Source organism: Balaenoptera physalus (assembly GCF_965194825.1).
Source record: "Balaenoptera physalus genome assembly, chromosome: 2".
Taxonomy (NCBI): Eukaryota; Metazoa; Chordata; class Mammalia; order Artiodactyla; family Balaenopteridae; genus Balaenoptera; species Balaenoptera physalus.
In genome coordinates this window covers 125,644,557-125,705,504 of record NC_138883.1, presented here as the reverse complement: position 1 = coordinate 125,705,504, position 60,948 = coordinate 125,644,557, and the positions used below count along the sequence as shown (strand labels likewise).

General features: G+C 45.6%; 1 long non-coding RNA gene across 16 annotated transcripts; it reads right to left on the bottom strand.

Annotated features, from left to right (window-relative positions):
- Positions 1–946: 946 nt before the first annotated feature.
- LOC309655236 lies at positions 947–46,941 on the bottom strand. Of its 16 annotated transcripts, none has more exons than XR_014260671.1 (10): positions 46,782–46,941; positions 35,678–35,848; positions 18,031–23,681; positions 14,743–16,606; positions 13,656–14,591; positions 12,300–12,452; positions 11,876–12,005; positions 7,281–7,421; positions 6,417–6,531; positions 947–4,377 (listed from the first exon to the last, which is right to left on the bottom strand). It is a non-coding gene; the product is annotated as an uncharacterized lncRNA (long non-coding RNA). The 16 variants fall into 16 exon arrangements; XR_014260672.1 differs by having other exon boundaries at positions 13,660–14,591; XR_014260673.1 differs by having other exon boundaries at positions 12,300–13,765; positions 14,393–14,591.
- Positions 46,942–60,948: the final 14,007 nt, after the last annotated feature.

Below are 60,948 nucleotides of genomic sequence, written 5' to 3'. Positions count from 1 at the left end.
ATATATGTTTTAAACATCTTTATTGGAGTATAATTGCTTTACAATGTTGTGCTAGTTTCTGCTGTATAACAAAGTGAATCAGCTATATGTATACATATATCCCCTCCCTCTTGTGTCTCCCTCCCACCCTTCCTATCCCACCCCTCTAGGTGGTCACAAAGCACTGAGCTGATCTCCCTGTGCTATGCAGCTGCTTCCCACTAGACATCTATTTTACATTTGGTAGTGTATATATGTCCATGCCACTCTCTCACTTCATCCCAGCTTACCCTTCCCCCTCCCCGTGTCCTCAAGTCGGTTCTCTACATCTGCATCTTTATTCCTGTCCTGCCCCTGGGTTCATCAGAACTAGTAAAGTATAAATTTTAAAAAATAAGGAAGCTCCTCATTACTGATATGAGCTGATCTGCTAGAAATATTAAAAATATTTATATATTACATAGATATATAAAATAAAAGGAAGTACAGAACACTATAAAAGTATGTGTGTGTATCTATGCATATACTCACACACATTTTGGGATGTGTGTGTGACGTGTGTATGTGTATGTATGTGTATATGTATGTCTGAAAGGAAACACAAGAAACTATAACACTAGTTGTCTCCAGGAAAGGGAAATTGAGTGGTTATAGAAGACAGAACTGAAAAGATAAATTACCTTTCACTGAAAATCTCTGTTTCAATTTTGAATTTTGTAACATATATTATGATTTTAAAAATAAAATTAGAAAAATGCTTCTGGGGGAAAGCAGTGTTATGATTTCTCTAGCTTATTTAAAAATACTTTAAAAATAACATGAAGTGAATATGGCAAAATGTGGTAGAACCTGGGTTACCAGTATTTGCAAAGTCACTGTTCTTTTCTCCTTATACTCTGTATGAAATTTTATAAAATTCAGAACAGAGAAAATCTTTCATTGCCAAGAACAAGTGAAAATCAGTGGATTACACATGTTTAAGAATTTATTAGGAAAAAACCACAGAGGAATACAGAAAAAATATATAAATAAATTAGAACATTTTAAAAAAACACTGATAAATTATACCAAAGAGGTGATTGGGGGACAGGGGAATGGAGAACTAGTGATGCTAAAAATCCATGAGTCAAACTCATTTCATTAAAAAAGACATAGCAGAAACAACCAAGACTGGAATGAAATGGATATTAATTGAGACAAGAGAAATTAACAGAGTGATGAAAGAACACTTTGTATTACTTCATCCTATCGTGTTTGCAAATCTACTTGGACTGTGATTTTCTAGTAGAAAGCAAGTTAAATATAAGATATAAAACAAAAAATAAGCAATAACCATAGAAAAAAGTGAGAACACTTTCTAGATAGTTAGCCTCAGTTCTACTCCAAACCACCAAAAACAAAGGAGAATTCAGATGATTTAAATGATGTGTTCGCTTAACTGCTGATGTTAATGCTAAACCTTTTCAACCCATTCTAGAGCACAGAGTAAAGAGAAAATCCTTAAAATTATTTTAACACAACCAGAAAATCTAATATACAAACATGACAAAAATAGAACAAAAAAGAAAATTACTGATCAGTTCCATCTAAGTAGTACACCTGCAAAAATTCCAAATCAAATTAAGATACTCATAATTCAGTAGTAAATTTAAAAAGCAAAACTTTTTTTAACCAAAATGAGTTTGTTGAATGAACAATAAAAGGAATATAAGGAAATTTTAATATTAAAAATGAATTATTTCACAATGATAAAAGTTTAAAGAATAATATAATTGTTTATGCAAAAAGCATTTGATTACATCTACCACTTGGTTTTGATTAAAATTCTTTAGAAATATATAAAAGGTAAGAGACTTTTCCTAACACAATACACAAGAATCTCAAATTTAAAATTAGCATCTTACTTTGATGACTGAGACCACTTACATCAAAATAACTTACCTATTGGAACTAAGACCTGATACCACCCCTAGCAGGGTTCTATAAACAAGATAGAACTGTAAACCAACAAATAAATTCAGTTTGTTCATCTAAGCAAATAGTTCTTCCATCACTGATAACATATTACTCATATAGGGAAGTAGCTCATTCATCAGACAAAAATTTGATTATCTAAACTCACATCAAGGTCCTCATCTTACTCTTTCACCGACTTCAAACTATCGCAGGACAAATTTTGCCCACTCCTAACCAGTTCCCTGCCTTGAAAATCCTGCCTTAAACCACATCAGCGCATCCCTCAAAGCCCTAATTTCCTGCTTTTGAAACACTACTAAACCTTGTCAAAGTGGTGTTTTCCTTTGCTGCAGTAGGTTTCTGAGAGTCTTTTTGCTTAATAGACCAGCAAAAACATGCTGGTCAAACCCAAGAAGTATCCATTAAAACCTAATTAAATCAACGGTGGGTAATATTTCCACAACTGTTTAAGTGCTCTGAAAGTACCAGTCAGTGAATTTTATCAACATAACTAAAATCCAGATCATTTGGAAGAGGAGAATCACAGCTATCAGTATTTTCAAAGGATTTAGTACATAATTTGAAAAAAAATCTGAAAAGCCATGAGAAAGAGTAAGGAGATCACTTACCCCCAAAACAAAACAAAACTTTCAGGTATAGAAAAATTATCAAGTAAGAAAATAAACTGAAAGAAGATACCCCCACCACAAAGTGAAAATATTAACAGTAATTAAAATTATTGAATAAAAAGAAAGACATACCTTGTCCTTGGATAGGAAGACTACTGTTAAACACCAATTCTCCACTAAATTAATTTATTGAAGTTGATGAAATTGCAGTCTAAACTGTAATTTCTTCCAATGAGAAGACATATGAGACAGGAGGCAGAAGAAGAGACACACAGACCCACAGAACAAAAATGGAGCCAGTCACAGATGAGAATACAGCATATATGCAAGATGGCATTACAGATAAATGGGCAATTATTGGCAAATAATCGCAAGTAATGGCAAATAACTTGGCAACTTTAAGATTTGAAATAAAAAAAAATTTCTCATGATTTAAGAATTTGAATTAAAAAACACAAAAGAATTAGAAGTTAACATAGGTGAAGAGTTTTATGGGATCAGTGTAAATATCTTTCTAAAATGACATGAAGCTCAGAAGCCATAGAAGCGAACATGGTTATACTTGGACACATAACAATCATACACATTCTTATAACAAAAATGAAGTTTTAAAGTGTGTAAAAAATATCTGTAATGCTTGACAATCGAAAGCTTATTCCCCCAATAATAAATGACTCTCTGAAATTAGCAAGAGATTAAAACCTCCACCCACCCCGAAAATTGGACATAAAAAGAAAATTAAAATTACAGATGGCTAATAAACATATGAAAAAATGATCAAACTCAAAAACGAAAGAAATACAATTTAAGACAATAGTTTGGGCTATCACACCAGCAAAGATTTTAAATAGTCATAAAATTCATTATCTGTGAGGTTGTGGGAAAGCTGTCAATCTCATTCATTGCCATTTGAGGATAAAGTTGTTACCACATTTTAAAGGAAATCTTGTGATCATTCTCAAAATTTGAAATGTGCATATACTTAATCCCAGTATTTCCACTGCTAAGTAATTTATTATGATATAATAGACAAATGCAAATTATTGCTATATAGGGAGGTTCATTGCAAGAAATTTGGTGCTAACATAAATATCTATGAATGAGAAATGCTTAAAACATTTAATTATATTTCATGTACAAAACAATCATGCAGTCATTCAACAAATGACACAGATATGTATTACTGAAACAGAAAAAGGGTATTGAAAAAACTGTTAAATGAAATGCAACTTGCAGGATAATGTGTACAATATACCTCCACTTCCAGAACCCCCCAAAATAGCTTGTGTGTGTGTGTTTGTGTGTGTGTGCATCTATCCACTTAAAGAATGCACACAACTCACTTAATAGAGGATAACTCTGGGAGATAGAATTGGAAGAGAGGAGGGCACTTAATTTATATATTAGATATTTAGATATGCTTTGAATTTTTGAAAAAAATTTAATAGATCTTAATTTTTAAATTTACCACATGGCAAATGAAAATTATAAATGTATATTTATGGGAGCACTGAGCAATTCCATCATTCTGAGTTTCTTGTGCAATAATATTTCCTCTACTGAGGCTCCTGGGATTGAGTCAAGTGGAAGCAAGGGAAACAGTCACCATGCCCAAATTAAAGTCTCATCGATGATATCCCAACATGACCATTTCTCAGTTAAGCATTTCTTATCTGCAGGAGGAATCCACTGCAACACAGGAAAGAGAAGAGTTTCCATGCACAAAGAAGACTGTATCATTGTTTTGGAGAAGCTGATGGTAGAAGTAATGGTACCCACAGTAACAAATCCACCTCGTCTCTGTGGTCATCACCTGCAAGGACAGAGTGGGGAAAATTGGCAAAGGTGAGGCACACATTTTCTAAGGAGCCTGTCAGGGGGGCTATGAAATCCTTGTACACTCTTCCGCTACATGTTCTGGAAAAATCTACCCAGAATACACAGAGAAAACCACATTTTCAGCAGCTGGGTGGCTGCTATGGCCAGAAAAGTGACTTTAAGGCTTCTTAAAGGATGTCAAACACTGGTGATACTTTTTCTCCTTTGCTTGGCCAAAAAATGATGGAGATCTCCAACTATCTCAGATTTTTATCTGTCTCTTACCCTCTGAATTTGGCTCTTTAAAGTTCTAGGTCACTCATTCACTGACACAATTATTTCAGGCAAAACTACTTGTCTACATTCCAGTCTAATAATTATTGAGAATCTATTATATCTCATGCATATAATAATTCTCTGGTAACACAATGGATCCAGCCAAGGAGTTTAGTTTGTTGGTTAAGAAAAGTTAAGGAAATTTTTCATATTAACAGTAAATATACTAACCGAGATGTAGAAAAGCTATGAAGGTATACAAGAAAAGTTGTATCTCTTTTTTTTTTTCCCACATCTTTATTGTAGTATAAATGCTTTACAATGTTGTGGTAGTTTCTGCTGTACAACAAAGTGAATCAGCTATATGTATACATATATCCCCATATCCCCTCCCTCTTGAGCCTCCTTCCCACCCTCCCTATCCCATCTCTCTAGGTCGTCACAAAGTACCAAGATGATCTCCCTGTGCTATGCAGTAGCTTCCCAATAGCCATCCATTTTACATTTGATAGTGTACAAACATCAATGTTACTCTCTCACTTCATCCCAGCTTCCCCTTCCCCCCCCCACCCTGTGCCCTCAAGTCTGTTCTCTACATCTGCATCTTTATTCCTGCCCTGCCACTAGGTTCATCAGTACCGCTTTTTAAAACTCCATATATATGCATTAGCATATGGTATTTGTTTTTCTCTTTCTGACTTACTTTACTCTATATGACAGATTCTGGGTCCATCCACCTCATTACAAATAACTCAATTTCGTTTCTTTTTATGGCTGAGTAATATTCCATTGTATATATGTGCCACATCTTCTTTATCCAATCATCTGTTGATGTACATTTAGATTGCTTCCATGTCCTGGCTATTGTAAATAGTGCTGCAGTGAACATTGTGGTACATGTCTCTTTTTGAATTATGGTTTTCTCTGGGTATATGCCAAGTAGTGGGATTGCTGGGTCATATGGTGGTTCTATTTTTAGTTTTTTAAGGAACCTCCATACTGTTCTCCATAGTGGCTGTATCAATTTACATTCCCACCAACAGTGCAAGAGTGTTCCCTTTTCTCCACACCCTCTCCAGCATTTATTGTTTGTAGATTTTTTTGATGATGGCCATTCTGACCGGTGTGAGGTGATACCTCAAAATGGATGAAAGACCTAAATGTAAGGCCAGACACTATAAAACTCTTAGAGGAAAACATAGGCAGAACACTCTATGACATAAATCACAGCAAGATCCTTTTTGACCCAACTCCTAGAGTAAGGGAAATAAAAACAAAAATAAACAAATGAGACTTAATGAAGCTTAAAAGCTTTTGCATAGCAAAGGAAACCATAAACAAGACGAAAAGACAACCCTCAGAATGGGAGAAAATATTTGCAAATGAAACAACTGACAAAGGATCAATCTCCAAAATATACAAGCAGCTCATGCAGCTCAATATCACAAAAACAAACAACACAGTCCAAAAATGGGCAGAAAACCTAAACAGACATTTCTCCAAAGAAGACATACAGATGGCCAACAAATGCATGAAAAGATGCTCAACATCACTAATCATTAGAGAAATGCAAATCAAAACCACAGTGAGGTATCACCTCACACCAGTCAGAAGTTATATCTCTTAACTCATTATACAATCTGGCCTTTCAATTAGAATGTAACCATAAGTTATCAATCTTCAGAAAATTAACGTCTAACTTTCTACCCAGATGTGGTTGCTCCTAGAAAGCAAGGACTATTCTGACAAAAACCTTACCTTCAGAGGGTAGCCCTTGGACAACAGGTAGGTAAATAGGCTTTGTCTGAAGAATCTTGCTTCAGGGATTTACTGATATCATTCATTCCCAAAAGAGTTCCCAAGAAGTCATCCTCTGAGGGGGAAAAAAAGAAAAGAAACACCACTTCCAGTGAAAAAGGCAATTCAGCTGGAAGCTGGGAAGTCACCCTTCAGTATTCTCCCAGACTGATTTCATTTGGAAGCTGCTTTCTACTCCGTTACGCAGCTCTGAAATTATACCTAGCTGCTCATAACTCTATACATTTCAATATCAGCACCTTGTATCAGAGAGTTTCTCTCTTGTACATTTCCAAAGCTGACTAGATTGCCTGGATCCTGCTGAAAATTGTTTCTTTTTATCATTTATTATTTTCTGCTTAGTTGGCCAGGTTATTTATAAAATCACTCTATATCATCTATTCATATATCTATCCTAAACAAAATTTTATTGAAAGCCTACTCTATGTCTGACAGCCCATTAGGTGTTTGTGTCACAAAAATGAATCTAAAAACATCAGGCCATAAGAAACTAAAACTCAATTTGATGAATCAATCATACAAATAAAGAGCTGAGAAGTAACTTAGTAAATGGTATTATAAAGGTAGATTTAGTTTTAGGATAGAATAGTTGAGGAAAGACCCCCATTTAGGAAGACCTGTTATGACCCAAAGCTGTAACTTCCAATTACTATTCTCACTCTCATCTGGCTCTTGGATTGGTTTTTAATGCTATTTATCTACAACCAAATGTCATCAAACTTAAGAAGAGCAAGATCTATCAATGCCTATCCATTTGAGGCCTTTTTCTAATAAACATGCAGTTCCCTGCCTGTATAGTCATACCTGCGAGGGTGTCCAAAGGACCACAGGTAGGAAGGGAGAGCATTGGCTGAGAAGTAAGTTGTCACCTCCTTCTCTAGAACTGACATTCAGAAGTTAAGGCAAAGGCATAGACAGTTTCCCTTTCCTTCTAGGCTCTATCACCTGACAGGAAAAAAAAGAGGAAAAGTAACAGTTTAAGAAAGAGTATATGCAGATATAAATGCACCTATGGGTACATATAAACGGTACACAAACACACATGCATGTAATCTAATTTAACAATAAAACATTCATAAAATGTGAGTATCCTGTGCTACACACAGACTGGGCAGGGTGGATGTTGCTAAGTCCTTTGTGTGTTAAGTGCACAACCTTCAGACAAGCACTGTTCTCCCTTCCCCCTGAGGTCCAATAGACACAGAGAGTATCTGACCAATAATTATGTTAGCAAGGTAAAATATTCTCATTCCATTAAGACTAAATGTTAGAAAACAATTTTTTTACTATTATGTACAGATCAATGAAAACATGGTTTCTCTATTACAACCCAGTGAAGTCCAACAGAAGCTCCCAACAATTCCAATGGCAAAAGAAAATTGTTTCTAGTTTATCAATTATCATAAGACCATCTTTAGAAAAAATGTCTGTCAATAATATCCAAATACCTAGAAACATTGGATTAAGCCAAATTACTCTTTTTAAAAAAGTAGTCTAAAATTTGCCCCAAAACAATAATCTAGTGAAAAGTGTTGTTCTGTGCAATAATCAGAAGTGTACTAACTATTCTTCATCTAAAACATATTGATAAATACAATATTTTAATATATGATTTTTAAGCAATCTCAATATAACTATAGATGTGACAAAATGAAGAGCACATTTGATTACTATGTTCAGATTATCTTCAAAAATGCAGAGAACAATGGCTTACATGTGATTTACTGATCTCAACTTTGCTGATCACCCGATGAACAAATGAAAAACTGTATCTATCTTAAAGTGATGTCTGAATACTCTTTCTGTAGTCATCTGCAGAACACTATATCACAAATTTTATCAAATGTATTTACAGGTTTTCTTCTATTATCATGTCAACCATTAAGATATATTGAAATACTAGATTTATGTAAAGGAGTAAAATTTTAACTTTTATATTAAAGTTAAGCAAAAAACATACCCTTGTTAAAACATGCATTGGTCTTCTGAATATAAACATATTGATACAAGGCCACTGTCTTATTTCATTTTCTTGCTTCCTGACAAGTCAATAAACAAATTTAGAAATATTTGTCATAATGTGATAGCTTATAATTCTATTTTCCAACGCGTTTTTCCAAAATAATCTTACCTAAAATTTCAACAAGTATTTTAAAGATGTTATTTTTATAATAACTACATCTCTTATCATATAGTAACATACATGTAATAACTCTAGATAACTTGTGTCCAATAGAACTTTGGTTTCTGCTGAACAAAGGTCTGGAAATCTTAGGGGTGAGAAATAGCATATCGCTGTGCATATGTTATTGCACAATGGCAATAGCTATTGGTCTCAGACACAGCAAATTTAGTCCTAAATATTCCTGCTGGAAAATATATAGATGTGGGCTTTGAGTTTTCTGAAAGTCCCAATAGAAGATAAGCAGCCATTGCCTTCAAAGGAACCTACACAGACACACTTCTTCAGAAAATATTTAAGAACTAAGTTAAGATAATGTATTGAGGAAGAGAAAGATATTAAGTGCCTCTACTGGGAAAAGAAACACAACCTTCTTAAATCACTGTCTCTGTAAAACCTGCTACTACTAAGGAAATCTTGGCAAATGGTAGCAAGTGCTCTGGCTTACATCACACCTGATTTTTATATAGTTGGATGGCAGAAACATGTTCAACAGTGTTTCACAACCTTTTTTTCCCATCACCTTCCTGGATATCCTTCTTAGACATTTTCTCCTAGTTTTCAACCCTGCTCCCAAATTTTAGTACCACAGATATGCTGTATATCTGCTTATGTACTATGGCTGTTTGGAGGACAATGGACTACTGTAATATTTAAGATTTCTTTTGATCCCCAAGAACCAATTTTTCACCCCAGGATGATGACATCGACTATGTTGAGAATACACTGTGAATACTCATTAATTTGAGAAAAATAACTAAACAGGTAAGGAGTGCATAGAGTGTTCCATTCTGTCATGAACTGTGTTTGGGGCAGTTTCCCATTCTCTTCAAATGGTCACTCAACAGGACACACTGCTGAGGTTTCAGGGACCTTCTCTCAATCATATACCTTATTTTGGCCCAACATCATCTTCATTCCTAAAAAGGAAGGAACTATTCAAGCACTCTCAATGTCCAATGCCTTTATGCTTTGAGCTAAGCACAGAAGTGTGAAAAATCCTAGAATCTACAGGAATGGAAACCACGGAGGACTCACCATATTATTAATGTATGTATCTGATGTTATAACAAGGGTCCTCCCAAAATAGATTAAACTATTGACAAGCAAAATAAAATGAACAAATAAACAAAAACAAATCAAAAAAACCACTGGCTAGCAACGGGTAAATTTGAACGGTGGTATATTGTCAATGGATCTTCTGGAAACTTCACAGAGATCAGCACTGATACTGATAGTAATGCAAACCTAATATCAATGGCATGTTACTGAGTTTAGAAATTTTTTTGTTTATTTATTTATTTATGGCTGTGTTGGGTTTTTCGTTTCTGTGCGAGGGCTTTCTCTAGTTGTGGCAAGCAGGGGCCACTCTTCATCACGGTGCGCGGGCCTCTCACTATCGCGGCCTCTCCTGTTGTGGAGCACAGGCTGCAGACGCACAGGCTCAGTAATTGTGGCTCACGGGCCCAGCTGCTCCGCGGCATGTGGGATCTTCCCAGACCAGGGCTCGAACCTGTGTCCCCTGCATTGGCAGGCAGATTCTCAACCACTGCGCCACCAGGGAAGCCCCTGTTACTGAGTTTAAAGTGCAACCAGAACGTTGCTTTCCTCCAGAGCCACCTCCTCTCAAGAAAACACAATGAGACAAATAGTAGCATTCCTCCAACCAATCTAGCTTTCAGTTTCATGGGTTCTCCCTATAGTTATTCTGGGCTTTACTTTTATGTCATTGACCATTGCTCAGAAATGTATTATTTACTCCCTTTTACTTGATTTGGGTTTAATTCTCTAGTTTAGTCTTTTTCTTGCTTCTTAGGGTTAAAGCTTAGATTATTTGTTTGATATTTTTCCTCTTTTCTAATATAATCATTTAAAACTATAAATTTCTGTCTAGGCATGTCTTTAGTTGTATCGCACTCAGTTCTAAATGTTTACTTTTATAATTTTGTCTTTGACCATGGGTTCTTGTAAAGGATGTTAATTTCCAAATATTTAGTAATACCTCAGATTGACTTGTTTGATTTCTAATTTAATTCTTCTGTGGTCACAGAACATACTCTACACAATTTCAATCTTTTAAAATTCACTGAGTTCAGTTTTATAACTTAGCATATGACCTATGCCAGAAAATGTTCCAGATGTGTTTGAAAATAATTTGTGCTCTGCTATTGGTAGGTAGAATGTTCTATATATGTCAGGTCAAGTTGGTTGATAAGATTGCTCAAGTATGCTATAACCACACTGATTCTCTATATTGGTCTATCAATTATTAAGAAGAGGGTCCTCTTCAGTACCTCTTCAGGCCAGATGTTACTGCTTAATTGCCTATTTATCCTTTTGATCATGTCGGTTTTTGCTTTATGTAATTTGAGACACTATTACTTGATGATTATGTAATTAAACCTTCTATCGTATAGTATCCTTCTTCATTTCTAGTAATATTTTACCATAAAGACTATTTTCTCTGATGTCAGTATAGCCACTCTTGCTCTATTCTGGGTATTCTCTGCATGATATAATTACTAATCTTTTACTTTCAGACAGTTTGTGTTTTTTGTTCTAAAGTATCTCTTTTATGAACAATGTATACCTGTTTAATTTTTTAAATGAAATCTCCCAGTTTCTGTCTTTTAAATTTAATATAATGGTCATGTGGTTGGATTTATGCCTGCCATTTTCCTATCTGTTTTCTAGATGTCATATCATTTTGGTTTCTCTGTTCATTCTTAGCTGCCTTTTTTGTATTAAATAGATACTTCTTATTGTACTATTTTAATTCTTCGGTAGTTCTTTTAATGTTTTTGAGTTATTTGCTTAGTACTGACCCTAGGGTTTACAAAAGCACCTTAAATTATCACAATCTACTTCAGAGTAACACTAATTTTGTTATATGTCCTTTTATATATATTGAACTCAGTTTCAGAGAAGTGATTCTGTCACTCATTTTGTCCAGATTTTCCAACAGATCAATTATTGAAGCCATCATTGGCCCCAGCATGTTTATAAAGCAACTGTGAGCCTGAGATAGGTGACAAACACTGAACAATAAGGATCCCATCACCACTGGATACACAGTCCATGCTATTAAGTCATGGAGACCAGCAAACACAATCAGTGACCCAGTTCCATGTTTGACTAATGCAGATAGACTCTCAGTGTCATTGGAACATTGCAAGTCCCTAAAAGAATATCAGTATCCTCAGGACAAAATGCTTACCTTTGTGAGAATTCACGCAGGCCTTTGAGGATGGAAAGCAGCATTATTCCCAACACTTTCCTTCATGTCTCATCTCAAGGGGAAGGGATAAACTCATCCATATGAAACCCAGTTTTTGGAACACATCAACCTGTGGGAAAGAATAAAAGTGCATTTAGATGAGAAGTAGGATGAGTCCATTTGTCAACTATATACAAGACAGGAGCGTTCACTATGTATATGCATGTAATACATATTATCACTCTACTGAGATGTTTCTGAAATTATTCAAAAGACAGATAGTGCAAAAATTTGGGGTGGAAAAGTGCCTCACATGACTCACCAGGTTATTAATGCCTCACACTCTTTGGATTAACAGACACCTCACAAAAGCAATAAAATTCTAAATTGCTTAATAAAATAATAAAACAATCTAGGAACATACATTTATTAAAATTGGATATTACATATGGAAGGCATTGTTTTGATTTTTCCTAGAGAAAGGAGCTGGTGCAAGTGACAAAAACAGCACTTCTTTGGTGTGGCAGTGAGAATTCCAAGCAGCAAAATGTCCCTTCTCTCTAACATCACTTCCAATCTGCAAAGCACAAGTGAAATCAGGGAGTTGAGCAACAAAACTTTCCTAATGTAATATTTAGTAACAAGTTGTTATAAGGAATACATCAAAGATATTCAGTGGCAATCAATATGACAAGAACTATAAACGCTCACTCCTTGGAACATATTAGTTTAGAAATATTTGTTCTAAGACATTTGTCTCAAAGTTTCCTCAGTGTACCCACCATAACTTCATCCATTATAACTAGGATCTTTCTTTAAACACATTAGAAATCCATTGGGGGTATATAAAAGTGGCTAAGGAAATCCATGTAAAACAAACAAACAAACAAACATAAGAACTGGAAATTTAATCATTTCACATCTGAAAATGTTTAATGCAGTATATAGTTGAAGCCAGTACTCGTGTGTTGCTCTTTTGGTTGATGAGAAAAACAAAGAACAAAGAAACAATAATTCAATCCTAGTGACTGGTTGGCAAGCAAATTAAAATATATTGTGAAGGTTTCACATATAGTACCTACTTTTTAATTATCATATATTTGTTTCACTTACTAGGGAAAAGTAAAAATCCATAATCTGTATTTTGACCACCTATAAATAGCCCTCAAGAGAGGACTCCAGCAGCTCAGACAACTGAGTGTGAATGGCTCAAGTGTAGGTACAACCATTTCTAGAATCTTCAGTGCTCATGTGCTAGTTTCCCAGGGTCTGTTTACTACAAGTGTATTTATGCTGCCAGCTAAAGACTCAAAGGGTTGCAATTTCGCCTGAAAATTAGATATGAATAGACACTGTACAGTTCAGTTCCTCTAATGCAGGCAAGCAGCTTAGCTTTCTAATACCACAGTTCTTCCTGATACCACATGAATGACATCACTGATCTCCACCCTGTAAATATTTTGCTTAGGGTGGGTATCTATGCTAGACCTCAGTTTCACAGAAGTGATTGTGTAACTCATTTTGTTCAGATTTTTAAATGAGATCAATTATTATAGCAATCATTGATACACATGAGTTTCTAAAATAGGGCACTGCTCACCTCAGAAAGTGAAAGAAACTCCTTAGTTCATCACTTATCTACTTTACTCAGTTATGGAGACCAGACCCCACATCAGTGATCCAGGCTCCACAGCAGACTATCATAGACAGTGCCTTACGGTAATTGGAATATTATATAATCTTTAGAAGGAAGGTCAATATTTTAGGGACAAATGCTTACTGACTTGAGAATTCCCACTGGCCTCTTAGGATGGGCCTTTCCTTCATGTCGCATCTCAAGGGGAAGGAATAAACATTTTCATAGGAAACCTGAGCTCTATCCTTGTTACCCTGTGGGAGTAGAATAAAAATGTGGAAAGATTAGAAGTAAACCTGTCCATTGGTCTGTCAGGCATAAGACAGTAGGGTTCAATAATGTACCCTCCTATTAAATAAGCTAATGCATTGCTCTGCTAGGATGTTTTCAGTGTTATTCCAACAACATTAATTGTGTTAGGCTCTCTGGCCTCCATAAGAGCAAATATTGTCCAACATTTTCTGCCAGACAAATTAAACGTGCAATCAGACTGTCGGAATGTGCTTAAAGTTCCAGGAAAATGTTAGCCTGGTGAACAATTCAATCAAAACAATACATATGATGCATATATATTCTGTAAATTAAACCTCAGAATTATTTTATCCTCAAAGATGACCGAATGGATTGGGGAGGAGAAAACTGCAAAAAGCCATGATAGGGAAATAAAGAACAGTCGTCTAAAAATCACCTATAGCACTAAACTTGCTTGAGCTCAGGAGCCTGGCAATTTGCAGAGGATGCACAGTTACTCTATGCCTGATTCTACATGGTATGGTCACAGCAACGCAGGCAGGACTCACACAGGCACAATAAATACTGACATGTGACTAGAGAGGTTGGGAGGGTGCAGAGAGGAAAAGTCAGACACTGAGCCCTCTCACCATGAAATACTTCCCGTCCTATTGTCAGGGTGGTGCTCACCAGGCCACACTGCTGAGGATTCAGTGACATTTGGCCAAGCACACCCCTCAGTAGAAACAATTTCTCTCTGCCACACTGGTGAGGAATGGCTTTACCATCGTCTCCATGCTTAATTCCTGTATGAGGCATTAGTAGGAAGATTGAGAAAATGCAAAAATTCTGGAAAAGAACAGAAAGAAGCCTCAAAGAATCACCAGATTATTAAGTCCTCACACTGTTTGAATTGACAGACTCTACACAACACCAATTACATTCTTGATTACTTAAAAAATAATAACTCAGGAAAAATTTATAAAAGATTAAATGTTACCTTGAGAGTGCATCATTGGATTTCTTCTTAGATAAGGAGCTGGCAGAAGTGACAAAACCAGCTCTTCTTTGGTGGGGTGGTAAGAATTCCATGCAATTCCAATATTACTTCCAACCTACAAACCACAGAGGAAATTAGAGGAGTTGAGAAAGAAAACCTTCCAAGTTGAATATTAATTGATAAGAGGTTATAAGGAATTAATTACATACATTTGTTGACCACCTGTATGATAAGAATGAAAATAGCATTGTTCCATGGAACAGGAAAGTATAGAAAGTCATTTGTTCTAAGACCTGGTCAAAATTTCCCCAAAGGACACTTAGAATCACTCATTAAAACTGGGATCTCCCTTAAAACACATGTGAAACAGACTGAAGGAATATGAATATTAACCAATAAAATGCCAAGAACTGGAAACGCAATAATTTCACAAATAAAAATATTTAATGCAGCATATACTTGACTCCATCACTCAAATGTCTAGAAAATTTCTCTTTGGGTGAGAAGAAAAATAACTGTATGAATTTTTGTGACTGAGTTAACAATCAAATCAAAACATCCCCTGAGATATTCCTGTAAATACAAACTACTTTTAAATTTCCATATATTTGCTTTATCTAAAAAAAATGACAAGTAAAAACATAATATCTTTTGAACTGACTATGTAATTGACCTCAATAGACTACTGCTCACTCACAAGATTGTAGCATCTAAGGAAATCTTGTGAATGGCTCAAGGGTAGACAAAAACATATATCCTGGGTCTCACTACTCATGTGCTGGTTCTCCAGAGTCTGATTACTATGAGTGAATGGATGCTGTCAGCCAAGCACTCTAAGAGTTTCCATGTCGTCCCTAAACCAGACATTTATAGATCTCTGTACAGCTCATTTCCTTTAATGTATGCAATCAGGTGAGCTTTCAAACACTTCAGTCCTGGCTGGTACTTCTACTAGACCAATTGAGCTCCCTCCACATTTTTTGCCTAGCATGGTACCTGGGAGGGACCTCAGCTGACAAATGATTTTGTCACTCAATTTGTTCATATTCCAATGAGAAACATATGTGAAGTTATCATTAATCCAGGCACATTAGTAAAAGGGACTTTGATCCTGAGATATGTGGCAGTCACTGAGCACTCAGGGATCTGACACCTTCAGACACATTGACCCACAGTATTCAATAATGCAGACCAGTCATCACAGTCGATGACAGCCCCATGACTGACTAGCACAGCCAGAGTCTCATTGTCATATGAGTGTTACAATGTCGTAAGAGGAATGTCAATATTTTCAGGATGAAATGCTTACTGATATTACAATTCCCACTGGCTCTTGAGGATGAGATGGTAAAATTATTTTCAATACTTTCCTTCATGTCACCTCTCAAGAAGAGGGATAAACTCTTTCATATTAAACTCAACCAGTGGTCCATACCTGTGGAAATAGAGTAAAAATATGGAAAAATGAGATGTATATATGTCTATTTGTCAAACATGCACAAGACAAGCAGATTTATTATGTACCTTCATATTAAATATACACATATTACTTTACTAGAATGTTTCTGATGTTATTCAAAGGGAGAAAGCACAAAAACCTTGGAAATAAAGGAGACAAAATATTGGACCTCACCAGATAATTAATAACTCACATTATTTGGATTAACAGATACTTCACAAAACCAATTACCTATCTGATTACAAAAAATATAATAAAAAAAGCCGTAAAAAGAAAATTTGTTTAAAGTTGGTTATTACCTTTGGAGTTCATTATTCTGTTCCATCCCAGGAGAGGGAACAGGTGAAAGCAACAAAATCAGCACTTTTTTTATGGCGGTGAGTATTCCATGCAATTCCAAAGTCACTTCCATTTTTCAAAGCACAGAGGAAATAAAGGAAGTTGTGATATAAAACCTTCCCAACTGAATGTCAATTGATAAAAAATAATAAGGAATTAACCACAGATATTCACTTGACAATCTATATAATGAGAAAAAATTATGTTTGTTCCTTGGAAAAGGGTAGCATAGGAAATCAATTTTTCTAAGACCTTCATCTCAAAGTTGACCCCAAATTCCCCCTGACTATTACTTACTAAAATTACAACTTCTCTTTAAACATATAAACCCACTGAAGGAATATGAATATTAGCTGATGATATCCACATAAAATTCCAAGAATTAGAAATTTAATCATTTCATGTTAAAAATGTTTAATGACATATCCAAATTTAATCCATCATCAAATATCTAGGAATTTCTCCCTGAGTGACAAGAAAAAGAAAAAAACATATTCTACTCTTTGAATTGATAGGTTAGCAAGCAAATTAAAACATGATATAAGATAATCTCACGAATGCAATCAACTTTTCTATTTTCCCATATTTCTTTTACGTAAGAGATAAATGACAAGCAAAAACTAATAATTTCTTTCTAATTGGCTATCTAATAGACCTAAACAGGCTGATCTTCACAAAAGACTGCAACATCTAAGGAAACTGTGTGAATGCCCTAGTTTAAGCACAACCATTTCATGTGCTGGTTCTCCACTGTTTGTTTACTATGGGTGTAAAGATGCTGCCTGCCAAGCACTCAGAGTTGTCATTCCACAATGGTTATTTATAATTTCTGTACAATTCATTTCCTCTAGCATATGCCAGCATCTTAGTTTTCTAATATCATAGTCCTTTTATGGGGGTTACTACTAGCTGACCAAACTGAATCCTCTCCATATTTTTGCCTAATGTGGTCTCTTATGCTGGATCTCAGTTCACATAAGTGATTTTTGTCACTCATTTTGTTCAGATTCCAACGAGATCTATTTTTGAAGTCATCATCAATCCAGGCACATTTGTGAAAGAGACCTTGATCCTGAGATATGTGGCAGACACTGAGCTCTCAGGACTCCATCTCCCTGTGACACAGTAGCCCACACTATTATACAAAACTGAGGTCTTGGTCCATGTCGATATGCTGGCATAGAGTAAAATTATGGAAAAATGAGAAGTATATGTGTCCACCTGTTAACCACGCACAACACAAGATGTTCACTATACACAAGTATACAAAAATACTATTTCTCTAGTAGGATCTTCTGATGTTATTCAAAATGGAGGAAGCATTAAAATCCTGAGGAAAAAGTACACAGAAACCTCAGATGACCCAGACTATTAAAAGCCTCACATTGTTCGGATTAACAGGCTCCAAAACACCATCTGTAATCTTGCTCGCTAAAAACACATACTAGAAAAACCCAGGAAAATACATTTATTAAAAATTGCAATGTTACCTCTGGAGTGCATTGTTGTGATTATTTCCGTAGAAGGGAGCTGGTATGAGTGACAAAATCAGCAGTTCCTTGAAGAAGTGGGAGGAATTCCATCCAACTTCAATATCACCTCTAATCTACTGAATATATTGGAAAATTAGGGAATTTGACAAACCAAACCATCATAATTGAAAGTTTACTAACTAATAACAGATTATAAGGAATAAACCATAAATATTCCCTTGACTATCTGTATAAGAAGAAAAATAATGCTCACTACTTGAATCAGGGTAACGCTCAAAGTCATAAGACCTTGATCTCAAAGTTTCCCCAAAGCCTTCCCTCAGCATCAGGCATTAATACTAGGATCTCCCCTTCAACACTGTGAAACCCACTAACACTATATGAATACTGGGCAATGAAAACTACCTAAAATATAAATAACTGGAAATATAATATTTTTTAATTAAAAATGTTTAATACAGCATCTATTTGGATCCATAACATTAACGTCTAGAAAATTCCTCTTTGGGTGACAGGGAAAAAAACTCTTCCAATACTTGTGACTTGGTCAGCAAGGAAATTAAAACATTCTGGAAGACATTTTGACAAATAGAAACTGCTCTTCAATTTCTATATTTTTCTTTTACTTTAAGAGATAAATAAACACTCATATATTCTGCCTTGAATACCTAATTGACTTCACTCTGAAGACTTAGGCACCTAAGAAAAATGTGTGAATGGCTCATGGGTAGACATAACCATTTACCACCAGCCTCTCTATTCCTGTGCTGGTTCTCCAGGATCTGGTTACTATGAATGCATGGATACTGCCAGCCAAGCATTCAAAGAGTTGCCATGTCATCCTTAAGTCAGATATTTATAGACCTCTGTGAAATTCAATTCCCTTAATGTATGCAATCAGGATAGCATTCAATTACTATGGACCCTATAGGTTCCACTAGCTGACCAAACTGAGCTCTACCCCAACACTTTTGCCTAGCATGGTCTCTTGTGCTGGACCTCAGTTCACATCAGTGATTTTGTCACTCATTTTGTTAAGATTCCAACAAGATCCATTTTTGAAGTCATCATCTATCCAGGCACATTTGTGAAAGAGACCTTGATCCTTAGATATGTGGCAGACACTGAGCTCTCAGGACTCCGTCTCCCTGGGATGGAGTATTTTCAGGAAAAAATACTTACTGATATTAGAATTCCTGCTGGCCCTTGAGGATGGAAGGCAGAATTATTCCTAATACTTTCCTTCATGGCACATATCAAGGAGTAGGAAGAAACTCATCCATATGAAACCTAGTTTTTGGTCCATATCTACCTGTGGGAAAGTATAAATGTGAAAAGGTGAAAGGTATACATGTCTATTTGTCAAAATTGCATAAGACAAGAAGATGTGCTATGTATCTTTATGTAAAATATCCTAATTTATTACTCCTCTGGGATGTTTCTGGTTAAAGTAGAGAAAAGCATAAAATCTTAAAAATAAAGGAGACTGAAGCCTCAGATGCCTCAACAGATTATTAATGCTAGTAAAGTTGTTTGTATTAACTGACTATTCATCAACTCAATACAATTTTTGATTACTTAAAAAATAATAAAAATAATCCAGAAAAGTAAATTTACTAAAACTGGATGTTACCCTAGGAGTGTATTGTTTTGTTACTTCCCAGTTAAGAGAGCTGGCACAAGTGACAAAATCAGTACTTCAATGGTGTGGTGATGATATTCATGGAATCCTAATGTCATGGCCAATAAAAAAGTGCACAGGAAATTAGGGAAACTGCAAAACAAAGTTTTCCTAATGGAATATCCAGCTATAAGAAGTTATAAGAATTCATAATAGATATTCCTTGGATCATGAGATGACAAGAACAATTATGCTCACAACTTTGATCACAGTAGAATAGATATAATTTTTTCTAAGATATTTGTCTCAAAGTTTCCCCAAAACACTCACTGCAAAATCATTTACTGTAACTAGGATGTCTCTTTAAACACATTAGAAACCCATTGAGAATATATGAAAGGGGCCAATGATATCCATGTAAAAATCTAAGAATTTGAAGTATAATCATTTCACATCTAAAAACGTTTAGTAGTTGAAGCCAGCGTTCAAAATATATGAAATTACTTGCTCAGTTTGTAGGAAAAATGAAAAACAAAGAAACAACTGTTCTAATTCTGGTGTCTGGGATGGCAAGCAAATTAAAATATGTTGTGAAGATTCCACACATCTACTCTTCAGTTTACATATAATTGTTCCACTTAATAGAAAAGGAAAAGTAGAAGTTCATAATACAATATCTTTGAATTTTGACAATCTAAGCACATTAAAGATATCAATAATCACTCAGAAGATTTTGGTAGCTCAGATAAATGTGTGAATGGTTCAAGTGTAGTTACAAAGGTTTCTCATGGAGCTCATTATTCAAGTGGTGATTACCGAGAGTTTATTTACTACAAGTTTGTACATGCTGGCAGCCAAGTACCCAAAGAGTTATCATATCATCCCCAAATTGGTTATTTATCGACCTTTGTACAATTCAGTTCCTCTAGCGTATGCCAGCATCTTAGTTTTTCAATACCGTAGTCCTTTCTGGCGGACACCTGCTGAGCAAATTGAATATCCCTCCACACTTTTGCCTAGCATGGTCCGTGGACTGGATCTCAGCTCACATAAGCGATTTTGTCACTCATTTTGTTCAGATTCCACTGAGGTCCATTTTTGAAGTCACCATTTATCCAGGCACACTTATAAAAGGGAACTTTAGAATGAAACATGTGGCAGACAATGAGCTCTCAGGAATCCATCTCCCTGGGACACACTGGCCCACACTATTCAACCGTGGAGGTCAGCATCACTGGTGACCCCAGAGTCCCATTGTCACTGGAGGGTTACACTCCCTGAGAGGATTGTCAGTATCTTCAGGACAAAGTGCTTACCAGCATGAAAATTCCCACTGGCCCTTAAGGATGAGAGGCAAAATTGTTACTGAAATACTCCTTCATGTCAGATCTCAAGAAGAGGGAATAAACTCATTCATATGAAACCCAACTCTTGGTCCATCTTGAATTGTAGTAATAGAATGTAAAGATGTAATATGTAAAGATGAGAAGCGATAATGTCCATTTATCAACCAAGCAAAAGATGGAATGGTTTGCTGTGCACCTGCATTTAACTGTATTAATTTATTTCTTTACTTAGTTATTTAAAAATAATATTCCAAACAAATAAAGAGAAAAAGTTATGGAAATAAAGGAGACAGAAAACATGAATAACTCACCATATTATTAATACCTCACAGTATTTGAATTAACAGTCCTTAAAAACCATGTGAATTCCTGACTTCTTAAAAACAATAACAAAAATAATCCTGCAAAAAACTTATTGAAAATTGGGTTATCTCTGGAATACATTGTTCTTGCCATTCCCAGGTGAGAAAGCTGTTACAAAAACAGCAGTTCCTTGGTGTAGTGGTGAGAATTCCAAGCAATAAAGTGTACCTTCCATTCAACATCACTTCCAACCTACAAAGCATAAGCAAAAATTAGGGAGGTTGAGAAAGAAAATCTTCTTAATATAATGTTAAATGATAAAAGCTTACATAACATTCACCATAGATAGTCACTGGACAACTGATATCACCAGAAGAGTTACACTCACTATTTGGAACATGGTAGTATACAGATTAATTTTTTTTATAAGACATTAGTTTCAGAGTTCCCCAGAGCACATGCCTCAGAACCATGCATTACAACCAGGATCTCTCTTATACACATTTGAAACACACTGAGGGCAGAAGTCATGAAATCCATATAAAAATGCAAGAATTTTAAACATGATTTCACATCTAAAAATGTTTATTACAGCATATAATTGAAGCCAGCAATCAAATGTATATGAAACTTCTTCTTCACATGATAGGAGGAAAAAGAGAGACACAACTAAACAACAGTTGAAAACTTAAGACTGGGTTGGCGAGCAGATTAAAATATACTGTGAAGACATTCCAAAATATAGTACCTATGCTTCAATTTCCATGTAATTGTTTCACTTAATGTAGAAATGAAGAATAAAAACTCATGAAACCTGTGATCTCTTTGAGTTTTGACCATCTAATTGCCCTAAAGAGACTGTTACTCAGAAGATTCCAGCAGCTCAGACAAACATGTGTAAGCATAACCATACCCACATTTTCCGCTCTCATGTGCTGGCTCTCTAGAGTCTGTTTACTAAGTACATAAATAATGCTGCCAGGTGAGCACTCAGAGAGTTTCACTATTATCCCAACACTGTAGAAGTACAGGCCTCTGCCTCATTCAGTTTATCGAACGCATGCACGTTCGTAAGCTTTCAAATACAACAGTCCCTGTTGGTACCTCACAACTGAACAAACTCAACACTCCCTCCACATATTTTGCACAGGGTGGGTATCTGTGCTGGACCTCAGTTTCCCAGAACTGATTAGGTCACTCATTTTGTTCAGATTTTCTGAGATCAATAATTACAGTCATCATCAATCCAGGGACATTATTAAAAGGGGTACTTTGAGGCTCAGTTAAGCAACAGACCAAGCACTCAGGAGTTCATCACCCATGGACACACTGACCTATCATATTCAGTCATGGAGACCATATATCACATATACTTCCCAAGGCTCCAAGGCTGACTAGCATAGTCAAAGACTTACTGTTATTGAAATATTACATTACCCCTATGAGAAATGTCAGTATTTCCAGGACAAAATTCTTACCAGTTTGAGAATGGACCTTAAGGATGGAAAGGCAGACTTATTCTGAATCCTGTCCTTTATGTCACCTCTCTTTCATATGAAACACAGTACTTGATCCATGCTGCATGTAGGAATAAAATAAAATGTGGAAAGATGAGAAGTAAATGTGTCCATTGGTCTGCCAGGCACAAGATGGTAAGGTTCACAAATGTACCCTGACATTAAATAAAATAATGTATTTCTCTCCTGAAATATTTCTGATGTTATTCCAACAATATTAATTGTGTTAATCTCTACCCTCCATCAGAGCAAATACTGTCCAGTATTTTCTGCCACCAGATAATCAGATGTTTATAGACAACTAAAAAATTTATTTCCTATAATTTATGCAACCAGGTTAACTTTCAAATACCATAGTCACTATTGGTAGTACTTCTTGATCAATTGAACTCCCTCCATTTTTTGCCTAGTATAGTCCTTTGTGCTGGACCTCACCTCACAGAAGTAATTTTGTCAGTCATTTCATTCAGACCCCACTGAGATCCATTTCGGAAGTCATCATCAATACAGGTACATTTGTAGAAGAACATTAAACGTGAGATATGTGGCAGAGACTGAGCACTCAGGATTCCAACACCCTCAGACACAATGACCCACAGTTTTAAATCACAGAGACCAATCATCACAGTCAATGACCTAGTCTCACAGTTGACTAGCTTGGCCAGAGTTTTATTATCATTGGAATGTTAAAATGTTCTAATGTCAGTATTCTCAGGACAAAATGCTTACCAGTGTGAGAATTCCCACTGGACTGTGAGGTTTGGATGGCAGATATAGTCATGATATTCTCCATCATTTCACTTCTCAAGGTGAAAAAAATTAGTTCTTTCATAAAAAAACAAGTGCTGATTCTAAGTTGAACTACAAAAATAGAGCAAAAGTGAGGAAAGATTTGTAACACATTCACTGATCAGTTGGCCTAGGAATCCCTACACTGCAGGTATTCTCATTTACTTAGCCTCAGAGATGTCTAGAAGAGAGATACTCTTTCTGTACCTAAAAAGGCTAAAAGCTGGGTGACAAAGGTCAGTTCATCCCATGTTGCTGAGCAACCTTAATTAAGAGGAACTCTTCTGTATGCTGGAGTCTCCCTTACCCCAGTGAGAGCCTTAGGTAACCCAGTCTAGAAAAAACTTTCCAACACCTTATACAGGACTAGTAGGAGATATGTGAAGGTCCAGCAAAACCAAAGAAACAAAGGGATCAAAACAGCAGCAAATCGGCTCTGACAATCAGACTGCAATTGAAACCACACCCTAGAAAAATATGATGAGACATTGAAATAAACCAACACAGGGATCATGGAACTAAAATAAAAATTTAAGTAGAAATCAGGTATCCCAATTTAATATGAAAAACTGCCCAATAGAGATGCAAATAGACATTATCATATTAAGTGAAGTAAGTCAGAAAGAGAAAGACAAATACAGTATGATATCACTTATACATAGAATCTAAATTATGGCACAAAAGAACCTATCTACAAAACAGAAACAGACTCATAGACATAGAGAACAGACTTGTGGTTGCCAAGGGGGATGGGAGGAGAAAGAAGGATGTACTGTGAGTTTGGGGTTCGTAGATGCAAATAATTACATTTAGAATGGATAAACAACAAGGTCCTAATATATAGTACGGGGAACTATATACAATATGCTGTGATAAACCATAATGGAAAAGAATATAAAAAAAGAATGTGTATGTGTGTATAACAGAGTCACTTTGCTATACAGCAGAGATAGTTACAACATTGTTTATCAACTATACTTCAATTAAAAAAAAAAAATCTGCCCAATAGGAATGAAAAAATCACACTATACAAGAAAAATAATCATGAACAGAATGTGACCAGAAAATCAATGAAGGAAACAAAAGCTTAAAAGTGCAATTATAGAAAAAATATTAAAATATTGATGAAAAAATTTTACAGTGTAAATAAAAAATACCTTAAAACAAATAAAAAAGAAAATAATCTCCAGTAAATAATATGAATTGTAAATAAATAAATAACTGAAATACAAATTAACCTATATAATAAGTATGAAAATCTCACCAGATAGGTTCACTATTAGAGCTGACAAAACAGGAAAAATATTAAGAGAAATTAGTGTGGATCAATATATTAAAATCATTTTAAAACCAGAAAATAAAATCTAAGAAACAAATCCTAATAAGGATCTGTGTGATTAAAAAGAAAAGATGCCTAGATATTAAATAACTCATTAAAAAAGAATACTAATCAACTAAAGGTTAAAAATACAGCAGTCGTAGGACAAACATATAAAAGCGTGAATTCAGAATTTTAAAAAATCTACAGTTAAAACACTGTAATCAAAAAGATAGCTGGAAATAAAATGTAAAACTAAAAAGTTCAATTATATAACAACATTTCAGGAAAATATGAAAGCAAAAAATGAAAGAAGGTGTACCTGACACAACACTGAGAAATATTTAGCTGTAGTTTATTAATTTAAAAAATATCTAGGGACTTCCCAGGCGGTTCAGTGGTAAAGACATTGCCTTCCAATGCAGGGGGTGGGGGTTCAAGCCCTGGTTAGGGACATAGGATCCCACATGCCTCATGGCCAAGAAAAATAAAAAATAAAAAAAAACAGAAGCAATATTGTAACAAATTCAATAAAGACTTTAAAAACGGTCCATATAAAAAAAAGAGGAAAAACAGAAGACTATGACAATGACATTAAAAGGACAAATAAATAACAAAATAAGGTCAAAAAGACACTATCCCCTATGAACACACAGGGTCTATTAAAATTCTTGCTGGAAACCATTTGAAAATGTAAAACGTAGGCTCTGAAAAAAACAAACAAAACAACACTGTCTGAAGAAAATGGCAACTGTATCACAATATAACACATATAATAAAAGGTCAAGGAAAAAAACTGGCCAATGACAAAAGATGAATATTTACTATAAAAAATAATCATGATTAACAAAGCTAGAATAAATTAGTTTGCTGGGACACATTACAAAAAGAATGGAAAAACTGCAAGGATATAAGATACAAAGTCAACAAACCACCTGGACCTGGCTCACTTAACTAGGTAAGGGGGACTAACAAGCACAGTTCCATATGAAATTAAAGCCAAGCCAAAGTCTCTTCATTTGGACAACATGGACAGCTAATGGCATAGGAGCCATTCCGATGCCCAAAGTTGCAGGACAAAACCCTTGCAGCAACTGGGTAACTTGCCGTTGTGCTTTGCACTTTTGGACTCTGGACCTGTCAGTGCCATGACCTCGGAGAAACCGTGAGACCCAGGTCCTTCAGAACTAACGTATCTCCCACAGCCGCACAAAGAGAGAACCGAGACAACAGCGTGGATTCTTGAAACGGCATGACTTCTCTGGCCTGAGACCAGAAATGCCGGAGAACACAGGCTTGCCGCGCCAGCGGGTGGCAGGACGAAATGACCCCCGTACCACACATCGTCTCCTGCCCTTAAACCTACTGTAGCCTTTCCTTGGCAGCCGACTCCCTTGTTTCCGCATGGAGGCGCCCAATAACATCCGGGAAGAGTTATAAACCTCAGGGAACGCTATGTGGGCTTGGTATAGAAAAGACGTTGGGCTGTCCTGAGGAACACCCTCACATCTTCAACACAGGGGGACCATGGCAAAAAGGGGACAAAATACCACCCGGCCTCTGAATCGGCCCCCATGCAAAGACACTATACTATGCCATGAAGGCAAACATTTGATGGCACAGGGACCCGTCATGAAGCAAATCAACAAAGGAGAGGCAAAAGGTGGGATGATCCACAAAATTGCACCCGTATTTCTTCCTTACACGTTCCTCCAACGCACCTGAGAGCATCACAAAGTAATGGCCTATGGCCACCATCGATCAACACACCCACCAGTAAACCTGTGGGATTAGCCAACTATCTCACGTGTATTTCCCATTCGCCTTGCTTCCTCTCTGGGCCAGGATCCAAACATCTCACAGCAAGGTGCCAGAGCAACCCCTCGCCACAGAAGGTTGATTTCACAGGGAATTGCCTAAGGCATTTTTGAGTCCCTCCGCAAACAAGAAACAAGAGGGACACAACCCAAGGAGGAGCCATCAGCTTTGCCCAACTCCCAGGGACATTGGCCCACTTGATTTCCCCCGATCATGAGGAGAAACCTAAACTGCATCCGGTCGCACAAACAGAACATGACAAAGAAGCGTGGCCTAGGCCAGGACTCATGCTCTGACCCTGAGCATACAGACTTCTGTTTCTTTGAGGGCACAAGGCAATGACCAGGGGTTGGGGGAGGCCTGTAGAACTCAATTGCAGGCAACAGGCCCACCAATGGCTCACGCTTCCTCTCCCACCCGCATGCTGAACCGTGGTAGGGGACAGCAGTCATGGCTAGACAAAGGTGCCCAGAGACGGCACGCTATCCCTAGCCTTCCCACTTGGATGGGCACCTCAGGCTCCTTTCCCAGTGGCTCTTCTCCCCACAAGAAGACCACCACCCTCAACTTGAACAATGAGGCTGTGGACACCCATGGCAGCAAATGCAACGTGAACCTCTCCCTACTTTCCTTTTGGGAGCCACGTGCTGGACCTCAGTTCCAGTGAGGAGATGGTAGGGATTTCTCACTCATTTTGTTCAGATTTCCAAGGAATGCATCTGTGGCAGTCATCATCGATCCAGGTACATGCTCAAACGCTGAACATGCAAAGTTGCCGATTCCACCACGGGACGGCCAGCGAGCTCAATCATGTCAGCATTCGGGAGTGGCCAGAGCAGAGCCATGGGGCAGGTAGTGCAGTCAAGTCTCAGGGCATCGAAGCTGGTGTTCTCCAGGAAAAGACCAGAGGTGAGGGTGTAGCCCCAGTGCACAAGTTCCCGTGGCCAAACATCTAGGCTTCAGCAAAGAAGTGCTGCTTACTGCCACAAGGGTTAAACCAGGATCCTTACGGACTGCACGCCAACACCCCTCCGAGACACCTACGCCACGCCTTACCTTGCCACATCGTCCTCACTTCGCTGGGTATCATGGACTATACGGAGGGCCCCAGGCTGTTGCTGGCATTCGTTCCCTGGCATTCCACCTGACTCGGGGTGAGAGAACACACGTACGCTTGATGATGGTGCATGGCACACCGAGGGAAAGGGCAATACCACCCAGGGATGTGCATTCTATCTCGCCTAAACGTTTCATTTGCTGCCTATCTTGTCTCTGTATCAGCAGCCAAATGTGAATACATCGGGATGCGGATGCCTTCAGAGCATGCAGCCATCAGGACAAAGAGCACCACTGTCCATCAACTCCCTGCTCTGGGGCCCTGCAATTCCTCTCCTGAGCTCTCTCCTCTCCGACACAGGAAAAGGATGTCATCCTGAACACCAGAGACACCCTCAGGGGAACTGGGCTCCCTCAGCCTAAGAGCCACTGCCCTCTAGGGAAACACACCTGCTCTAGGAACATACACTTCTGCACAACTGACTCGCCATCAAGTGGAAACAGGGTCCCTGTGATCTTCCACAATGGAACGGCCATGACCGAAAGTGATGACCTCCATCAAAAGGGGTTCCTCGGGCCCCAGGACAAAGGGCACTGAGGCACCGCTGGACTGAACAAGGGCGACTAGCAGCAGGCATGCTTCCTGGTCTCTGGCCAAGTGAGAGGACCTTCACTTGGACCACATGGAGAGCTAATGGCATCAGAGCCATTCTAATGTCCAAAGGTGCAGCGAAAGACCTTTGCAGGAACTGGGTAACTTGCCATGGCGCCTTGTACTTTCACAATTTGGGCCCATCAGTGCCATGTCCTTGGAGATACCATGAGACCCAGGTCCTCCAGAAGCAATGTGTCGTGCAGAGTCATACAAGAAGAGAGCTCAGCCAACAGCCTGGACCCTTGAACAGCCATGACTTCTCTGACCTGAGGCCAGGCATGCCGGAGACCACAGGTTCACCACACCAGTGGGTGGCAGGATAAAATGATCCCCATACTCCACATCCTCTCCTGCCCTTAAACCTGTAGCCTTTCCTTGGCAGACGACTCCCTTGTTTCTGCATGGTTGTGCTCAATGACCTCCAGGAAGAGCTCCAATCCTCAGGGAATGCTATGTGGGCCGGGTATAGCAACGATGCTGGGATGTCCTGAGGAACACCTTCACATCTTCAACACAGGGGGAACGTGGCCAGACGGGACAAAACACCCCAAGGCCTCCAAATTGGTCCCCATGAGAAGATACAATACTGTGTCGGGAAGGCAACCATTTGCTGGCACAGGGACCCGCCATGAAGCAAATCAACAAAGGAGAGGAAAAGGGCAGGATGGTCCATGAACATGCACCCTTAATCCTTTTCTACACATGACTCCAAATGTGCCAGAAGGCAGCCCAAAGGAGTTCTGGGAACCCTATGGCCACCGTCGATCCATCTACCACCAGTAAAACTTGAGGGCTTAGCCAGCCTTCACACGTGTATTTCCCACTCACCTTGCTTTTCTTTCTCTGCCAGGATCAAAATCTCTCACCGCAAGGTGCCAGAGCCACCCCTCACCAGAGAAGCTAGATTTTCCCGGTAATTACCTAAAGCATTTTCCAGCCCCTCTGCACGTAACACACAAGAGGGACACAACTCGAGGAGGAGCCATCAGCTTGACCCAAGTCCGGGACAGTGGCCCATTTTTTTAAAAATTTATTTATTTAATTTATTTTTTTTGGCTGCGTTGGGTCTTCATTCTGTGTGAGGGCTTTCTATAGTTGTGGTGAGCAGGGGCTACTCTTCATTGTGGTAAGCAGACTTCTCATTGCAGTGGCTTCTCTTGTTGTGGAGCATGGGCTCTAGGCACACAGCTTCAGTAGTTGTAGCATGTGGTCTCCGTAGTTGTGGCTCACGGTCTCTAGAGCGTAGGCTCAGTAGTTGTGATGCACGACTTAGTTGCTCTGCAGCATGTGGGATCTTCCCGGACAAGGGCTTGAAGCAGTGTACCTTGCATTGGCAAGCAGATTCTTAACCCCTGTGCCACCAGGGAAGCCCAACAGGGGCCCGTTTGATTTCCCCGATCAGCAGGAGAAACCGAAACTGCATCCTGTCTCCCAAGGAGCCTGGCGTAGGCCAGGACTCCTGCCCTGACCCTGAGGGCAGAGACTTCTGCTTCCTTGAGGACACAAGGCAATGACCAGGGGGCGGGAGAGGCTTATAGAACTCAGTGGCAGGCCATAGTACCGCCAATGGCTCATGCTTCCTCTCCCACCAGAAGGCTGAACCACAGCAGAGAACAGCAGTCCTGGCTAGACTCAGGTGCCCAGAGATGGCACACTGTCCCTAGCCATCCCACGTGGATGGGAATCCCAGGCTCCTTCCCAATGGCTCTTTCCCCACAAGAAGCCTGCCACCCTCAAACTGAACGAAGTTGCTGCAGACGCCCACGGTAGCAAATGTAACGTGAACCTCTCCTTATTTTTCCTTTGGGAACCATGTACTGGACTTCAGTTTCAATGAGGAGATGATGGGGATTGCCCACTCATTTTGTTCAAATTTCAAAGGAATGAATTTATGGGAGTCATCATCGATTGAAGCACCTGCTCAAAGTCTGGACGTGCAAAGTTGCAGCCTCCACCACTGGCAGCCAGCGACCTCAATCATGTCTGCAGTCAGGAGCGGCCAGAGCCGAGCCAAGGGGCAGGAAGTGCAGTCACGTCGCAGGGCATTGGAGCTCGGGTGCCACGGGAAAAGCCCAGGAGGTGAGGGTGTAGTCCAGGTGCACAAGTCCCCATGGCGAAACATCTAGGTTTCGGCAAAGAAGTTCTGCTTACTGCCACAAGGTTTCCACCAGAAAGCTCAAGGACTTCACGCCAACACCCCTCTGAGACTCCTTCTCCTTGCCTCACCTCGCCTTGCGTCATTGTCCTCACTTCACTGGGTATCATGGACTATACAGAGGGCCCCATGCTGCTGCTGCCATTCGTTAACTGGCACTCCACCTGGCTCGGGGTGAGAGAACACACGCATGGTTGAGGATGGTGCACGGGTGCACAGAGGGACAGAGCGATACCACCCAGCAATGTGCACTCTATCTTGCCTCAGCATTTCATTTGCTGCCCAGCTTGTCTGTGTGTTCGCAGCCAAACGTGAATGTATCATGGGGCAGACGCCTTCAGAGCACGTGGCCATCAGCAAAAAGAGTGCCGCTGTCCATCAACCCCCTGGTACGGGCCTTGCAATTCCCCTCCTGAGCGACCTCCTCACCGACACAGCATAAGGATGTCATCCTGAACCCCTGAGACACCCTTAGGGGAACTGGGACCCCTCAGCCTTACAGCCACTGCCCACCAGGGGAACACACCAGATCTTGGCAAATACGCTTCTTCACAATGGACTCCCCATCAAGGGGAAACGTGGTCGCTGCAATCTTCCACAAGGGAAGGGCCCTTGGCCGAATTCGATGACCTCCATTAAAAGTGGTTCGAAGGGACCTGTGACAAAGGGTACCTGAGGAACCCCTGGACTGACCAAGGGGGACTCACCAGCAGGCATGCTTCCTGGCCTCCAGCCAAGCCAGAGGCCCTTCCCTTGTACCACATGCAAAGCTAATGGTGCCAGAGCAATTCCAAAGCCCAAAGTTGAGGGTCAAACCCTTGCAGCAACTGGGTAACTGACTGCAGCACCATGCGCTTTCAGACTGTAGGCCTATCAGTGACATGACCTTGGAAAAAGCGTGAGACCCAGGACCTCCAGAACCAATGTGTCATCCACAGTCGCACAATGAGAGAACCCAGCCAAGAGCCAGGACCCTTGAACTGGCATGGCCTCTCTGGCCTGAGGCCAGGTACGCCGGAGACCATAGGCTTGCCGCACCAGCGAGTGGCAGGACACACTAACACCTGCACCACATATCCTCTCCTGCCCTTAAACCTGTAGCCTTTCCTTTGCAGCCAACTCCCTTGTTTCCGCATGGTTGCGCCCAATGACCTCCAGGAAGAGCTCCAAACCTCAGAGAATGCTATGTGGGCTGGGTATAGAAATGATGCTGGGCTCTCCTGAGGAACACCTTCATATCTTCAACACATGGGGGAACATGGAAAGACACTGACAAAACACCCCACGGCCTCCAAATCGGCCCCCATGAGAAGACACAATACTGTGCCACGAAGGCAACCATTCGCTGGAACAGTGACCCGCCATGAAGCAAATCAACAAAGGAGAGGAAAAGGGGGGGATCATCCATGAACATGCACCCGTAATCCTTTCCTACACGTGTCTGCAAATATGCCTGAAGGCATCCCAAGGAGTTCCGGGAACCTAAAGGCCACCATCAATCTATCCACCCACGAGTAAACCTGTGGGTTTAGTCAACACTCTCAGGTGTATTTCCCACTCGCCTTGCCTTTCCCTCTTCACCAGGATCCAGACGGGTCACAGCAAGGTGCCAGACCACCCCTCACCAAAGAAGCTTGATTTCCCAGGGAATTGCCTAAGGCATTTTTCAGCACCTCCACACACAGCACACAAGCAGGACACAACCCGAGGAGGAGCCAAGAGCTTGGCCAAACTCCAGGGAACAGTGGCCCGTTTGATGTCTCCCCATCATCAGAAGAAACCTAAACTTCACCCCGTCTCCCAAGCAGAACATGACACAGAAACCAGGCTTAGGACAGGACTCCTGCTCTGACCCTCATCACGAGACTTCTCTTTCCTTGAGGGCACAAGGCAATGACCAGGGGGCAGTGGAGGCCTATAGAACTCAATGGCAGGCTAGAGGTCTACCAATGGCTCACACTTCCACGCCCACCTGCATGCTGAACTGCAGAAGGGGACAGGAGACCTGGCTAGACTCAGGGACCCAGAGACATCAAGCTGTCCCCAGCATTCCCACGTGGATGGGCATCCCTTGCTCCTTTCCAAATGGCTCTTTCCCCACGAGGAGGTTGCCACCCCCAACGTGAACAACATGGTTCGGATGCCCAAGGTCGCAAATGCAACGTGAACCTCTCTGTAATTTTCTTTTGGGAGCCACGTGCTGGACCTCAGTTCCGATGAGGAGACAGTAGAGATTGCTCACTCATTTTGTTCAGATTTCCAGGGAATGCATTTATGGGAGTCATCATTTATCCAAGCACCTGCTCAAAGGCTGGATGTGCAAAGTCGCAGCCTCCACCGCGGGAGGGCTAGAGAGCTCAATCATGTCAGCAGTCAGGAGCGGCCAGAGCCGAGCCATGGGGCAGGAAGTGCAGCCAAGTCTCGGGGCATTGGAGCTCAGGTGCCCCTGGAAGAGTCCAGAAGGTGAGGGTGTAGTCTCGGTCACAAGTCCCCATCGCCAAACATCTAGGTTTCTGCAAAGAAGTTCTGCTTACTGCCACAAGGTTTCCACAAGGAACCTCAAGGACTTCACGCCAACAGCCCTCTGAGACTCCTTCACCTTGCATCACCTTGACGCACTGTCCTCACTTCGCCGGGTATCACGGACTATATGGAGGATGCCACGTTGCTGCTGGCATTTGTTCACTGGCGCTGCACCTGGCTCGGGGTGAAAGAACACATGCACTTTTGAGGATGGTGCTCGGGTGCACAGAGAGAAAGGGTGATACCACCCAGTGATGTGCGTTCTCTCTCGCCTCAACATTAAATTTGCTGCCCATCTTGTCTGTGTGTCCACAGACAAACGTGAATACATCGCGGTACAGACGCCTTCAGAATGCACAGCCATTAGCACAACGAGTGCTGCCGTCCATTAACCCCCTGGTACGGCCCTGCAATTGCCCTCCTGAGTGACCTCCACACCGACACAGCAAAAGGATGTCATCCTGAACCCCTCAGAAACCTTCAGGGGAAATGGGCTCCCTTAGCCTAAGAGCCACTGCCCTCCAAGAGAACAAACCCACTCTTGGCATATAGGTATTCACTTAATGGACTCGCCCTCAATGGGAAATGTGGTCCCCGAGATCTTCCACAAAAGAACGGTCTTGGACCTAATGTGATGACCTCCATTAAAGGCAGCTCATAGTGACCCATGACAAAGGGCACCTGAGGAACCCCTGGACTGACGAATGGGGACTCAACAGCAGGCATAGTTCCGGCCCTCCTGACAGGCCAGAAGAGCTTCCCTTGAACCACATGCAAAGCTAATGGCATAGGAGCCATTCAGAGGCCCAAATTGCCAGGGCAGACCCTTGCAGCAACTGAGTAACCTGCTGTGGTGCCTTGCACTTTCACACTCTGGACCCGTCAGGGACATGACCTCAGAGAAGCTGTGAGACCCAGATCCTCCAGAACCAACAGGTCACACACAGGTGTGCAACGAGAGAATCCAGCCAACAGCCTGGACCCTTGAAACGGCATGACTTGTGTGGCCTGAGGCCAGCCAGCCAGAGACCACAGGCTCACAGCACAAGCGGGTGGCTGGACAAAATGACCCCCGCACCACACATCCTTTCCTGCCCATAAAACTGCAGCCTTTCCTTGGCAGCCGACTACCTTGTCTCCACATGGTTGCACCCGATGACCTCCGGGAAGAGCTAAATACCTCAGGGAATGCTGTGTGGGCTGGGTATAGAAATGATGCTGGTCTGTCCTCAGGAACACCTTCACATCTTCAACAAGGGGGAACGTGGTCAGAGAGGACAAAACACCCCACGGCCTCCAAATCGGCCTCCATGAGAAGATACCATACTATGCCAAGAAGGAAAGCATTTGCTGGCAGAGGGACAAGCCATGTGGCAAATCGACAAAAGAGAGGAAAAAGGCGGGACAGTCCACAAATGTGCTCCCGTATTCCTTCCTTACATGTACCTCCAAACGCTCCTGAGGGAATCCCAACTGTGTTCTGGGAACCCTATGGCCACCGTCCATCTATCCACCCACCAGTAAACTGTGGGCTTAGCCAGCCATCTCACGTGTCTTTTCCACTCTCCTTGCCTTTCTCTCTCCACCGGGATCCAAACGTGTCACAGCAAGATGCCACAGCCACCCCTCATCAAAGAAGCTTGATTTCCCTGGGAATTGACTAAGGCATTTTCCAGCCCCTTCACACAGCACACACAAGCAGGACACAACCCGAGGAGGATCCATCAGCTTGGCCAAACTCCCGGGGACAGTGGCCCGTTTGATTTCCCCCCATCACCAGGAGAAACCTAACCTGCATCTCATCTCCCAAGCAGAACATCACAAAGAAGCCTGGCCTAGGTCAGGAATCCTCCTCTGACCCTGAGCATACAGACTCCTTTTTATTTGAGGGCACAAGACAACGACCAGCCAGTGAGGGCGGCCTGTGGAACTCAGTTTCAGGGGACAGGCCTACCAATGGCTCATGTTTCCTCTCCCACCAGCATGGTGAACCACGGCAGGGGACAGCAGTGTTGGTTAGACAAAGGCGCCCGGAGACGGCACACTGTCCCTAGCCTTCCCACAGAGATGGGCATCCCAGGCTCCTTTCCCAATGGCTCTTCTCCCATGAGATGGCCACAACTCTCAACTTGAAAAACATGGCTGTGAACACCCATGGGAGCAAATGCAACGAGAACCTCTCCTTACTTTCCTTTTGAGAGCCACTTCCTGGACCTCAGTTCCAGTGAGGAGACGGTAGGGATTTCTCACTCATTTTGTTCAGAGTTCCAAGGAATGCATTTGTGGGAGTCATCATTGATCCAAGCACATGCTCAAACGCTGGACAGGCAAAGTTGCAGCCTCCACCACAGGACGGCCAGCGAGCTCAATCATGTCAGCATTCGGTAGTGGCCAGATTCGAGCCATGGGGCAGGAAGTGCAGCCAAGTCTCGGTGCATCGAAGCTCATGTTCCCCGGGAAAAGACCAGAAGGTGAAGGTGTAGCCCCAGTGCACAAGTCCCCATGGCCAAACATCTAGGTTTCAGCAAAGAAGTGCTGCTTACCACCACAAGGGTGAAACCAGGATCCTCACAGACTGCACACCAACACCACTCGGAGACTCCTTCGCCTCGTTAGCCTTGCCTTGATGCACCGTCCTCACTTCACCAGGTATCATGTAGTATACGGAGGGCCCCAGGCTGCTGTTGGCATTCTTTCACTGGCATTCCACCTGCCTTGGGGTGAGAGAACACATGCATGATTAAGGATGGTACACGGGCGCACCGAGGGAAAGGGCGAAACCACCCAGGGATGTGCACTCTATCTCGCCTCAATATTTCATTGCTGCCCATCTTGGCTGCATATCAGCAGCCAAATGAGAAGGCACTGGGATGCAGACGCCTTCAGAGCATGCAGCCATCAGGACAGAGAGCGCCACTGTCCAACAACCCCCTGGTCTCGGGCCCTGCAATTCCTCTTCTCAGTGCTCTCCCCTCCAACACAGCAAAAGGATGTCATTCTGAACCCCTGAGACACCCTCTGGTGAACTGGGCTCCCTCAGCCTAAGATCCTCTGCCCTCCAGGGAAACAAACCTTCTTTAGGAACATCCGCTTCCAAACAACAGACTCACCATCAAGTGGAAACACTGTCCCTGCGATCTTCCACATGGGAACTGCCATGAGAGAAAGTGATGACATCCATCAAAAGCGTCTCCTCGGCCTCAGCACAAAGGCCACTCAGGCACCACTGGACTGAACATGGGGGACTCAGCAGCAGGCATTCTTCCTGGCCCACGACCAAGCCAGAGGACCTTCACTTGGACCACTCAGAAAGCTAATAGCATGGGAGTCATTCCAATACCCAAAGGTGCAGCGCAAGACCCTTGCAGCAACTGGGTAACTTGCCATGGCACCTTGCACTTTCACAATTTGGACCCATCAGTGTCATGCTCTCGGAGATACCACGAGACCCATGTGCTCCAGAACCAACGGGTCACCCAGAGTCGCACAACGAGAGAATGCAGCCAACAGCCTGCAGATTTGAATCGGATTGACTTCTCTGGCCTGAGGCCAGGCATATTGGAGGCCAAAGATTCACCACACCAGCAGGTGGCCGGATAAAATGACCCCCAAACACACTCTCTCCTGATCTTAAACCTGTAGTTTTTCTTGGTAGCCAACTTCATTGTTTCCACAAGGTTGCGCCCAATGACTTCCGGAAAGAAGTCCAAACCTCAGGGAATGGTGTATGTTTTGGGTATAGAAATGACGCTGGGCTCTCGTGAGGAACACCTTCACATCCTCAACATAGGGGGATGTCGCCAGACAGGGACAAACACCCCATGGACTCTAAATCGTCCCCCAAGAGAAGACACCATACTGCATCACGAAGGCAACAATTCGCTGGTACAGGGCCCCGCCATGAAGCAAATCAACAAAGGAGAGGAAAGGGGGGGATGGTTCATGAACATGCACCCATAATCCATTCCTACACATGCCTCCAACTGTGCCTGAAGGTATCCCAAAGGAGTTCCAGGAACCCTATGGCCACTGTCGATCTTTCCAGCCACCCAGTAAACCTGTGGGTTTAGCCAGCCATCACAAGTGTATTTCCCACATGGCTTGCCTTCCTCTCTCCACTAGGATCCAAACATCTCAGGGCAAAGTGCCAGAGCCATCCCTTATCCAAGAAATTTGATTTCCCTGGGAATTGCCTAAGGCATTTTCCAAGCCCCTCCACACACAACACACAAGTTGGACACAACCCAAGGAGGAGCCATCAACTTGGCCAAACTCCTGGGGCCAGTGGCCTATTTGATTTCTCCCTATCATCAGAAGAAACCTAAACTGCATGCCGACTACCAAGCAGAACATGACAAAGAAAATCTGGCCTAGGCCAGGACTCCTGTTCCGACCCTGAGTGCAAAGACTTCTGTTTCCTTGAGGGCACACGGCAAAGACCAGGGGCCGGGGGAGGCCTATAGAACTCAAAGGCAGGTCAGAGGCCCACCAATCGCTCATGATTCCACTCCCAACAGCATGCTGAACCACAGCAGGGGACATGACACCTAGCTAGAATCAGGGGTCTAGAGATGTCAAGGTGTCCCTAGTCTTCCCACATGGATGGGCATCCCAGGCTTCTTTCCAAATGGCTCTTTCCCCACGAGAATGCTGCCCCCCTCAACTTGAACAATGTGGCTGTGGATGCCCAGGGTAGCAAATGCAATGTGAACCTCTCCCTACTTTTCCATTGGGAGCCACGTGCTGGACCTCAGTCCCGATGTGGAGACGGTAGGGATTGCTCACTCATCTTTCAGACTTCCAAGGAATGTAATTATGGGAGTCATCATTGACCCCAGCACCTGCTGAAAGGCTGGACGTGCAAAGTCACAGCCGCCACCACAGGACGGCAAGCAAGCTCAATCACGTCAGCAGTCAGGAGCGGCCAGAGACAAGCCACAGGGCAGGAAGTGCACACAAGTCTCAGGGCATCAGAGCTCGGGTGCCCCAGGAAGAGCGCAGAATGTTATTGGGTAGTATCGGTGCACAAGTCCCCGTGGCCAAACATCTACGTTTCTGCAAAGAGGTTTCCCTTACTGCCACAAGGTTTCCACCAGAAAACTCTGCCAAGCCACAGGCGCTTCCCTTGGACCACACGCAAAGACAATGGCATCGGAGATATTCCAATTGTAAAAGTTGCAGGGCAAACCCTTGCAGCAACTGGATAACTAGCTGTGGTGCCTTGCATTTTGGCACTCTGGGTCCGTCAGTGAAATGACCTCAGAGGAACTATGAGACCCATTGATTTCTTCAGATGTCCAAGGAATGCATTTATGGGAGACACTATCGATCCAAGCACCTGCTACTAGGCTGGGTGGGCAAAGTCGCAGCCTCCACCGCGGGATGGCCAGCGAGCTGAATCTTGTCTGCAGTGAGGAACGGCCAGAGCGAAGCAACGGGGCAGGGAATGCAGCCAAGTCCCAGGGTATCGTAGCTAGGGAGCTCCAGGAAGAGCCCAGAAGGTGAGGGTGTAGTCTCGTTGCACATGTCCCCATGGTCAAACATCTAGGTTTCGGTAAATAAGTTCCACTTACCGTGACAAGGGTTCCACCAGGAAACTCAAGGACTTCATGCCAACACCCCTCCGAGACTCCCCCGCCTCGCCTCACCTTGCTGCACTTTCCTCATTTCACGGGGTATCACGGACTATACACAGGGCCCATGCTGCTGCTGGCATTCGTTCCCTGGCACTTCACCACTTGGCTCGGAGTGAGAAAACACACGGATGTTTCAGGATGGTGAACGGGCGCACCAAGGAAAAGGAAGATACCACCCAGCAACGTGCATCTATCTTGCCTCAAATTTCGTTGGCTGCCCATTTGTCTGCGTGTCCACAGCCAAACGTGAATGCATCGTGATGCAGAAGTCTTCAGAACCTGCAGCCATGAGGACAAAGAGCGCTGCTGTCAAACAACCCACTGGTCTCGGGCCCTGCAATTCCTCTCCTGAGTGCTCTCCCCTCCATCACAGCAAAAGGATGTTTTCCTGAATCCCTGAGACACCCTCAGGGCAACAGGGCCACCTCAGACAAAGAGACACTGCCCTCTAGAGAAACACACCCTCACATGGCACGTACGCTTCCACACAATGGACGAGCCTTCAAGGGGAAGAGATCATCCACAAGGGAATTGCCCTTGCCCGAATATGACGACCTCCAACAAAAGGGGTGCATAGGGACCTGTGACAAAGGGAACCAGAGGAACCCCAGGAATAACCAAGGGAGACTCAACAGTAGGCATAGTTCCTGCCCTCCTGACAAGCCAGAGGACCACAAGCAAAGCTAAAGGTAGGGGAGCCATTCTAATGCACCACGTGGCTGGGCAAAACCTTGCAGCAACTGATAAACTTATCATGGAACCTTGCACTTTCACACTTCTCCCTTCAATGACAAGATTTCGGGGAAACCGTGAGACCCAGGCCCTCCAGAACCAATGTGTCACCCACAGCTGAGGAACGAGACAATGCATCCAACAACGTGGATCCTTAAAGTGGCATGACTCTTCTGGCCTGAGGCAAGGTGTGTCGGACACCACAGGTTCGCAGCACCAGATGGTATCAGGTCAAAATGACCCTGCACCACACATGCTCTCCACACCTTAAAACTGTAGCCTTTCCTTGGGAGCCAACCCCCTTGTTTCTGCATGGTTGTGCCCAATGACCTCCAGGAAGAGCTCCAATCCTCAGGGAACGCTATGTGGGCCGGGTGTAGAAACGATACTGGGCTTTCCTCAGGAACACCTTCACATCGTCAACACAGGGCGAACGTGGCCAGACAGGGACAAAACACCCCAAGGCCTCCAAATCGGCCCCCATGAGAAGACACCATACTGTGCTACGAAGGCAACCATTCGCTGACACATGGATCTGCCATGAAGCAAATCGACCAAGGAGAGGAAAAAGGCGGGACAGTCCACAAATGTACTCCCGTATTCCATCCCTACACGTGCCTCCAAACACTCCTGAGGGAATCTCAAATGTCTTCCAGGAACCCCATGGCCACCGTCGATCTATACACCCACCAGAAAACCTGTGGGCTTAGCCAGCCATCTCATGTGTCTTTTTCACTTGCCTTGCCTTACTCTCTCTCCACTGGGATCCCAACGTGTCACGGCAAGATGCCAGAGCCACCCTTCACCAAAGAACCTTGCCATGACCAAACTTGACTAAGGCATTTTCTAACCCCTTCCCACAGCAAACAGAAGAAGGACACAACCAGAGGAGGAGCCATCAGATTTGTCAAATTCCTGGGAACACTGGCTCATTTGATTTCTCCCCTCATCAGGAGAAACCTAAACTACATCTGGTCTCCCAAGCAGAACATGACAAAGAAGCCTGCCCTAGGCCTGGAATCCTGTTGTGACCCTGAGCCTACAGACTTCTATTACTTTGAGGCCACAAGTCAATGACCAGCAGGTGGGGGCAGCCTGTAGAACTCAAGTGCAGGCGGCAGGACAACCAATGGCTCATGCTTCCTCTCCTACATGCATACTGAACCGTGGCAGGTGACAGCAGTTCTGGCTAGACCAAGGAACCCAGAGATGGGACGCTGTCCCGATCCTTCCCACTTGGATTGGCATCCCAGGCTCCTTTCCCAATGTCTCTTCTCCCCATGAGATGAGCACAACCCTCAACTTAGAACAAGTGGCTGTGGGCTGTGGACACGCACAGCAGGAAATGCAATGCGAACCTCTCCCTGCTTTCCCTTTGGGAGCCACGTACTAGACCTCAGTTCCAACGAGAAGATGGTACGGATTTCTCACTCATTTTGTACAGATATCCAAGGAATGCATTTGTGGGAGTCATCATCGATCCAAGCACATGCTCAAACGTTGGACCTGCAAAGTTCCAGATTCCATCAATGGGACGGCCAGCGAGCTGAATCATATCAGCGTACGGAAGCGGCGAGAGCTGAAACACGGGTCAGAAAATGCAGCCAGTTCTCAGGGCATCGAAGCTCGTGTTCCACGAGAAAAGACCAGAAGGTGAGGGTGTAGCCCCGGTGCACAAGTTCCCGTTGCAAAACCTTTAGGTTTAGCAAAGCAGTGCCGCTTACCGCAACAAGGGTTAAAGCAGGATCCTCATGGAATGCACGCCAACACTCCTCCAAGACTCCTTCGCGTGGCCTCTCCTTGCCACAACGTCCTCACTTCAACGGGTATCAGGCATTATACGGATGGCCCCAGGCTGCTGCTGGCATTCCTTCCCTGGCATTCCACCTGGCTCGGGGTGAGAGAAAACACGCATGTTTGAGGAGGGTGCACGGGCACACTGAGGGAAACGGCGATACTACCCAGCGATGTGGGCTCTATCTCTCCTCAACATTTCATTTGCTGTCCATCTTGCCTGTGTGTCCGCAGCCAAACGTGAAAGCATCGGGGCACAGGCGCCTTCAGAGCCTGTGGACATCAGGACAAAGAGTGCAGCCGACCAACAACCCCTGGTCTTGGGCCCTGCAATTACTCTCCTGAGCACTATGCCCTCCATCGCAGCAAAAGGATGTCTTCCTGATCCACTGAGACACCCTCAGTACAACTCGGTCCCCTAAGCCTAAGATCAAGTGCCCTCTAGGGGAACAAACACGCCCTTGACACTTATGATTCCACACAGTGGACACGCCTTCAAGGGGAAGAGATCTTCAACAAGGAAAGGGCCCTTGGCCGAATATGACGACCTCCATGAAAAGCGGCTTGTAGGGACCCGTGACAAAGGGCACCTGAGGAACCCCTGGACTGATCAAGGGAGACTCACCAGCAGGCATACTTCCTGGTCTCCTGCCATGCCAGAGGAACGTCCCTAGGACCACAACCAAAGGTAATGGCATGAGAGCCACTACAATGTTCAAAGTGGAGGGGCAAACCCTTGCAGCAACTGGGTAACTTATCGTAGCACCTTGCACGTTCGAACTCTTCTATTCAATGACAAGACCTTGGAGAAACAGTGAGGCCCAGGCCCTCCAGAAACAGCGTGTCACCCAGTCCGTGCAATGAGAGAACGCATTCAACATCCTGGACACTTGAACCGGCATGACTTCTCTGGCTTGAAGCCATGCATGCTGGAGATCACAGGCTCGCAGCACCAGAAGGTGGCAGGACGAAATGACCCCTGCAGCACACATTCACTCCAGCCCTTAAACCTGTAGCGTTTCCAAGGCAGGCGACTCCCTTCTTTCTGCATGGTTGGGCCCAGTGACCTCTGGGAAGAGCTCCAAACCTCAGGGAATGCTATGCGGACTGGGTTTAGCAATGACGCTGGGCTGTCCTAAGGAACAGCTTCAAATCTTCACCATAGGGGCAATGAGGCGACACAGGGACAAAGAATCCCAATGTCTCCAAATCGGTCCCAGTGAGAAGACACATACTGTGCCGTGAATGCAACCATTCGCTGGAACAAGGACATGCCGTGAAGCAAATTGACGAAGGAGAGGAAAAGTGTGGCATGGTCCACGAATGTGCACCTGTATACCTTCCCTGCACGGGCCTCCAAATGCTATTGAAGATATCCCAAAAGAGTTCCGGGAACCCTATGTCCACCGACCATCTATCCACACAACAGTAAACTTGTGGGCTTAGCCAACACTCTCACGTGTATTTCCCGCTCGCCTTGCCTTCTTCTCTCCACCAGGATCCAAACGTCTCACGGCAAGGTGCCAGAACCACCCATCACCTAAGTAGCTTGATATCCCCTGGATTTGCCTAAACATTTTCCAACTTCTCCACACACAACACACAAGCAGGACACAACCCAAGGAGGAGCCATCAGCGTCACCCAAATCCCGGGGACAGTGGCCCATTTGATTTCCCCCAACCATCAGGGCAAACTTAAACTGCATACCATCCCCCAAGCTGAACATGACAAAGAAGCCTGGCCTGGCCAGGACTCCTTCTCTGACCCTGAGTTCAGAGACTTCTGTTTCCTTGCGGGAACAAGGCAACGATCTGGCATCGACGGTAGCCTGTAGATCTCAATGGCAAACCAGAGGAGCACCAGTGGCTCACGCTTCCTTTCGAACCTGCACACTGACCGCAGCAGGGGATAGCAGTCCTGGCTAGACTCAGGTGCCCAGAGACGTCAAGTTGTCCTTAGCCTTCCCACTTGGATGGACATCCCAGGCTCTTTTCCACATGGTTCTTTCTGCAAGAGATGCCCGCCACCCTCAACTTGAACATTGTTGCTGCGAATGCCCACAGTAGCAAATGTAACATGGACCTCTCCCTAATTTTCCTTTGGGAGCCACGTGCTGGACCTCAGTTAGGATGAGAAGATGGTAGGTATCGCTCATTCATTTTGTTTAGATTTCGAAGGAATGCATTTATGGGAGTCATCACCGATACATGCACCTGCTCAAAGGCAGGACATGCAAAGTCGCAGCCTCCATGGCGGACTGCCGGCGAGCTCAATCATCTAAGCAGTAGGGAGTGGCCAGATTCGAGCCAAGGGGCAGGAAGTGCACACAATCTCAGGGCATCAGAGCTCGGGTGCCCCAGGAAGAGTCCAGAAGCTGAGGGGTGTAGTCTCGGTGCAAAAGTCCCCATGGCCTAATATCTAGGTTTTTGCAAAGAAGTTCCATTTACTGCCACAAGGTTTCCACCAGGAATCTTGTCGAGCCAGAGGTGATGCCCTTGGATCACACAGAAAGCTATTGGCATTGGAGATATTCCGATGCATAAACCGGAAGGGCAAAACCTTGCAGGAACTGGATAACTTGCCCGGGTGCCTTGTATTTTCGCACCCTGGGCCCGTCAGTGAGAGGACCTCGGAGAAACCTGAGACACATTCATTTTGTTCAGATTTCCAAGCAGTGCATTTATGGGAGTCATCATCAATCCACGCACCTGCTCAAAGGCTGCACGTTCAAAGCTGCAGGCTCCACCGCAGGGCACCCAATGATTTCAATCATGTCAGCAGTCAGGAGCGGCCAGAGCCGACCCACGAGGATGCAAATGGAGCTAAGGATCATGACGTCGGATCTGGGGTGCCCCTGGAAGAGCCAAGAAGGTGAGGGTGTAGTCTCAGTGCACAAGTCCCTGTGGCCAAACAACTACGTTTCTGCAATGAAGTTCCGCCCACCACCACAAGGTTCCCACGAGGATCCTCAAGGACTTCACGCCAAACTCACTCTGAGACTCTTTGGCCTCGACTTGCCTCACATTGCTGCAATGTCCTCACTTCGCCAGTTATCACGGACTATACACAGGGCCCCATGCTGCTGCAGGGGTTGGTTCCCTGACATTCCACCACCTGCCTCAGAGTGACAGAACACAGGGATGTTTGAGAAAAGTGAACGAGCGCACAAAGGGAAAGAGTGATACCGCCCAGCGATGTGCGCTATATCTCCCCTCAACATTTCATTTGCTGCCCATCATGTCTGTGTGTCCACAGCCAAACGTGAAAGCATCGTGGCACAGATGCCTTCAGAGTGCACGGGCAACAGCACAAAGAGCACGGCCGTCCATCAAATCCTGGTATGGGCCTTGAACTTCCCCGCCTGAGCCACCTCCCTGCCGACACAGCATAGGGATGTCATCCTGAACCGCTGAGACACCCTCAGGGGAACTAGGATTACTCAGCGTAAGAGCCACTGCCCTCTGGGGAACAAAACCACTACTGGCACATACGCTTCCACACAATGGACTCACCCTCAAGGGGAAATGTGCTCCCTGAGATTTTCCAAAACCGATCGGCCCTTGGCCAAATGAGACGACCTCCAACAATAAGCAGCTGGTAGGGACCGGTGAAAAAACGCACGGGAGGATCCCCTCGACTGAACAATGGAGATTCACCTGCAGCCATACTTCCTGGCCTACTGCCGAGACTGACAACCTACCCTTGGCCCACACACAAAGCTAATGGCATGGGAACCATTGGGATGCCCAACGTGGCAGGGCAAACCCTTGCAGCAGTTGCGTAACTTGCAGTGGTGCCTGGTACTTTTGCACTCTGGGCCCATCAATGACGTGACCTTAGAGAAACTGTGAGGCCGAGGTCCTCCACAAGCAACTTGTTACCCACAGCTGTGCAACGTGAGAACCCAGCCAACTGCCTAGACACTTGAACCGGTATGACTTTGCTGGCCTGTCGCCAGGCTCGCCGGATAACACAGTCTCAAAGCAACTAGCAGGGGGCAAGAAAAATGACACCCACACCACACATCCTCTCCTGCCCTTAAACCTGTAGCCTTTCCTTGGCAGCGGACTCCCTTGTTTCTGCATGGTTGCGCCCAATGACCTCCGGGAAGAGCTCCAATCCTCAGGGAACACTTTGAGGGTCGGATGTAGATACGATGCTTGGCTCTCCTAAGGAACACCTTCACATCTTCAACACGGGGAACGTGGCCAGACAGGGAAAAAACACCCCACGGCCTCCAAATCGGCCCCCATGAGAAGACACCATACTGTGCCATGGGGGCAACCATTCGCTGGCACAAGGACCCACCATGAAGCAAATCGACCAAGGAGAGGAAAAAGGCTGGACAGTCCGCAAATGTGCTCCCGTATTCCCTCCCTACACGTGCCTCCAAACGCTCCTGAGGGAATCCCAAATGTGTACCGTCAACCCCATGACTACCATCGATCTATCCACCCACCAGTAAACCTGTGGGCTTAGCCAGCCATCTCACGTGTCTCTTTCACTCGCCTTGCCTTACTCTCTCTCCACCGGGATGCCAACGTGTCACGGCAAGATGCCAGAGCCACCCCTCACCAAAGAAGCTTGCCATGACCAAGCTTTTCTAAGGCATTTTCCAGCCCCTTCACACAGCACACACAAGCAGGACACAACCCATGGAGGAGCAATCAGATTGGATAAACTCCCAGGAACAGTGGCCCATTTGATTTCTCCCCTCATCAGGAGAAACCTAAACTGAATCTGGTCTCCCAAGCAGAACATGACAAAGAAGCCTGCCCTAGGCCTGGAATCCTGTTCTGACCCTGAGCCTACAGACTTCTGTTTCATTGAGGCCACAAGGCAATGACCAGCAGGGGGGGGCGGCCTGTAGATCTCAAGTGCAGGTGACAGAACCAGCAATGGTTCATGCTTCCTCTCCTACCTACATGCTGAACCGTGACAGAGGACAGCAGTCCTGGCTAGACCAAGGAACCCAGAGATGGCACGCTGTCCCAAGCTTTCCCACCTGCATTGGCATCCCAGGCTCCTTTCCCAATGGCTCTTCTCCCCATGAGATGACCACAACCCACAACTTGAACAACGTGGCTGTGGACACCAACGGCCGCAAATGCAATGTGAACCTCTCCCTACTTTCCTTTTGTGGGCGACGTGCTGGACCTCAGTTCCAACGAGGAGACAGTAGGGATTTCTCAGTCATTTTGTTCAGATTTCCAAGGAATGCATTTGTGGGCGTCATCATCGATCCAAGCACATGCTCACACGTTGGACACGCAAAGTTGCAGATTCCACCATGGGACGGCCAGGGAGCTGAATCATATCAGCGTACAGAAGTGGCCAGAGCCGAGCCATGGGTCAGGAAATGCAGCCAGTTCTCAGGGCATCAAAGCAGGTGTCCCCGAGAAAAGACCAGAAGGTGAGGGTGTAGTCCCGGTGCACACGTTCCCGTCACCCAACCTTTAGGTTTAGCAAAGAAATGTCGCTTACCACAACAAGGGTTAAAGCAGGATCCTCATGGAATGCACGCCAACACCCCTCCGAGATTCCTTCGCCTGGCCTCGCCTTGCCACACCGTCCTCACTTCAAAGGGTATCAGGGAAAATACGGATCGCCCCAGGCTGCCGCTGGCATTCCTTCCCTCGCATTCCTCCTGGCTCGGGGTGAGAGAAAACACGCATGCTTGAGGAGGGTGCAAGGGCACACAGAGGGAAAGGGTGATACAACACAGTGATGTGTGTTCTAGCTCTCCTCGACATTTCATTGGCTGTCCATCTTGCCTGTGTGTCCGCAGCCAAACGTGAAAGCATCGGGGCACAGGCGCCTTCAGAGCCTGTGGACATCAGGACAAAGAGTGCAGCCGACCAACAACCCCTGGTCTTGGGCCCTGCAATTACTCTCCTGAGCACTATGCCCTCCATCGCAGCAAAAGGATGTCTTCCTGATCCACTGAGACACCCTCAGTACAACTCGGTCCCCTAAGCCTAAGATCAAGTGCCCTCTAGGGGAACAAACACGCCCTTGACACTTATGATTCCACACAGTGGACACGCCTTCAAGGGGAAGAGATCTTCAACAAGGAAAGGGCCCTTGGCCGAATATGACGACCTCCATGAAAAGCGGCTTGTAGGGACCCGTGACAAAGGGCACCTGAGGAACCCCTGGACTGATCAAGGGAGACTCACCAGCAGGCATACTTCCTGGTCTCCTGCCATGCCAGAGGAACGTCCCTAGGACCGCAACCAAAGGTAATGGCATGAGAGCCACTACAATGTTCAAAGTGGAGGGGCAAACCCTTGCAGCAACTGGGTAACTTATCGTAGCACCTTGCACGTTCGAACTCTTCTATTCAATGACAAGACCTTGGAGAAACAGTGAGGCCCAGGCCCTCCAGAAACAGCGTGTCACCCAGTCCGTGCAATGAGAGAACGCATTCAACATCCTGGACACTTGAACCGGCATGACTTCTCTGGCTTGAAGCCATGCATGCTGGAGATCACAGGCTCGCAGCACCAGAAGGTGGCAGGACGAAATGACCCCTGCAGCACACATTCACTCCAGCCCTTAAACCTGTAGCGTTTCCAAGGCAGGCGACTCCCTTCTTTCTGCATGGTTGGGCCCAGTGACCTCTGGGAAGAGCTCCAAACCTCAGGGAATGCTATGCGGACTGGGTTTAGCAATGACGCTGGGCTGTCCTAAGGAACAGCTTCAAATCTTCACCATAGGGGCAATGAGGCGACACAGGGACAAAGAATCCCAATGTCTCCAAATCGGTCCCAGTGAGAAGACACATACTGTGCCGTGAATGCAACCATTCGCTGGAACAAGGACATGCCGTGAAGCAAATTGACGAAGGAGAGGAAAAGTGTGGCATGGTCCACGAATGTGCACCTGTATACCTTCCCTGCACGGGCCTCCAAATGCTATTGAAGATATCCCAAAAGAGTTCCGGGAACCCTATGTCCACCGACCATCTATCCACACAACAGTAAACTTGTGGGCTTAGCCAACACTCTCACGTGTATTTCCCGCTCGCCTTGCCTTCTTCTCTCCACCAGGATCCAAACGTCTCACGGCAAGGTGCCAGAACCACCCATCACCTAAGTAGCTTGATATCCCCTGGATTTGCCTAAACATTTTCCAACTTCTCCACACACAACACACAAGCAGGACACAACCCAAGGAGGAGCCATCAGCGTCACCCAAATCCCGGGGACAGTGGCCCATTTGATTTCCCCCAACCATCAGGGCAAACTTAAACTGCATACCATCCCCCAAGCTGAACATGACAAAGAAGCCTGGCCTGGCCAGGACTCCTTCTCTGACCCTGAGTTCAGAGACTTCTGTTTCCTTGCGGGAACAAGGCAACGATCTGGCATCGACGGTAGCCTGTAGATCTCAATGGCAAACCAGAGGAGCACCAGTGGCTCACGCTTCCTTTCGAACCTGCACACTGACCGCAGCAGGGGATAGCAGTCCTGGCTAGACTCAGGTGCCCAGAGACGTCAAGTTGTCCTTAGCCTTCCCACTTGGATGGACATCCCAGGCTCTTTTCCACATGGTTCTTTCTGCAAGAGATGCCCGCCACCCTCAACTTGAACATTGTTGCTGCGAATGCCCACAGTAGCAAATGTAACATGGACCTCTCCCTAATTTTCCTTTGGGAGCCACGTGCTGGACCTCAGTTAGGATGAGAAGATGGTAGGTATCGCTCATTCATTTTGTTTAGATTTCGAAGGAATGCATTTATGGGAGTCATCACCGATACATGCACCTGCTCAAAGGCAGGACATGCAAAGTCGCAGCCTCCATGGCGGACTGCCGGCGAGCTCAATCATCTAAGCAGTAGGGAGTGGCCAGATTCGAGCCAAGGGGCAGGAAGTGCACACAATCTCAGGGCATCAGAGCTCGGGTGCCCCAGGAAGAGTCCAGAAGCTGAGGGGTGTAGTCTCGGTGCAAAAGTCCCCATGGCCTAATATCTAGGTTTTTGCAAAGAAGTTCCATTTACTGCCACAAGGTTTCCACCAGGAATCTTGTCGAGCCAGAGGTGATGCCCTTGGATCACACAGAAAGCTATTGGCATTGGAGATATTCCGATGCATAAACCGGAAGGGCAAAACCTTGCAGGAACTGGATAACTTGCCCGGGTGCCTTGTATTTTCGCACCCTGGGCCCGTCAGTGAGAGGACCTTGGAGAAACCTGAGACACATTCATTTTGTTCAGATTTCCAAGCAGTGCATTTATGGGAGTCATCATCAATCCACGCACCTGCTCAAAGGCTGCACATTCAAAGCTGCAGGCTCCACCGCAGGGCACCCAATGATTTCAATCATGTCAGCAGTCAGGAGCGGCCAGAGCCGACCCACGAGGATGCAAATGGAGCTAAGGATCATGACGTCGGATCTGGGGTGCCCCTGGAAGAGCCAAGAAGGTGAGGGTGTAGTCTCAGTGCACAAGTCCCTGTGGCCAAACAACTACGTTTCTGCAATGAAGTTCCGCCCACCACCACAAGGTTCCCACGAGGATCCTCAAGGACTTCACGCCAAACTCACTCTGAGACTCTTTGGCCTCGACTTGCCTCACATTGCTGCAATGTCCTCACTTCGCCAGTTATCACGGACTATACACAGGGCCCCATGCTGCTGCAGGGGTTGGTTCCCTGACATTCCACCACCTGCCTCAGAGTGACAGAACACAGGGATGTTTGAGAAAAGTGAACGAGCGCACAAAGGGAAAGAGTGATACCGCCCAGCGATGTGCGCTATATCTCCCCTCAACATTTCATTTGCTGCCCATCATGTCTGTGTGTCCACAGCCAAACGTGAAAGCATCGTGGCACAGATGCCTTCAGAGTGCACGGGCAACAGCACAAAGAGCACGGCCGTCCATCAAATCCTGGTATGGGCCTTGAACTTCCCCGCCTGAGCCACCTCCCTGCCGACACAGCATAGGGATGTCATCCTGAACCGCTGAGACACCCTCAGGGGAACTAGGATTACTCAGCGTAAGAGCCACTGCCCTCTGGGGAACAAAACCACTACTGGCACATACGCTTCCACACAATGGACTCACCCTCAAGGGGAAATGTGCTCCCTGAGATTTTCCAAAACCGATCGGCCCTTGGCCAAATGAGACGACCTCCAACAATAAGCAGCTGGTAGGGACCAGTGAAAAAACGCACGGGAGGATCCCCTCGACTGAACAATGGAGATTCACCTGCAGCCATACTTCCTGGCCTACTGCCGAGACTGACAACCTACCCTTGGCCCACACACAAAGCTAATGGCATGGGAACCATTGGGATGCCCAACGTGGCAGGGCAAACCCTTGCAGCAGTTGCGTAACTTGCAGTGGTGCCTGGTACTTTTGCACTCTGGGCCCATCAATGACGTGACCTTAGAGAAACTGTGAGGCCGAGGTCCTCCACAAGCAACTTGTTACCCACAGCTGTGCAACGTGAGAACCCAGCCAACTGCCTAGACACTTGAACCGGTATGACTTTGCTGGCCTGTCGCCAGGCTCGCCGGATAACACAGTCTCAAAGCAACTAGCAGGGGGCAAGAAAAATGACACCCACACCACACATCCTCTCCTGCCCTTAAACCTGTAGCCTTTCCTTGGCAGCGGACTCCCTTGTTTCTGCATGGTTGCGCCCAATGACCTCCGGGAAGAGCTCCAATCCTCAGGGAACACTTTGTGGGTCGGATGTAGATACGATGCTTGGCTCTCCTAAGGAACACCTTCACATCTTCAACACGGGGAACGTGGCCAGACAGGGAAAAAACACCCCACGGCCTCCAAATCGGCCCCCATGAGAAGACACCATACTGTGCCATGGGGGCAACCATTCGCTGGCACAAGGACCCACCATGAAGCAAATCGACCAAGGAGAGGAAAAAGGCTGGACAGTCTGCAAATGTGCTCCCGTATTCCCTCCCTACACGTGCCTCCAAACGCTCCTGAGGGAATCCCAAATGTGTACCGTCAACCCCATGACTACCATCGATCTATCCACCCACCAGTAAACCTGTGGGCTTAGCCAGCCATCTCACGTGTCTCTTTCACTCGCCTTGCCTTACTCTCTCTCCACCGGGATGCCAACGTGTCACGGCAAGATGCCAGAGCCACCCCTCACCAAAGAAGCTTGCCATGACCAAGCTTTTCTAAGGCATTTTCCAGCCCCTTCACACAGCACACACAAGCAGGACACAACCCATGGAGGAGCAATCAGATTGGATAAACTCCCAGGAACAGTGGCCCATTTGATTTCTCCCCTCATCAGGAGAAACCTAAACTGAATCTGGTCTCCCAAGCAGAACATGACAAAGAAGCCTGCCCTAGGCCTGGAATCCTGTTCTGACCCTGAGCCTACAGACTTCTGTTTCATTGAGGCCACAAGGCAATGACCAGCAGGGGGGGGCGGCCTGTAGATCTCAAGTGCAGGTGACAGAACCAGCAATGGTTCATGCTTCCTCTCCTACCTACATGCTGAACCGTGACAGAGGACAGCAGTCCTGGCTAGACCAAGGAACCCAGAGATGGCACGCTGTCCCAAGCTTTCCCACCTGCATTGGCATCCCAGGCTCCTTTCCCAATGGCTCTTCTCCCCATGAGATGACCACAACCCACAACTTGAACAACGTGGCTGTGGACACCAACGGCCGCAAATGCAATGTGAACCTCTCCCTACTTTCCTTTTGTGGGCGACGTGCTGGACCTCAGTTCCAACGAGGAGACAGTAGGGATTTCTCAGTCATTTTGTTCAGATTTCCAAGGAATGCATTTGTGGGCGTCATCATCGATCCAAGCACATGCTCACACGTTGGACACGCAAAGTTGCAGATTCCACCATGGGACGGCCAGCGAGCTGAATCATATCAGCGTACAGAAGTGGCCAGAGCCGAGCCATGGGTCAGGAAATGCAGCCAGTTCTCAGGGCATCAAAGCAGGTGTCCCCGAGAAAAGACCAGAAGGTGAGGGTGTAGTCCCGGTGCACATGTTCCCGTCACCCAACCTTTAGGTTTAGCAAAGAAATGTCGCTTACCACAACAAGGGTTAAAGCAGGATCCTCATGGAATGCACGCCAACACCCCTCCGAGATTCCTTCGCCTGGCCTCGCCTTGCCACACCGTCCTCACTTCAAAGGGTATCAGGGAAAATACGGATCGCCCCAGGCTGCCGCTGGCATTCCTTCCCTCGCATTCCTCCTGGCATTCCTCCTGGCTCGGGGTGAGAGAAAACACGCATGCTTGAGGAGAGTGCAAGGGCACACAGAGGGAAAGGGTGATACAACACAGTGATGTGTGTTCTAGCTCTCCTCGACATTTCATTGGCTGTCCATCTTGCCTGTGTGTACGCAGCCAAACGTGAAAGCTTCGTGGCACTGGCGCCTTCAGAGCATGCGGCCATCAGGACAAAGAGCGCCGCCGACCATCAACCCCCTTGTCTCGGGACCTGAGATTCGTCTCCTGAGGAATCTGCCCTCCATCACAGCAAAAAGATGTCTTCCTGATCCACTGAGACACCCTCAGGACAACTGGGCCCCCTTAGACTAAGAGCAAGTGCTCTATAATGGAAAAAACACGCTCTTGGCACTTATGATTCCACACATTGGACACAGTCTGAAGGGGAGAGATCTTCCACAAGGGAAGGGCCCTTGGCCGAATATGATGACCTCCATCAAAATCGGCCTGTAGGGACCCATGAGAAAGGGCACCTGAGGAACCCCTGGACTGATCAAGGGAGACTCACCAGCAGGCATACTTCATGGTCTCCTGCCAAGCCAGAGGAACTTCTTAGGACCGCAACCAAAGCTAATGGCAAGGGAGACATTCCAATGCCCAAAGTGGCGGAGAAAACACTTGCAGCAACTGGGTAAGTTATCGTAGCACCTTGCACAGTCGCATTCTTCCCTTTAAGGGAAAGACCTCGGAGAAACCGTGAGACCCAGGTCCTCCAGAACCATCGTGGGACCCAGAGCCATGCAATGAGAGAACGCATCCAACATCCTGGACCCTTGAACCAGCAAGACTTCTCTGGCTTGAAGCCATGCACGCTGGAGATCACAGGCTCACAGCACCAGAAGGTGGCAGGACAAAATGACCCCTGCAGCACACATTCACTCCAGCCCTTAAACCTGTAGCATTTCCTTGGCAGCCGACTACCTTCTTTCTGCATGGTTGGGCCCAAAGACCTCCGGGAAGAGCTCCAAACCTCAGGGAATGCTATGCCGACTGGGTATAGAAATGACACTGGGCTGTCCTAAGGAACACCTTAACATCCTCAACATAGGGGCAATGAGGCCACACAGGGACAAAACATCCCAACGGTTCTAAATCGGTCCCAGTGAGAAGACACCATACTGCTCCATGAAGGCAACCATTCACTGGAACAAGGACCCACCATGAAGCACATTGAGAAAGGAGAGGAAAAGTTTGGGAGGATCCACGAATGTGCACCTGTATTCCTTCCCTACACGGGGCTCCAAATGCTCCAGAAGATACCCAAAAGATTTCCGGGAACCCTATGTCCACCGATCATCTATCCAGCCAACAATAAGCCTGTGGGCTTAGCCAACACTCTGAGGTGTATTTCCCGCTCGCCTTGCCTTCATCTCTCCACCAGGATCCAAACGAATCACGGCAAGGTGCCAGAGCCACCCCTCTCCTAAGTAACCTGATATTACCTGGATTTGCCTAAGGCATTTTCCAACCTCTCCACACACAACCCACTAGAGGACACAACTCAATGTGGAGCCATCTGCGTCGCCCAATTCCCGGGGACAGTGGCCCTTTTCATTTACCCCGACCATCAGGGCAAACCTAATCTGCATCCCATCTCCCAAGCTGAACATGAAAAAGAAGCCTGGCCTGGCCAGGACTCCTTCTCGGACCCTGAGTGCAGAGACTTCTGTTCCCTTGTGGGAACAAGGCATCGACCTGGGCTTGAGGGTGGCCTGTAGATCTCAATGGCAAACCAGAGGAGCACCAGTGGCTCAGGCTTCCTTTCGCACTAGCACACTGACCGAGGCAGGGGATAGCAGTCCTGCCTAGACTCCGGTGCCCAGAGACGGCAAGTTGTCTTTAGCCTTCCCACGTGAATGGACATCCCAGGCTCCTTTCCACATGGCTCTTTCCGCACGAGAAGCCCGCACCCTCAACTTGAACAATGTTGCTGCGCACGCCCACAGTAGCAAATGCAACATAGGCCTCTCCCTACTTTTCCTTAGGGAGGCACGTGCTGGACTTCAGTTAGGATGAGAAGACGGTAGGTATTGCTCATTCATTTTGTTTAGATTTCCAAGGAATGCATTTATGGGAGTCATCACCGATCCACGCACCTGCTCAAAGGTTGGACGTGCATAGTCGCAGCCTCGATGGAGGACTGCCGGCGAGCTCAATCATCTCAGCAGTAGGGAGCGGCCAGACTCGAATCACGGGGAAAGAAGTGCACTCAAGTCTCAGGGCAGCAGAGCTCGGGTGCCCCAGGAAGAGCACAGTATGTGAGGGTGTAGTCTCGGTGCACAAGTCCCCGTGGCCAAACATTTAGGTTTCTTCAAAGAAGTTTCGTTTTCCACCACAAGGTTTCCACGAGGAACCTTGTCGAGCCAGAGGCGATGCCCTTGGATCACAAAGAAATCTATTGGCATTGGAGATATTCCGATGCACAAACTGGCAGGGCAAACACTTGCAGCAACTGTGTAACTTGCCCCGGCACCTTGTATTTTTGCACCCTGGGCCCGTCAGTGACATGACCTCAGAGAAACCTGAGACGCATTCATTTTGTTCAGATTTCCAAGCAGTGCATTTATGGGAGTCATCATCAATCCACGCACCTGCTCAAAGGCTGCACGTTCAAAGTCGCAGCCTCCACCGTGGGGTAGCCAACGACCTCAATCATGTCAGCAGTCAGGAATGGCCAGAGCTCATGCACGGGGCTGGAAATGGATCTAAGGATCATGGCATTGGATTTGGGTTGCCCCTGAAAGAGCCAAGAAGTTGAGGGTGTAGTCTCAGTGCACATGTCCCCGGGGCCAAACATCTAGGTTTCTGCAAAGAAGTTCTTCTCACCACCACAAGGTTCCTACGAGGATCCTTAAGGACTTTACTCCAAAACCACTCTGACACTCTTTCACCTCAACTTGTCTCACATTGCCGCACTGTCCTCACGTCGCCAGGTGTCATGGACTATACCGAGTACCCCATCCTCCTGCAGGTGCTTGTTCCCTGGCACTCCACCACCTGCCTCAGGCTGACAGAACACAGGGATGTTTGAGAAAAGTGAACGGGCGCAAAGAGGGAAAGGGGGATACCGCCCAGCGATGTGCACCATACCTCCCCTCAGCATTTTATTTGCTGCCCATCATGTCTGTGTGTCCACAGCCAAACGTGGATGCATCGTGGCACAGATGCCTTCAGAGTGCATGGGCATCTTCACAAAGAGCACGGCCGTGCATCAACCCCCTGGTATGGGTCTTGAACTGCCCCGCCTGTGCCACCTCCCCGCCAACACAGCATAGTGATGTAATTCTGAACTGCTGAGACACCCTCAGGGGAAATGGGATTTCTCAGCGTAAGAGACACTGCACTCTGGGGAACCAAACCACTCCTGGCACATACGCTTCCACACAATGGACTCACCCTCAAGGGGAAATGTGGTCCCTGAGATCTTCCACAAGGGAACGGCCCTTGGCCAAACGGGACAACGTCCTATAAAAGCAACTTGTAGCGACTGGTGATAAAACGCACCAGAGGAACTCCTGGACTGAACAAATGAGTTTCACCTGCAGCCATACTTCCTGGCCTGCTGCCAAGACTGACAACCTACCTTGGCCCACACACAAAGCTAATGGCATGGGAACCATTGGGATGCCCAACATGGCGGGGCAAACACTTGCAGCAATTTTGAAACTTGCAGTGGTGTCTGGCACTTTCACACTCTGGGCCCATCAGTGACGTGACATTGGGGAAACTATGAGGCCCACGTCCTCTACAAGCAACTTATTACCCACAGGCATGGAACGAGAGAACCCAGAAAACAGCCTAGACACTTGACCAGGTATGATTTCTCTGGCCTGTGGCCAGGCTCGCCGGATACCACAGTTTCGATGTACCAGCGGGTGGCAGGAAAAATGACATCAACACCACACATCCTCTCCTGCCCTTAAACCTGTAGCCTTTCCTTGACTCCATTGTTTCTGCATGGTTGCACCCAATAACCTCCGGGAAGAGCTCCAATCCTCAGGAAATGCTATGTGAGCCGGATGTAGAAACGGTGCTTGGCTGTCCTCAGGAACACCTTCACATCTTCAACGCAGGGGGAACATGGCCAGACAGGGACAAAACACCCCAAGGCCTCCAAATCGGCCCCCATGAGAAGACACCATACTGTTCCACGAAGGCAACCATTCGCTGGCACAAGGACCCGCCATTTAGCCAAATGACCAAGGAGAGGAAAAAGGCGGGACAGTCCGCAAATGTGCCCCCGTATTCCCTCCCTACACGTGCCTCCAAACGCTCCTGAGGGAATCCCAAATGTGTTCTGGGAACCCTATGAGCACCGTCCATCTATCCACCCACCAGTAAACCTGTGGGCTTAGCCAGCCATCTCACGTGTCTCTTTCACTTGCCTTACCTTACTCTCTCTCCACTGGGATCCCGTCGTGTCACGGAAAGTTGCCAGAGCCACCCGTCACCAAAGAAGCTTGGCATGACCAAGCTTGACTAAGGCATTTCCCAGCCCTTTCACACAGCATGCACAAGCAGGACACAACCCGAGGAGGAGCCATTAGATTGCCTAAACTCCCAGGAACAGTGGCCCATTTGATTTCTCCCCTCATCAGGAGAAACCTAAACTGCATCTGGTCTCCCAAGCAGAACATGACAAAGAAGCCTGCCCTAGGCCTGGAATCCTGTTCTGACCCTGAGCCTACAGACTTCTGTTTCTTTGAGGCCACAAGGCAATGACCAACAGGTGGGGGCAGCCTGTAGAACTCAAGTGCAGGCGTCAGGATGAGCAATGGCTCACGCTTCCTCTCCTACCTGCATGCTGAACCGTGGCAGGGGACAGCAGTCCTGGCTAGAACAAGGAACCCAGAGATGGCACGCTGTCCCAAGCCTTCCCATCTGGATTGGCATCCCAGCCTCCTTTCCCAATGGCTCTTCTCCCCATGAGATGACCACAACCCTCAAATTGAACAACGTGGCTGTAGACACACACGGCCACAAAGCCAACCTGAATCTCTCCTTACTTTCCTTTTGGGAGCCACGTGCTGGACCTCAGTTCCAACGAGGAGATGGTAGGCATTTCTCACTCATTTTGTTCAGATTTCCAAGGAATGCCTTTGTGGGAGTCATCATCGATCCAAGCACATGCTCAAACGTTGGACATGCAAACTTGCAGATTCCACCATGGGACGGCCAGCGAGCTGAATCATATCACCGTATGGAAATGGCCAGAGCCGAGCCACGTCTCAGGAAATGCAGCCAGTTCTCAGTGCATCAAAGCTCGTGTTCCCCGAGAAAAGACCAGAAGGTGAGGGTGTAGCCCCGCTGCACACGTCCCGTCGCCAAACCTTTAGGTTTAGCAAAGAAGTGTCGCTTACCGCAACAAGGGTTAAAGCAGGATCCTCATGGAATGCACGCCAACACCCCCCCGAGACTCCTTCACCTGGCCTCGCCTTGCAACACCGTCCTCACTTCAATTGGTATCGGGGATAATACGGATCGCCCCAGGCTGCCGCTGGCATTCCTTCCCTGGCATTCCACCTGGCTCGGGGTGAGAGAACACACACAAGCTTGAGGAGGTTGCAAGGGCGTACCGTGGGATAGGGCGATACCACCAAGCGATGTGTGTTATATCTCTCCTCAACATTACATTTGCCGGCCATCTTGCCTCTGTGTCTGCAGCCAAACGTGAAAGAATCGTGGCACAGGCGCCTTCAGAGCCTGTGGCCATCAGGACAAAGAGCGCCGCCGACTAACAACGCCCTTGTCTCGGGCCCTGAAATTCTTCTCCTAACCAATCTGCTCTCCATCACAGCCAAAAGAAGTCTTCCTGATCCCCTGAGACACGCTCAGGACAACTGGGCCCCATCAGCCTAAAAGCAAGTGCCCTCTACGGGAACAAACACACCCTTGACCCTTATGATTCCACACAGTGGACTCGCTCTCAAGGGGAGAGATCTTCCACAAAGGAAGGGCCCTTGGCCGAATATGACGACCTCCATCAAAATCGGCTCATAGGGACCCGTGACAAAAGGCACCTGAGGAATCCTTGCACTGATCAAAGGAGACTCACCAGAAGGCACACTTCCTGGTCCCCTGCCAAGCCAGAGGAACTTCCCTAGGACCGCAACCAAAGCTAATGGCAAGGGAGCCATTCCAATGCCCAAAGTGGCAGGGCAAACCCTTGCAGCAACTGCGTAACTTATCATAGCACCTTGCGCATTTGCATTCTTCCCTTCAAGGACAAGACTTTGGAGAAACCATGAGAACCATGTCCTCCAGAACGGAAGAGTCACCCACATCCGTGAAATGAGAGAATGCATGCAACATCCTAGACCCTTGAACTGGCATAACTTCTCTGGCTTGAAACCATGCATGCTGGAGATCACAGGTTTGCAGCACCAGAAGGTGGCAGGACAAAATGACCCCTGCAGCACACATTCACTCCAGCCCTTAAACCTGTAGCATTTCCTTGGCAGCCGACTCCCTTCTTTCTGCGTGGTTGGGCCCAAAGGCCTGCGGGAAGAGCCCCAAACCTCAGGGAATGCTATTCTGATTGGGTATAGCATTGACGCTGGGCTGTCCTAAAGAACACCTTAACATCCTCAACATAGGGGCAATGAGGCCACACAGGGACAAAACATCCCAACGGCTCCAAATCGGGCCCAGTGAGAAGACACCATACTGTGCCGTGAAGGCAACCATTCGCTGGAACAAGGACCCGCCATGAAGCACATTGAGAAAGGAGAGGAAAAGGGTGGGATGCTCCACGAATGTACACCTGTATTCCTTCCCTACACGGGTTTCCAAATGCTCCTGAAGATATCCCAAAAGAATTCCGGGAACCCTATGTCAAGCGATTATCTATCCACCCAACAGTAAGTCTGTGGGCTTAGCCAGCACTCTCACGTGTATTTCCCCCTCGCCTTGCCTTCCTCTCTCCACCAGGATCCAAATGAATCCACCCCTCACCTAAGTAGCTTGATATCACCTGGATTTGCTTAAGGCATTTCCCAAACTCGACACACACAACACACAAGCAGGACACACCCCAAGAGGAGCCAACAGCGTCGTCCTAGTCCCGGGAACAGTGGCCCATTTGATTTCCCCCGACCATCAGGGCAAATCTAAACTACATCCCACCTCCCAAGCTGAACATGACATAGAAGCCTGGCCTGGCCAGGACTCCTTCTCTGACCCTGAGTGCAGAGACTTCTGTTTCCTTGCGGGAACAAGGCAACGACCTGAGCTCGAGGGTGGCCTGTAGATCTCAATGGCAAGCCAGAGGAGTACCAGTGGCTCACACTTCCTTTCGCTCCCGCACGCTGACTGCGGCAGGGGATAGCTGTCCTGGCTAGACACAGGTGTCCAGAGACGTAAAGTTATCCATAGCCTTCCCATGTAGATGGACATTCCAGGCTCCTTTCCACATGGCCCTTTCTGCAGGAGAAGCCCGCCACCCTCAACTTGAACAATGTTGCTGCGCACGCCCACAGTAGCAAATGCGACATGGACCTCTCCCTAATTTTCCTTTGGGAGCCACATGCTGGACCTCAGTTAGGATGAGAAGACGGTAGGTATTGCTCATTCATTTTGTTTAGATTTCCAAGGAATGCATTTATGGGAGTCATCATCGATCCACGCACCTACTCAAAGGCTGGACGTGCAAAGTCGCGGACTGTCAGCAAGCTTAATCCTCTCAGCAGTAGGGAACGGCCAGACTCGAGCCACGAGGCAGGAAGTGCACCCAAATCTCAGGGCATCGGAGCTCGGGTGCCCCAGAAAGAGTCCGGAATGTGACGGTGTAGTCTCGGGGCACAAGTATCCGTGGTCAAACATCTAGGGTTCTTCAAAGAAGTTCCATTTACTCCCACAAGGTTTCCATCAGGAACCTTGTTGAGCCAGAGGCGATGCCCTTGGATCACACAGAAAGCTACGGGCATTGGAGATATTCCGATGCCCAAACTGGCAGGGCAAACCCTTGCAGCAACTGGGTAACTTGCCCTGGCACCATGTATTTTTACCACCTGGGCTCTTCAGTGACATGACCGCGGAGAAACCCAAGACCCATTCATTTGTTCAGAGTTCCAAGCAGTGCATTTATGGAGTCATCATCAATCCACCTGCTCAAAGGCTGCACGTTCACAGTCGCAGGCTCCACCACTGGGCAGACAAAGATCTCAATCATGTCAGCAGTCAGGAGCGGCCAGAGCCAATCCACGGGGCTAAAATTGAGCTAAGGATCATGGCATCGAATCTGAGGTGTCCCTGAAAGAGCCAAGAAGGTGAGGTTGTAGTCTCAGTGCACAAGCCCTCGTGGCCAAACATCTAGGTTTCTGCAAAGAAGTTCCTCACACCACCACAAGGTTCCTACGAGGATACTCAAGGACTTCACGTCAACACCACTCTGACACTCTTTCACCTCCCCTTG